Source organism: Lagopus leucura, unplaced genomic scaffold (assembly GCF_019238085.1).
Source record: "Lagopus leucura isolate 7727_CA_CO unplaced genomic scaffold, USGS_WTPT01 Super-Scaffold_741, whole genome shotgun sequence".
Classification (NCBI taxonomy): Eukaryota; Metazoa; Chordata; class Aves; order Galliformes; family Phasianidae; genus Lagopus; species Lagopus leucura.
The window spans coordinates 10,521,636-10,575,141 of record NW_024962256.1 but is presented as its reverse complement, the minus strand read 5'-3'; the positions used below and the strand labels follow the sequence as shown (position 1 = coordinate 10,575,141).

The window sequence follows — 53,506 nt, the reverse complement described above, 5'->3', positions numbered from 1 at the left end:
GAGGAGAGGAGAGGAGAGGAGAGGAGAGGAGAGGAGAGGAGAGGAGATGGACTCCAAAATATTCAGATCCCTCCAGAGCAGCTGCGGATGAACAGATGAAATGGTTCTATTGCTGCATTTTATGAACATTATGAACTGCACATTTGCATAATTCTGATGTTTTCTCTATTAATAACACAAGTTATTCTCAAATTTTAATTTTTTTTTGTATAAGGATAACTCAGAAGGATGAAAGTGGTGAACTGAAGGGCCTGAACTGAACTCCAAGTTAAAGCCTTAGTTCCTGGGAAAGGCAGTTGCTGGGGGCATTTCAGAAATCCACCCCTTTTGGATGCATTCCCAAAATGCCTCAATTTTTTGGCTCTAGCTGCTTGCTGAGGTTTGCAAGTCCTGTCTGTCGTAGTCACAAGAGTTTTGCAGACAGCTACTTTTGATGCACCCAGTCCTAGACAAATGAGATGCAACATCTTTCTACGTATGGTTACCAAACCCTCAGTGAGGCATCACTGGGGCATCAGACATCATTCCTCACCGATAAAAGAGGCCCTTGAAGGTCTGGGAAACATCATGAAAAAGAGTAAAAGCAAATTCTTCCATCACTCATACAAGCACAGGCAAAGGACAAGGGAAATCTGTGAACTGCACAAGGGAATAAATCAGCCTCGTAGTTTAAACCCCAAACACCATATTTCATCGATGGAAGACCTTATCTTCTTCCCCATTCAGCTGAGAAATCAAGTGATTCCCAGTATGAGTCTACTTTGTGAAGTGCTTATCAGACAGGGAGGGTGTTGTGCTCTTAGTCCAGACTGCTCCTTGAATAACAAAAAGGGTCTGGAAGTATTATCCTTGGTTTGCATCAAGTTAGCAAGAAATACGGGAGGTAGGAGGATCTCCTGGGAAGTTTGGCTTGGCAACGTGTGAGGCTTCCAGGAGAGCCAAAACAAAATTATCCCCTCCGTTGTCTTTTGTCCTGACAAAATCCTAAAAGCGACCTTCCTCTGGGACAAGGGGTGAAGCCGTCTTCCTAAGTTCCTGATAAATCTGCTATCTACCTGAAGACATGGGCAAAATGTTACCAGAAATGTCTTTGTTATGTAAATGGACAAAGCATTGAGACAAGTTGGCGAAACAGTAATTATTCAGCCATGTTGGTTCTCTGCAAATCAGTTTCAGCATCAAGGCAGAGACAGAGATGAGAAGCAAGGAAGCACTGAGGAAGGTGCTTCCCCTTGTGTACAGTGGATGTTGTCCTCAGGCCACCTGCTGCCAACAGCGGGTTATTGGAGGGAGTGAATCCACACCTGTGCTATTCGGAGCATCTCCAAAACATTTTCTCATTCCACAGTAAGTCTGCAGCCACAGGAAGAAGTCTCAGCAATTTGACATCTTCTGTGAAATTTGGTGGAAATTGCACAAATGATTAAGAAGGTTCCTGGGAGGACTGACAGACCAACAGACGCTCCTACAGAGTGTGCAATTGCTTACGTCTCATTTCACCTGGAAAACAGGTTAAAAACAAGCACATGCTGAAGCGCAAGCAACAGGCATCTGAAACCCCCCTGAAGTGCACAAATAATGCGGCAAAAAAAAAAAACCCACAATCCTGTGGCTGCAACCTCTGATCTTCTTTCCCTTTTTATTTTTCCTGTCACTGCTAGTTTTGCTGCGTCTTTCATACATTTAAAAGCTGAAAACCTTCCTTTCCGTTTTCTTTTTTTCCATCTAGCGCCTACTGCATGTAGATGTTAAACAAATAAAATATGAACAAGCAAACAAGCATGCTCAGATCTGGAGAAAAACAGTTTATTATGGGCGATCCCATTCTTGAAAATTGGCTTTTATCTACATGGAAAAATCCTTGCAGGCTGTTTTTCAGGCCAAGCCTTGCTGCAGTTGGTTTTACATGGGCATTCTGGAAGCTTTATTTGGAACATGCTGATAATAGGAGATACAAGTTTGGTTACAGTTCATAAATAGCAAAGTCCATTCAGCACTCAAGTTGGTTAGTCTGTTAGTTCTATCTCCAGATAGTCCAGAAGTCAAGTCTTCTAATAACCTGGACGAGAATTTAACACTATGTTCTAGCTTTGTGCATAGCAGAGGCGAGGGTACAAAGGGACTACTGGAATTCCAGAGGGAAGCTGTAACTCACACCATCTACCTTTCCATTGTCAGCCTGTAAGTCTGGATTCCCCTTCGCTAAGATCTCTAAGACTACACAAATCTTTGAATTCTTAGGCTACAACATATATTTGTAGAGCCAAAGAAAATCAGTCAATTCTATTGACAAATTAAAGATGCTTTTTAAGAATTAAGATGCAAGTGATTCAACAAGTATTATAAATCCAGTGTTCTCAACAGTGCTGGAATGAAGCAATTAGGGTTTTCTGGAAGGTCAGGATGCAGATTTTTTATTTTTTTAATAAATTTCAGTTCAACAGTTGTGGCTCGTTTCTAATCTCCAGACCATGGATTTGCATCTATGCATGCCTTAGAAAATATACTCCCGGGCATGCATGTGCAAGTACAGTCATGGATTTTTGAGATACCTGCCAATATGCATTTGAGCATTTGAAATTAGCTTTGAGCCTTTAGTCTCTTTCAAGTGCTTAAATAACTGCCTCTTCAGGCCCGAGACAAACTGGTCTCAAGAAGTAGCTGGAGAAGCATTTTAAAATGCATCTTCTGAATTCTGTTTCTGGATGGGCAAATGCTCTGCAGGTGTCTTCTTGTTCAGCTTGAACAAGAGAATCTTCCATTCCTTCATTGAACACCAGGGCTTGTCTTTAAATCTTCCTAATCTTACGCTGTTTTTAAGGTGGCCCTCATCTGACACTCTTGTCTGGAAAAAACACTGACAAAAGAATCAGAAGATAATCAAAATGTTTGAAACAGCTCGGGACTGTATACGTAGCTATTTTCTTCCCACAAGGGAATGAAAATATTCAAAGGGCTTTCAATAGTCTTCTAAGCATCCTTTCTTATTTGGTCTTTGTTTAACTTTAGTCTTCTTCATCACCACGGCTGGCTTGGTCTTTTGATGGGCCATTACCATGACATTGCACCTTGCATTCCATCTTGGTTTAGCATTCAGCCACACAACCCAACTCTGAGCTCTATGCCCTTGCTGGCTTCTGCCCACACAGTGCTTTCAGTTGTTCCAGGAATCGGAAGTTGTGCTGCCATGCCCTGGTTTCCATTGTCAGGACAGATAAAAAAAATGCATTCTGAAAGATGAGAACAAGAGAAATTCCGGGAGGTTGCTCTATCAACTTGGGAGTTTTCATGCAGTTGCTGAAACCTGTTAGCCCAGTGAGGAACGGTGTTCTTAGGGCAGTTAATTAAGACATTTATCTCTTCCCTCCCAAACAGTACATTTCAATCTGTTTAATTCTCACAGGAAGTCAAAACTAAAGTCAGGGAAGAGCCATATTGTAGAACACCTGTAATGTTCTCGAAGGAAGTTCTCCATTTCCAGTTTGCTCTGTGTGCTGCTGTATGGAGAGGTTTGGAAACCTGAGAGAGAGACAGATTGAAGATCTTTGCAGGAAAATACAAATCATGCAACCATTTTAATACTCAATTTTCAAAGCCTGGGTTTTTTAACAAAGAAAATAAGGTATTTTGGGAGTATTTGCTCCTGGGACTTTTGTTTTTTGGAGTGCTGCTGTAGGTACTCCGGAGTTGTGGGTGCCTTTTTATCTCCCCGTGATGCACATAGCAAAGCTCTGGGGAGCTCCTTGACACATGATGTCTGTGTGACACTTTACATATGTCAGCAGAACAAGCAGCAACCCAGCTTATGGGACATAGAAGTGTGTCAGGGCATGCACTCTGTGAGGGGATGAAGGCATCTAACTTTAATTTTCAAGATATCTCCTGTTATCGTTTCAGCATCCCATTGAACATTTTATTTTTTGCAAACTAAGTAAAGCTGTCCAAAGAGTCTCCAAAAAAAAGATGAAATCAGGAAGCTTTGATTCTTATTGGAAGAGATACTTTCCGCTCAAGACTTTAAAGTACTCATTCGCAGCTGGCACGCCTAAGCTTTGGACAGAGCTTTCCCACTTTCTCAAGTAACTATGCAAAAGTGACTGCTTAATCTTGTCTTCTGAAGTCTAATCAGGACAGGGTACGTTTTGGATAGGAATCATTCCAAACCCGGATTTTTTTTCTGAGAAGTCCAAATGATTAACTTTCCTCTTTGTGCCACTGTTCATGAGCACTGCATTTCCTCATTTTTGACACAAGTGGGATTAGTGGGGGTTTTTAACAAAGGCTTTTCTGACAGCCTGCATAGCCTTGGCCAAACCCAGGAATACTGGGAATCCTGATGCGAAAGCCTGCTTGTTTCTAGCCCAGTGAGGCTTGGAAAAGTATTTAAACTTTTGGAGCTTAACTAAACCTTCAAACCTTTGGGTATTGTCACACTGGGAACTGTGATAACTGCAGGTTTTATTATATGTCTTTCTCCTGCTATTTAATGTCCAATTAATTTCATGATAGGGCATATTAAAAAGATGCTTCGTGTATGGAGGAGGATTGCATTGTATTCTAGCCATTTCTTGTTAAGCTACAGAGGATATTTTAAAATAAATAAATATTAGTTTGTCCTAGTTTTCACTTAAGAGAAGAATTAAATAACCAATTCTTGTTTGAACACCAAGGCTTTAGCAGAAAATACAGCGTGTTGGGTTTTAATAAAAATGAAGCATTGCTCTGGGGAATAAATATCCCTCAGACCCCTATAAAAACTGAGACACAAGGCCAGCATATGGAAAATATTTTCTTCTTGACCATGACTTGCAAAAAAAGATGCCTGGAAATATTGTGCCGTTTGTTGGTAGCAGCCTTGTTAAGCTACTCCTCCAAGCACAATAAAATGGCAGCATTTAACTTGCTATAAATAGTCACTTCTGTCTGTTTGCCACTACAGAAGATAAAATGTGTACCAGTAGCGTGAATAGGTGCCAGTGAGCTCTATTTTTAAGACCTGGGCTGGGTTTGGGAAGTATTTGGTCTCTCATTGCCCATTGGCTCTGTGTAGCAGGAAGCTGCTCCCAAGGCTGCTCCCTCTTGCCATCTTCATAAGGAGCCCAGGCATGCAGGTTGCTTTGAAAACCCCACACCTGGCCAAGGTGTTATTTGTAAATGGGTGAGTTTTTGTTTGAGCCTTCTTGAGACCACATGTTGCAAGCAAACATCAAATTAGAGTGAACAGGGTACCCCATGTAAGGCTTTCCCATATTAAGACCAGTGCTGATTCCTTCCCCTTAGATTTTGTGGAGTTGGGCTATGGGAAACTCAGTGACACAAGGAATGTTATCAGCTATTAGGTTAAGCAGAATATAATGGGACATTTGCATTTTCACTCCTCGCAGAGCAGTTTTTGCACCTAAATATAGAAGGGTGATATTTGCAAGTTCCTTTGTTCTAAAATTCAATTAATTTTTTATTAGAATAATTAAATAATTAATAGTTGCTCTTAAACTTCTCCAAAACACTCTGCCACTTGCAGGACCTCACAGTGCCTACGCCATACCAACCTGCTCCCTGCAGAACATAAAAACCATTCCAGCCTCCAGCATCAGCACAGAGATTCAATTTTTGTGGTTGTCAGATGGAAAGGGGCTCTGCTCCTCTCAGAAACAGGCCAAGTATTTCATCTGGAGTGATATTTGCCTAAAAGATCTCTCTCTTCAGCGTTCACTCAGAAGCTATCTTCAGGTTGCTTCCCAAGGAGCAGCTGCTGGGAAATTTAGTGGGAGTGTATATAGAGAAAGTGAAAATCGTTTCACAATTTCTTCCAAATGAATTCTGACATGGGATGACCTTGTATGGGAAGTCATATTCATAAGGGGTATTCTGTATGAGTGCTGAAGATGTGTATGTCCCCTTAACAGGGGAATGCGAATGGCCACCTACACCAATAGGGTAACTTCATATGTTTTCTATCATTTTGATTTTTCTGGTTTCAGTGGTAGCCACAATTTTAAAGAATGGATTATAACTAACCAAGAGCCAACATTTCTCCTAAATGTCCATCCTGCTGTTATTTTTTCTTTCCCTTTGAGCGTTATGTAGCATGGGCTATAAAACCTAGAGGAACCTATGGGATGGCTGAGGCCAAGTCTCTTACTGCAGCATCACTGTATGGTCCTGTTCATAAATGCACAGTGCAAATTGAATGCTTAGCCCAGCCCTCTTTTTGCTGGTTCTGCCCTCTTTGAAGTTGAACAAATGAAGGGTTACTTTTCAGGCAGAGGAAAAAAAAATTGAGGTTGATTAACCACGGCCATGCATAATTTATGTGCAGTTTGAACATCCTGTGAAAATGGGCCAAAGATGTTTTTTTATAAATTGGGCTCTCTGAATTCTAGATGATCTTTAGCATTCATTATTGCTCAAGAAGCTCAGGCAATATCGCAGATGTGCAGCTCTGTATATTTTCTGACTCAGTTTCCTCTCAGCCAGCCAATTTAAACACTGAACCCTTTCCTCTGCCAGCATCACCAGAGTCCAACGTTGAATTACACGACAGCACTTCATCGCTGCACTGCGGTCTGTCAGAGGAAGAAGGGAGCATTGTCCAGGAGCTGTAGGATTCCCACTGCAGCTGCACCTCCTGGAAAGAAACCAGGAGAAACGCCCTGCAAGCTGAACCTCAGCACAGGTAGCACGTCGCCTCTTCTGTGCCAAACCTTGCATGTGCCTTTAAGAAACAAAAATTAATGCAAAGCTTATTACAATCCTGGTGGTTGCTAACGCTTTCTTTCTTCCACTGTCCAAGTGTCTGAATTTCAGCTTCAGATGAGTGTGGCCTGCTGGGATTTGAGCTGCCAGTTTAATTAGTGTTCAGTAATTTCAATAATGAGTGACAATTCATTGGGGCTTTTAGGTTGGTCTTCTGTTCAGAAGCAAATCAATAATCCACAGTTTTTCCCCTTCTTTAAAGACAAGAAAGTGGCATGTGAGTTACATCAGATGAGAGAAAATAAATGAGGAAAAGCACAACTCCCTCAGTAACTTGAGAGGCAATTGGCTTTAATGGTGTGGGCAGCCTCCCCGGTTTGTTGATGTTATTGGATGAACAGAAAGGTCATTAGTATCTGGAAAGGGGCTCCAAAGATTCTCACAGTAAACAATTTGCCCTGGCTGTAACCATAGTGATTTGGGTAAATGAACACAGGTATACGGATTACTACTGTATTCCCCAGGCTGCCTATATTATTGCCTCAGAAGATATAAAAACAATTGAGGCTAATTGTATGAGAGTGAGTTTATTACAAACATAAATGGAAGGGGAAAAGAAACCAGATATATTGTTCAGAAGCTTTTTTAATCTCTTAATTTTATATGTACATGAGCACATCTATACGGTGCATGACACACATCTGTGCGGGCTCTGGATCTCCACACAGGTTTATACATGGAAGCATTCTCCTGCGCAAACACTCAGCATCTCGAGCACAGACAAAACCTCTCAGAGCCCATTTCTAGCTCAGTCTGTGTGGTGTTTCCTCCTGGCTGCCTGGGAGCGGGCTGCTCCAGCGCAATGCACCGGGATGCACCTCTCCCTCTCAGGCTCTGGAGTTTGGGATGAGGAGCATCCCTGCAGCAAAAAGCTCACTGCCCTTCCCGCTGTAGCGGCTGGAGGTTGAGCCCAGCAGAACAGCTTGGCAGCTCAGAACAATGCGTTTACCCCGAGCAAGACAGCGGCACGCTCCGCCGTACCAGCCCCTCGCCGGGGAGCGCCGATATCACCAGCGGCATCGCACCAGCATAGAGCGGCCGAGGTCTGTGTAAAGTTGCATTGCTCCCTTTTGTTACAGCAACAAAGAGACAGCCTTGGTGAGGGGCTGCGATTTGCGGTATACAAACCCATTAAAAAAACACAAATGAAATACCCAGCTGGGAAGGTCAAGTCTAATGAGGTGGTCTGTTGTGAGAAGTGGTAGCTCACAGCATCCCCCATGTAGGCCAGAGGTGATTCCAAGTGAACAGCTGCTTATAATTATTATAATCTGACACTTTTCATCCACCTCAGGTGCTATTTTTTTCTCACAAGAGAGCAGATTAATTGTATATCAACTGATATACATAAAAAAGGGTTTGATAGAAGGCTTAATAAAGTAACATTAAATAGGCGCTCCCACTGAAATTCTAATGTGTATATTCTTAATTAAATTCCCTGGTACAGTACAGTAATTCAGGTGCATTTGGATTCCTTTTTCCTCCGCTGAATATAAAGTTTAAAATTATTGTTGCTATGAAACTGAAGGCAAATAGGAAGGGAAAAGCCCCGCCAGCCTGACCCACACAGGCCCCTCTTCTGGAGGGGGGAAAATCAGTTAATGCTCCATCTCTCATTCTGCTCCGCATCTACGCAGGCCCCGGTATTCTCATGTTAAAGAATACGCTCTCCCATTAGAATTTCAATAGAGCCCCGCTCCCAGGTGAAAAGGCAATATCCACATTAAAATGAAGATATTATTAAAAAAAAAGAAAGTACCATGTGCAGCAGTCTATTGACATCACTCTGGAGGGAAACTGTTGATTTAGAGGAGGAGAGGTATCCGGGTGTGTGTTTAAATTGAACATTTAAAAATACTGGTTCAGATGCTGTTTACAGGTATACAGGAACTAAACATGCAATGTTTACAGAACTGCACAATGTCTTTTCTTACAAATTGTACCCTGTAACCCAGCCTCACCCATTGTAAGGAATATCCCAATTAAGCCTGTTCTCTAAATTCTGCCTGAGCATCATTAAATTGCGTGGTGTGCTGTGAGGAGGAAACTTTCCTTCCAGAGCACGCGTAGCGCTGTGCACGGTGTTTAATCAGACACATTTAGTACAACTGCTTAAAAAAATGAATGGAATCTCACGAGTCCCATGACATTTCCTATTGAAATAAATGAAAGACACATGGGGTTTGCTGGAGATTTCAGCCTGGGCCTTCAGAGACCCCTCTGTCTGCCAGCACTGGCACTGCGCTCTGTGTCTGTGACTTAGCAGTGGTAAGCCTGGAAAAATGGACAGTTGTGTGACTACTGTCTTTCTCCAGGGGGTTCACAATGGCCATCAATATTCCCATGCACAGAATCACACAGAATCACAAAGCTATGTTACGATACACTGGAACTGCGTGGGTTTGATTTGGCTTGCTTTATCGGTATCTTAGAGCATTACCTTTTTCTACATGCTATTTTGGTAACAAACCAAAAGTGGCAGAGTAATTCAAAATGTCTTATCTTGATCCTTCTACTTCTGATTCTAGCAAATGGGATCTTTGAGCAACCCAAAATATGGTGAAAATTTACATCTAATCCAGTCCTCTGGCCAAGACCCAGCTCTGCACACGTAGTTATGAACACAGACAAATTCATACGGATCTATAGGGATGACCTGAGCTTGCCATGGAGTCATTAGGTCAGTGTTGAGCCTTCAACATATGAGGAGGAATGTGTTTATTTTTTCTAAATTCTAGCTCAAAACTCAGAGTTGGAGAAAGGCCTATTGTTGTGAATGGCATATTTCAGCCTAATCCCAAACTTCCTTAGAGTTTGAGGGAGGTTGCTGTCTTCCAATACTTATTATTATCTTCTAATTAAATCTTGAATGCATGAAGTCTCTTTCAAAAATAAAGAAAATGCTTTCTGATTCCTAAAAGGCTTTAGACAGGAGAAAGAGAGATGTAGCATTACTGAGGTAATGTTACACCATATTTTGATAACAGCAGTTTAATGAACCCCAAACACCCACTGCCTTGCCGTGATCAGTTGAACAGTTCACATCAAAGCAGAAGTGGGACTTGAAGAGAGATTTTAATGTTTTTGCAATTTACCCCAAAATATATATTCAATTCTGACAGGTACTAGATCCTATAAGAGGGTATTTGTTCTCCTTTTTGTATGACATGAACCTTTAGAAACCATCAACTTCCTCTCCCAAATGAGCGAGGAAAAGAAGAAAAAAAAGCCAAAAAGAATTTATGATTTGACAAGCTACTTCAGGGAAAAAACATTTGGTCTGTCCCTCACTTGACTTGAGTGTGCAAGAATGTACATTGGAGAGGTAAAAAAAAAAAAAAAAAGAAAAAAAAAGAAAAATCAATGTGACATAATTTGTTTGCTCTATACTTTCCAGTTTGTTGAGGTTTGTTCACTGAGTCACACATATGAGCTTTCTAATCCACTTGCTTTGCCCCCAAAAATCAAGTGCTATGACCAAGACTCCCCAGTTGCCTTCAATCATTTAGCACAGAAAAGGGGAAGGTGTTAAACGGAGACAGGGGCAACTATATAGGTTGTTGCATGGAGGAGCATCAAAGAAGTACTAAATATGATGGTCCTGTTTTCTCCTCCTTTAAATTTTACAGCCTTTCAGCATCTCATGATGCAGTTGATAAAAATCATGGGAGGTCAGCCTGGTGGAGGGTCACGCATTTCCATTTGAATTTCACTGCATCACTTATCTTAGATGTTTGGTCTCCAACGACCTTACCAGACAAGAAGGAAAGCCCCAGGTAGTCCCTCTGACAAGATCAAACCTCCACATGCTCAGCAGGAGAAAGGCAGACGACTGCACATCTCATTGCTATTGCAATGAGCTTGCAGCTCAAAAAGCATTTGATGTAGTTGCAGTTTGAAAGTAAGTAGAAATGAACAAAGATTTTAAAAAGTAAATAAATAATCAAAATGAAGTGGTTGGCATGACTGGCGAGGACTATGGCCAATTTTTTTTGCAATGAATAATTACATCGTATTTTCATCAGTCCAAGATATTTTTTAACACTAATGACAGACTCATCACCCTGCTGCCTCCTGGAAAAGGAATTAAGGATTTGTACATCAACGGTGTATTAAGGGCAATAACCTTATTTTTTAAAACAGCTGTACTTAGCAGCAATTGAGGAAAGAATATGTATGGAGACTTAGTAATCTCTCGGCCATTTGGACCAATCTTGTCAAAATGAAGCAGTTGAATGTGTCTGGTATGTAAGTCCAACTGTCTGGGTGGGACCTGAGATTAAACACTATATTGTTTAGATACCATCATGTCCTAGCATGTTTGTCACACTTACCACTACCAGTCACTGGTACAACCCACCAACAGCAGCAACATTCAAAACTGTTTTTGAGGTAGAAACCCAGTGTAGAGCCCCATTGGCATCGAATTACCTGGCTCTTCTGCTGAGTGCACCTAAATACTTCAGCTGGATGGGGCAAAAACCTGCTGACATCACCCGTGAACTCTGTGCTCAGATTTTCCTGTAAGCAAATACTGAAATAACCATGGGAGAACAGCAGTTAGATGAGGAGAAATACTAAGATCCTGATTCAGCAAAAGCTCTTACAAAGGTATTTGAAGTTAAGCACATGCGTAAGTGGTCTGCTGAATCAGGGCCTAAGGGAGGTCTTGTTATCTATGAAAGATATCTAACTGGGAAAGCAGAGGAGGAAAGTAAGGTGTATGATTACATACTGAGAGTAAACAGAAAGGGAGATGTGAGAAAAGTTTTGTTTGAGGGTTTTATTTCAGCTTGCTTGAGAAACTCAACAAAGTTCACATAAATAACAAATGTTTGGTAAAATGACATCACAGGCACAATAGAGAGAGCAGGGCAGTGAGCTTCATTTAGGAAGCACTTGAACTGACAGCTGGGAAAGTGAAAAGCAGAGGAATACTCCACTCCTGTGAATAGACAGTAAAATCATTACAGGAAAACTAAAAGTTCTGAAGTTTAAAACAGTATAATCACAGTACCTTTAATGCCACTCCTGAAAAGATGGGTGGGATGGGAATTAAAAAATTACTAACTTAGATGTTTAAACTGGGAGCAAGTATAAGTCTGTGGGTTGAACCGGTATGGATGCGAGAATCTTAGGGCCAGCAGGCAAGGCAAGGCTAAGCAGTTGGGAGCTGGGCTGCTCACATTACTGGCTTTCCACTGCTGGTGGAGTACCCTCATTGCTGCCAATGCTCCTTCTCCCTGGACACAAGGCTGCATTTCACCCAGTGTCCCCAGGACAGCAGCCCAGCTTTAGAGCAGGTGGATGTGTATTCCAGCTGAGTGCAATCAGGATTCCTCCTGAGAGCTCCATCACTTTCATCCTTTGATAAAGCCATCACAGGACACCGTCCCAGGATGGGTCCCACAGCCCCACACTTGTTCTGGGCATTAGTCTCAGCACCAGCAACAACTACAGCGTTCAGCCCCATCATCCACGTGTTTCTTCACCTATTTGATTGCCCTCTCAGCTAGATGATGACATCCTACATTGGTTGTAAACCTGATCTCAGCAGCTTTTTGAGGATGGTAGAGCTGTAGCACCAGACAGCTGATCAGGTCCCAGGGGCTCATGGGGCTCAAGCTGTCTCAATCCTGCACTCTACAGAGCCTCTCTGCAATTTGAAACTCAGTGTAGTGAGTGGGAGTGACAGCGATTTGCTTAATATATGCACTCCTGATCCAAACTATCTCCATGAATGATGCTTCTATCTTGGCAGTTTTCTCTCCATTGACTATCCAGGAGACCCAACATCAAAATGAAAACAGATAGCATAGACAGATCAACATTCCTTAAAAGCTTCAAAAAAAACCATTTCAAATTACTGATCTCTTCTCTTAAACCTGATGAATCCTTGTTCTTCCACTGAAAGAGAGAGTTTACTTGTCAAAACATTTTACCTTAGGACTTTCTTGCAGCCAAGAAATGCGCAGAGTATCTGTGGGTCGTGTTTGTTCTTGGAAGCAGAATTTCTCTATGCATTTCCTTGATTATGCCTATGTAATATGATGATCATCAGATTTCAGTAACTGTTGCTGTTCTCCAGATTGGCCTGTTGCAATAAATTACAATGGGAGTTCTGCTCAGCCCCATATCAGGGCACTTTAATCATGTAACGTGACCATTAGATTCTCTGTCCACAAATTGGCCACAAGTTTGGTCAAATTATCAAATTACATTACTGGGGTAATATTGAAATAATGTGAGCAGGTTTTAAATCCCAGTAGTTCATGAACTTTTTTAATATCTGCCAAGCCGAACAATGGGACCCTTTGCAATCCCCCAGTGAGCATCTATTAAAACCACAATTTACAACTATACATATCATCTAACGTGTTAACCAGGTGTTCCAGTGTTATTGTTTGAAATTCTACCTAAGCTTAAATCAAATGAAGAAAAGCCAAAAGTCCAATTAAAATCCCACATTGCCTCTTTATCGTGTGTAGGTGAAAGACATTTGTTATAGATTTAATGGCAGAAATCTCATAAAATTGTAGACCATCCTCTTTTCTTCCCAGTTTCTTGTTTCTTGCTCTGATTCTCACAGCTTACTGGCATTTCCTGTTCTTAGCTGTAAAAAAATAGAATAAATCTAGGAATTTCTGGCTTAATTTTAGTAGCATCCTGGACACTCCAGCAGAATTTGACAATTGAGTGTTGTCATGGGATATTAAAATCCTGCAGTGGGCCCATTTAAGCCATTATTTCATAGGCTGTCCCTTAATCAGTTCCATTCCTCTGCTGTGCACTTTTTGCCAACATGTGTCTATTTTATTTAATAGTTCAGTGACAACAAATTTATGTTGCTAAGCTCCAAAAAGTAAACCTTACCAAAATACCTCCCCAAACTGCCTTTACAGACATCCACCAAAGTAATATGGAATTCAGTTGTCTTCACTCGGCCGTAATTACTTCCAGACCCAGGCTGCCTATCTTTGTCTTTGGCCATTTTTCTCATTCCACCCGAGCCCAGCAATAGTGGTGTTTCTTTACATTTATGGTTTTCTACTTAGATTTCATTGTCACCCACCCCTCCTACCTTTTGATTTTAGCAGACCTTGACATTTAACTAGTGACCTAGCTCTCCTTCCAAATATATGTTTTCTTCTCTGTTTGACAAAAGACTTGGGTTTTCAGTGCCCAATAAAACAAATTAATTTTCTTTCTGTGAGACAACCTTCCCCACCCCCCTGCTTTTCTGAGGCATTAAAAGTGGGACAATGAAAAAGTCATCGTTGTCTCACTAATTTGAAATCCATTCAATAATATGATAAACGAGATCAAATTTTTGTACGGAATTAGTGAAACTGGCAAAAAATAAATGTGTCAGCTACAACACATCTGTTCTCTTTTACGCTTTACTTAAGAAAATAATTCTTGCCAGACTTTACCCACCCATAATAATTACACAATTTTTACAGATGTAGTTTGTAACAGCTCCACTTTGGTCCAAAATCTTTAATATGGCTGGAGATGATTTTACTTCTTGGCTCACACTTTATTATGTTTTTGCAATAAAAGGGCTGAGGTAAAGTTATTTGTTTCCAGCACTGCACCTTTTACTAACATTTTTATAAACAAAACTGCAAGGCTGGAAATGATTGTTGCTGTCATCACCGCTGTTACTATTGCAATTACTACACATTTTGCATTTGGACATTTAATTTGGCATTTGCTTGGAGTCTGTTTTCCTTGTTCTTAATTATCTGTTCTTCGGGAGTACCAGATCAGCAAGAAGAGTACTCATGCATGTCCAGCTGAAAATGATAAAACATCATGACTTCCATTGATACTGAAAGACAACAGTACTAATTATTGGAAATGGGTCCTGCCTGTAAGGGTTCAGACAGCTCCAGAAATCTCCACAGTTCAGGAGCATCAGGGCCCAGAGCGTTGATTTGGCCATCAAAAACAGAACTCGTGATCCAAAGACCAGGCCCCCTTCTGTGCCAGGTCCGCAGTGTGCGCCAGCCTCTAATTGGAACCGCATGGCAGGCAGTGCCACCGGCTCGAGGATTTGCCTCGTGTTTACATCGGTTTACAAAACTTTATAAATCAGATGCAAATATTTTCAGTTGCTGAAACTTGCCGCAAAACACCCTGGCCTTTGTCCAAGTGAATTCTGACATCCAATTTTTTAAAGGAAAAAAAAAAAAAAAAAAGAATGAAAAGAAAAAGGGAAAAAAGAGTTGCTGTTTCCTACCCAAAGTAGATAGGATATATCAGATTTCTTTTCCTGGGCCAGATACTTCAAAAAATGATTCATAGAGAATGGCATGTCTTTTCTCAAGCAGAACCAGCCCAATGATACTGCTCTGGGAGTAGATGCTCAGTGTAATTAAGGGACCGAAGAAGAGTAGTGACCACAAGCTGGTTTTGATCTCGTGAACTGAACCTTTATTACTTTTAAAGAGGAGGGGTGACAAGTTGAATAGATATGATACCGTAGCAATGAAAGCAATCACTGATCATATGCATTTGGTATCCATACAGATCTATGCCATATAGATCCGATATTATTGTTATTACAATTCATGGCATAAACTGTAACCACTTGCGACTGCTGCACACCGCACAACCCAATTAACAGCAACAGAAATGGCTCCATTTAATGGGCCCAATGACATGGTAATGCGTTCAAAGGGTCAGTGCCCTACATCGCGCATCAATGGCAGTTGACACACAGCTTTTTTAATACTACCACTTAAATATGCATTAGAGGTTTAAAAGCGGCATTGAAGTAATGAGAAGGGTTAGACTTAAATCTATAAGTGCAAGTAAAGTGTGACCTGCAAATATAAGTGTTGATAAATTCAGGGGACGATTTTTTAAACGTAAATGTACTTTTAAGATTTACGTACTTTTTACTTAGTGCTGCTGCAAAACCTAAAGCATTTACTGAGTTTGCTCCAAGCAGTGAAGCTTTCACCAGATGAGGCCTGCAAATGGGACAGGGCATTTTTCCTCACAATATGATGGCACTATGCCCATAAACATGTGATTTCAGAAGCAGAATTTAGGAAGCCATTCAAAGTGCAATCACAACATGAAGGACATCTTGCACAGCTCGCCAGACAGCTGGGCACATTCCTTGCACACTGTCCCCTTGCAAACATTTCCTATTCCTTCTGCAGCAGCTGCAGGTGCGATGAGCTGTGCGAAGACCCAGCGCTCCTCTGGGAGCAATCTCCTGGCGGATTCCTGGATTCCATGTAGCCCAAGTCCTCTTTTGCTTGGGGGTTTTGAATCTTTTGGCTTTGCTCATTAAGCTGGTCCCACTGCTTTTTTTACTTCACACCGTTTTTTTCCATTTTCTTGTGGATAGGTCAGAGAACAAAGTAAGTATGGAAGGAGTTATTAGGCACCATGTGGCTTGGGACAACATTGCAGGTTCCACTGTGGACTTCTTGGGTCCTAATTGAAAAATCTCCATGAATACAGACAATAACGCAAAAAAATCCTATCACATTAACCAAAAGGCATTACACCAGTCCAACTTCACATAACCTACACCATTATGGTAAATTATGGGGGGTTGGACTCGATGATCTCTGGAGGTCCCTTCCAACCCCTACAATTCTGTGATTCTGTGATTATTGGAGCCAGAGAAGTGTACAGATAACCACAGGAAAACCTTGATCTCCATTAAAAGGAATAACATTGCCAAGAAGCACAAGGCCCCATTCACGCTGAATGTCTTCCACTTTCCAGGAGCTCAAAAGAAACACCGAAGTCAGAGAAAATGGGAATGCTCAGCAGCACTGCCAGCCCTCCGGTGTCAGATTTTTGTTATTAGGTTAATTTGGTATTATCCTGAATGCCTTTCCCATAGCAGAGCTGTACACCACAAAATAACTTAATGGTGATGGTAGGACAGGGAACAGGGAAGCTCCCAAAAGGCGGTGGGAGCTGGGTGGCACAAATATGTCCTGCATGCAGAGGTGTGTCCTCCAACCTGCTCCTCCACTCAGATGCCCCATGAAAATCAGGTGAAGCCACTACAAGTCTTTAAGCCTTTCTAAATTGGCAGATTCAGCTCCAAAGTGCTGTTGGCTGGGCTCTGGCTCCCATGGGTGCTGCCATATGGACAGGCAGGGCTGCAGGAACAGGCACTGCACACCGACACCGGGGCTCACATCTAAGCCAAAAAGAAAAAAGTACATCAAATATTTTGGCTGCCCAGCCATTTTTTAAAAGCTGACATTGTCCTTATAATCCCATCTGAACATTGCGTGCGCGCGATTTAAATATGTGAATAATCACTCCGTCCTCCTGTCGTATCATCTTTTTTAAGTTGTTTAGCCAGGCACTGGAGATAGTCCAGTTCCCTCTCCAGCTGAGCCCTTCCTCTTGCACAACATGAGCACGCTGTGCAGATCGCTTTCCTGCTATAACAGAACGCGGATGCCCAGTGGATGCCCGCAGCCCCTCTGCCCATCCTGCTTCCACTCTCCCAGCCCCACCACCCGGCACAAAGAAGCTCCCCGGTGCTGCGGTGGCGGCGCGCTCCCACAGCCATGCGCGAAGCTGCCTCCTCCAGTTAGGGAGGAAGCGGCTGTAATGAATTTAGATGATATTCAGCTCCACTATGCTGTTTAATTCACTCGGTGGCCTTGATGTTATAGGAGATGAGCAAAGGGACCGGGGGTAAATCCAGTTGACTTGGTGTTAAAGTTAACATTAACAACAGTAACAGTGAGCTCCCGGTGTTCGACTGTCACTGACCCTTCAACACGACTCAAAAGCGCTGTGATTCCCATATTTCCCCTGCTAAAGCAAATACAAGCCCGCACAGTGGCGCGCGGTTGGTTTTGAGCGTGCCCTGCGCTGGGTGGTCTGGGGACTTATCCTACTTCCCATCTCATTTGCCTGCAAACGCCTTCACCTTGTCAGGGCCAATAATTATCCGGCCGGCGATGCTCAGAGCTGCCATTCCTTAAGATTGGATGAGATTGAAGAGGCTGAGGCTTGGCTCCTCTGTGCATTTTCTCCGTCAGTTAGTGTATACACTGGGGGCCCGGCGAGCCCTACAGCAGAGCTACACTAACTTTCTCTCCCCTTCCTTATTATGGAGCTTAATAACAGCAGGCAGTGTATTAATATGTAAGAGATCAAGAGATTATTGATTAGAATCACTTGGCTAATATCCCCTGTCTGTCATGTAGTTCAGCAGCCCTTTCATGATTTTTTGTGTCAGTCCATTTAAATATTCATGACAGAGTTGCTTTGTACCTCCACGGCTGAATTTCTAATTAATCTGTCAAAAGAAATACAATATGCCCCTAAGCCTTATTATTATAAGGGTCAGCTGAAACAGAGCTGGCCTGGCTAGGCCTAAGGGGTAATTAATTATAACAATGCGGTGTTTACCTTCGTTGGTACCTGCGGCCTAAATGAGTGCTAAATTAGACTCAAACCACTTCAGTCCGTGTTTGAAGCACCCCGATATGCCAGACTAAATCATAATGATGGGGAGGAGAGAGCGGAGAGCCGCTCCTGTGTAACAACATAATCAGCAATTATAGCTAGGAAATGGGGAGAAGGGGGAATTTTATCTCATTAGAAGAGCCCGAGCAGAAAGTTTTTTTTTCTGTCACCAGCTCTTTTCTTTAGAATTCAAATGATCCCACTCTAAAGGTGAGGGATCTCAAATTTAATTCCAGTGCAGAAAGCCGGCCTAATTAGTGGTATACTTTGGCTAAAATATGAATGACATTTGCTCCAGCTTGCAGCGGCCTATTAATAGAGGGTGTCAGAGTGAAACATTAAGTGTATCATTCTTCTGTCAATTTATTTCTGTCATTATTGTTTCTTTATTTCCTCTGCCACATTATGGTCACTAATTTCTTCTCACTTTTATGAGATTCTTAATGTGGGCCTTTAATGAACTCCAAAAACTCAACCACAACTCTGAAATTAAAATACTAGTCTCCTGTCAGTGTGACGCGACAGAGTAAAACTTGAATAGTATCATTCTTCTGTCAATTTATTTCTGTCATGATTTTTCTTTATACCCTGCCACATTATGCCCACTAGTTTAATTCCATTTTTATGTGACTTGTTAATGTGAATTTTAGGTGGCTTTTAATCACCTCCAAATTTGTAGAATATCACAATAAATCATAACTGTATCCCCTCTTATGACAATTTATTTCTGTCATTATTTTTTATTTCTCCTTCCTTATTACAACTCCTAGTTTCATCTCCTCCTCTGTGACCTTTACGTAGTTGCATTTGGAAAAGGGAGCACAGCCAAAGTTTGCTCTTTTGAGGCAACAAAGTGCTGAGGCTCTGGGTGAGGAGCGCTTGACCCATTTGTTGGCTCTGCAGCCATTCTACATCCCAGTTCCAGTGCTGTGCCCACCAAAACCACAGCTGAGCACCCTCAATGGAGGCATGCAGTGAATGTGAAGCATTGGGATGCCCAGTGGGTGCAGCCCCAGCAGCATCCTGGTGTCATTGGTCCCCTCTTACATGCTGACTTTTGTGTAAGTGACTTTTCATTAAGCGTATTGATTAGGGTCTGTCTAAATGCTCTTTTTTAATGAAAGGATGTAACTAACTGGGGCTGGTGAATTCTCTCTCTTCTGACCATTGAAGGGCAATGCAAGCGTGCCCATGCTGTAACACCAGCAGGTAACACAGGATGTTTGGGCATCCCCCTTTACAGTGAGATTTTAAGAAGAAAATTTCTGTGAAGTTCCAGTCAACACCAGTTTTGGGTATTCCCTCACCAAGAAAACGTGGGTGTTTTTCCCTTTCTCCCCCTGAAATAGCCTCACAGCTAAACTTCAGCCTGGTTGAAGAGAAGATCGAGTAATCCCCAGCCAGTCTTTCGAATCTCTGCATAAAGAGTCTGCAAATGATGAAAAAGGAGATGAGGGGAATCTTTTTTCCCTGGGATGATTGCAAACACAGTCATTCACCTAGCCTTCTTTCTACCCAGACCAGTATGCTCTCTCTGTGTCCCTGGCATGTGATGCCAGGCAATGACTTCCTATCATCCACATGAGGAATGTCCCTCTGAAGCTCTCCAGATGGAAGTACAAACCATCTTGCTGGAATTCAGGATGTCACCCATCACCGTTTCGGAATTTTCCCAGATTATCCCCATAGGTGAATGCCCAGCATGCAAGGGATATTTACTACACCTGCTGAAGTCGACCCCAAGTATCACAGCGAGAGGTAGCACATGGGCTCAGAGCCTTACCCCAGGGCTGCCTCAGACAGGACTTGCACAGCTTATGCAGCTCTATGGAGCTGCCCTTCTCAGAGCACCATGCTATCGGGGTGCATAGTGTGAGTGAGTGCTGCTGGGTGAGCACAGCCAAAGTGCCAATGCCTCTCTAAGCTAAATATACTGCGCTCCTTTTTGACCGGGATAAAATGAACAAATTGCACAAAGGAGAATTCTTCTGAGAAGCGTGACACCATATTTCCTGCATCTGTCTGCTGTTTCTAAACTGATAAGAAATACTATATCTTTAGGCTCTAGACTACCATTAATTAGGTGGCGGTGTGTGGTGTGCATACATAGGAGGCTCTCAGAGAACAGCAGCGAGGACCAGCATAGCGTAAAGCCCGCTGAAGGAGGTTAAATGACAGTAGGATCCTCTGTACATCTATTTACCTTTATATATATATATATATATATATATATATAAAACCTTAAATACTTTGCCAGACAAATATTTTGGAGGAAATATGCAAACATATGCCTTGGGAGAAAATTTTGTGAGCACTTGGCATTCATCTGCTTGGGCACCCAGTGAAGTCTGCAGGAGCTCGCTTGCTCAGAGCACCTGCATTAGGTGCTTTGAAATCCAATTTCTTGGATATATTTCATAAAGTAAACTCTAAATTCTGAGCTAAAGAGGACCTGAAAACGCAGAGGAATGCTGTACAATGATTTGTTTTTGAGATGTGTTAAATCAGGCTGAGCAGAATCTGCATCTATAACACCACATTAACAAAAGTAACTATTGCTATTTTGCTAAGGCTGTCTATAGACTGTTAAAGCATGAAAGTCCTATAATTTCATAAAAATCCCAACTATTCGAATTTCCATAGAGTAATGCTTTTGTATCTAATTTAAAATGGGTAACAAGCTTACCCTATGCATACAACAGATCATTAACTTGATAAGATACTAGTAGCATATTAAGTGACTGTTGTGTTGTGCTAGCAAAACAAATACAGCAAAGAAACTTGCTAATGCAAAGGACTTTTTATGTCAATAGGAGTGGGTCATCTTTTGGTATTCAAATAATTCAAAACTGAATTCCATCGCTGAATGCTCCAGCTACATTTCTCCCACATTCTAATTGAAAGCAAAAGCGCAGGATGGAAAATGGTCCATATGAATGTGAAAGGCTTGGATCAGATTATTATAAAGTTTTTATTAATTTATTTATCTACCTATTCATTTATTTATTTATTTGGCTGGGGGGGGTACAATTCTTGGAGACATTACTCTTTCTAGTTTTACCTCTTCTTCTGTATTTCCAGCCCTGCCAATTCTTAGTGCGAACAACTGGTCTCATATTTATCCAGGCTGTGTTTCACATTTGGTGGAGCCTGTTTGCAGCTGCCTCTCTTTCAATATTTGTCTAAATAAAAGCATATTTTAAACCTATGAAGCCACTATCAGTAACACACATATTAATTTTAATTACAAAAAGGTCCAAACTTTCTCTCTAATTTCATATTAAAGCGCTCTTTAAAATTCTATCGCACTGGAGAGGGAAAAACATTAACCAAAAATATTTACACATGGGGAGTTTCTTAAAGAATGAATTATAATCATCTCAGAAAAAGGGCCTAAAGGGGGAACGAAACGTACAGGGAGAGCTGAGGTTGGCAATGTGGGAAGTACATACGCACAGGCAAACCTACCCATCCCTATGCTCTGCTCGCACATCGCTGCGTTGGCAACGCTCGCAGCCCTTCCCCGCACGGCCAGGCCCCAGAATTCGGCTCTTTGTCTTTATTCAGCACAGTGTCAGACCCCTACGAGGCACGTGGGTGCTGGAGGTGTGCGGGAGGCAGAGCTGCCCGCAGGTGTGCGCCGTCTCCTTGGGCCCCTTTGCTTTGGGATTAGCCCTTCCGCACCACACAACGCTCCCTGCAAAGCACTGCTGCCTGATCGGGGCAGCTGCTCCTATCTAGCGAGACAAAATTCCCCATTTATTTCCTTTGATATCTGTATTTAAGAGACTAATTTATATTAGCACCAGAAAATTCCTCAAAAAAGATGACAGGGGAGACAGTGACCAGAGCCGCGTTGCTCGCCGACTTCTGTGTTTTTTTTTTAATTCTGTCAGTTGGATATTGACTGACTTTCTAATGCACACTCCTCTAATTCTTAATTAGAATGACATAGCTAATTAATAAGTTTTTTCCAATTATAAATTAACTTAGGATCAGAACTCTGGCTTTGCATGTAATTTCCTATAATCGCTAAAGCTACTGCAAAAACATGTCTCCTACCAACCGTAACTTTTTTATTTAACACAGACAGACAAGTTCTCACTGGGTTTAAATTTTACAGCAAATTATCTCTGTTGGGATTTATGAAGAGAAATTAAAAAAAAAAAAATCAGAAGAGTTTTCTCTTCTCTTTCTCCTTTTTTTTTTTTGAACGGTCCTTTCTTTCTTAAACAAAATAGCATCTCTTAATGGACAATTTCTTTCTGAGATTTAAAAGGAATTCATCTTAATATTTTAATGTTATTACAGGGAAGGAAGAAAGAGAGCAGGTGATAATTCGTTTTTTCATAACTGTTACCACCTTTTCATGGTTTCTGCAAAAATGATTTGGGAGGATCCCGCATGCTGCTCATTTATAGAATCTTAACTGGAGAGACACTTATCTCTTTAGTAATGAACCAGTGTAATTAAAGGTGGGAATGTGGAAGAGTTCAGGCACTGGCAACATGTCACATAGTTGGCTGCTGCAATTCCTCAGTGGTTTATCAAAGACTACTCCTTTAATATGGAGATTACACTTATGTACTTGTCTGAACTTGAAAGGCATTTGCCTAATTTACTTATTAATGAGATGTAAATCTATTTGTACGGCACGTCACAAGTTTCCTGAAATCGCTGCTACTTAACCGGTGATAAACCCTATGATTTAAACGAAAAATAATACATTTAGCTTTCCACATTCATTCTGTTAAAAATTGATATAGTCTATGTTAAATTTATTAATATTGCTTGCTGTCATTCAGTTTGCAGCTCTTACTGAAATATGACTTGACAGCGGCCGCATTAAAGATGTATGCCATTGTATTCAACAAAGATTAATGAAGCCTGGTAAAAATAGCTGTAAAAGAGAAAGTGATCCGAATGTAAAATCAGTGAATTAAATGAGGCCTTGCATACCATTTGTTAATATGCATGAGGAGGGAGGCAGCGAATGAAAATGTCTCCCTGCAAAGTTCATTTGGGAATGTTTCAATATTGTCTGAATATCACCAAACTATTGAACAGCAGCTTAATAGAGCCCTGTGTAACCGAGGTCCGTGTGCTGGTGCCCTGAGAAAATCTGCGCACAAAACCTGATTCGCTTGCAAGCAGAGGGGAAGCCTGGAGTAAAAATAATAATAATCTGACTGGAATAATATAAATACATACAGGATAGATGTCTCTTCTCCTCCTTCTTCCCCCCACTCCACCTCTGTCTGTCTACGGCTTTCAATATTAAAGCCACTTGTGATAGAGAGCTTTAATGCTATATGCCTCTTTTTATGGAAGAATTGCACATGGCAACACTTAAAAGGCTTAGATCCCGTGGATTTCCGAGGGGTTAACGTGTCTGTCTGTCTGGGTGTCACAGCTTTTCGCACCCCGGGATCCATATAGGCAAAGACTTTACCCACTTCTTTGAATATATATATATATATATATATATTTCAGGGAATGATTTATTTCAGCAGCCCTCATTATAAAATGCTACTGAATTCATAACGGACAGGTTAAGACTTTCAGATAAATTAGCGCTGACAGAAAATGGTATGCAGTAATCACAACATAAACACGGCGTATTTATCAATCAGGGCAGTGAGGTGTTTGGATGGGCTTGTTTCCAGGTTGTAACGTCAAAGATCTGCAGAAAAGACTGCTCTGAAAGATTTTGCTTTGGCAAATTTAAAACATATATTAATCTGGCTGCCCCTTTGGTAGTAAAGTAGTTAATGCACCCGAAAGCCTGTCAGCTTGGAGGCAATTTGGAGGTATAATGCATACACGCGTGGTGTAAGAGCTTGTAGAAAGCTCTGCCTAAAGCATAAACTTTCCCAAAAGAATGAACATCCATGTTCAAACTCAAAGTCATTTAGAGGGATTTTTGTTCCCAGAGCTGATGCTCAGCTGATGCTCAGCTCACATCTCCTGATTCGTGCAGCCTCAACAGGTAGGGTGACGCAGGGAACACTGTCACCACGTGCAGGATCTGATCTGTCCCGTTTGTTTTGTCCCAGAATAGTGAAGCAAGTGGCAAACAGACTGGCTAGCTTAACAGATGACAGCTCTTACTGAAACGTGGCATTTTTCCAGATCATTTGAAGGAAGAATTTATCATTACTTTTTTTTTAATTAGATACATTGGTGTACGAAGTAAAAAAATAAAAAATAAAAAAAATAAAGTGATCAAATAAATATACCTATAAACAAACCCTCACCCATTTGCTCTTCTGTTCTGCTGTTTCTTATAAACGGTAAGGTTTGGCCCAAGTAGTCCTGGTCTCCATAGTTTTTGTGTTACTTACAATGCAAAGTCAAACAGAAAGAGATGCAGGCCTGTATGTTGGGATTTTTAGGTTTTGTTTATGCTCTCCATTAAAAATATTAATTTTTCTGATTAAAAATTTCATGTCTTTCTCCCATTGGGTGATCGCCAAATTAGTGGAAACATATTTAATTTGCTTAAAAAAATAATAAAAACAACAAACTTTCAGATGATGCTGGAAAGAGCCCACAGAACATAAAGACCACTGAGTCAGGCTGAAGGATAATAGAATAAAAATGTCCTATGTGTACAGCATGAAACAGTAAACTATATCAGAAATCTTTTTGTTTTCAATCCAGATGTCCCTCAAATTTCATTTTCGAGGAAACTCCTGATATCTACGGAATATCTGCTTCTGCATCTGCTTAATTAAGAACATTTGTCTAGCTGCAAGACTCAGTTCATCAAGAACAGGCATTAAAAAAAGAAACAGCAAGAACCCAATGGGGGAAGAAACGAAGAGCCTGCCTTTTGGGTTCCCAGCTCTCCCTGAAATAACTAATTAAAGCCATTCATAAGGCAACCTGCACTAATGGCTAGACACAGGCTACTCTTGCTCGGCGTTGGCTGCAGCATGTACACCCTGTGGAACAACTTATTTACTTCTCTAGTCTCTTTCTCCTCCATGTAAGATAAGGCTAAAAGAAGGCAAGGCCGCGTGTAACGAAGTAGAGCTATCAGTAAGGAGGTGCTCCTCTTTTAATGGCATCTCAGTTGTATACAGCCCATGTGAAATCTTTCTCTTTGCCATCCCCATGGTCCTGTTGGATCCCCTCTCATGAGACCAGCATCCAGCAACCAGCAGAGAGGCAAAACTTTGACTCTTCCTTCTTTCTTAATGGAATTTCTTAATGGACATTTTCTTGCTTGTCTAGGATTATGAGTTAATTCCCAGACAAAGGGAAATGAATGACAAATACTGCATATTGACTTGAGATTGGCACTACTGGTCAGAGAGAAGAGCACACCCCAGTTTTCTCTTGCAAGCAGCTAACACATAAGGGAAAGCTTTCCAGTAGCAATACCATGGCAAGCAAACACTTCCACCTTCTTCTTCAGCAGGTCACATAACAACTGATTGCACTGAGATGGAGGACAAAACTCCACAAAGCAGGAGAAGAGAGGAAGAATTGGAAAGGTTGGAAAAAAAGTTAACGCTCAAAGTCTCTCTTCCATTAGAACCTCTTGGTTTCTGCACAGAGCACCAGAAGCCACCACCAGCCACAACCTTGCTGTCACCACAGAGCTTCTCTCCTGTGTTGGAAAACATTTCAAAAAGTGCTGGAGGTGGAGGCAACACCCAATTCTGCAATATATGGGATAACTACATTTTGTTATTGGTGAGCAATTTTGTATGCTTGCAAATCGATGGCAAAGGCAAACGTCACGCTTTGTGTTGCTTTTGGTTCTGTCAGTGGGGATTTACATCCCAGCTCTGTGTTGGTGATCCTGGCTGTGCCCCCTTGACTTGTGCAGCCATGCAAACATCACAGCCGCCCCACAGCTCTCCCTTTATTTTGTTGCAGAAATGTCATTAATTGTAAACCTGCACACTGTTTGGCAGCGAGCATTTGCCACAGGTTTGTTTACAAGTCAGTTTAACAGTAGAGATTGCACACATTAAAAAAAAAAAAAAAAAAAAAAAAAGCCTTTTAGTAGAAATGTTAGTCCCTCGGGTGGAAAATAACCCCTAAATTCCTCTACTAAAATTTTAATTTTCAAAAATGTTCCACATTTACTATAAATAGCTGTCATCTGTCAAATAAACGGAGCAAGTCCAGGAAGCCTCCCTGTCAAAGGAGACCGTTTCGGAGGCAGCCTTTGTCTTAAATGAGTCTGTAGACATGGCTTGTGTTGGTTTTTGAGTAATCCCAGCCTGTTTATAATCTCATCTATTTCATGGAGAGGATATGAAAATAGCTCCCCACTGTATGAAAATTATCTATATTCCAGTGCAGACGATATAGTCGGTCTATTGAAAATAATGGAGTGAACCCAGCTACGCAGTTTATTTCAATGTGTAAAGTCTTTGCACATCATAATATCAAATAAACTCCATTGAAAACACCATCCTCATATAATTGTATTATACAAGAGTAGTGTCACCTTTTGTTTAGAACAGTACCATTACGCTTTTATGATATACTTTAAGGAGAACTAGATGGTACCACTGATTCTTGTACTAGCATTTTAGATCAAAAGACCTATGTCTGCAGCCCAGGTCACTGAAATCACAAATGAAGTGAATTTAATGGTCTAAGTTTGGTCTCCGGAGGACAACAGAATAGTTAGTACCATCATAAAGTCTGACAATGTAGCCTTTTGGCAGGTTTTTGTTGATAATAGGCTTGAACTGCAATCTTTTCACCATGGTATAAGTGGATCTGTTAAAGCAGGCTTCAGATACGGTGGAAGAATAAAGTAGGGAAGGCTGCAAAGCGCAATATTGTGCACACCTGCACCGTACCTAGAGTAAGGTTAATGCAGTAATATCTGTGTGAAAACTGCCTCACCCCCACATTAAAAGCAGCTTATCATTAGGGATTACCTAGCCACTGCACCAGCTGCAAGTCTTTACTTAAAGACTTAAAGGTAAAGCTCTTACAGTTCCCAATCCAGTGACATTTGCAGCTCACTATAATTTATTGAATATCTTCCAAAGAGCAAACACAGGATTTCTCTTGGTACTGTTTTAGTTGGGTTGTAAACGCTTGCCATTTACCAAGAGAAAAAAAAAAAAATAAAGGCAGGCACATTTACACTTTTGCAAAGCATCATGTAATATTTTGAACCTGTCTTTTCATGCTGACTCTTTTCATGTTCAATCTAAACGCTGTTTACTCATTTAAAGTCTTGTTATAGCTCAGCTATGAAGTACAGTGCACACACACTTTCAAAGCTTTCGTGAGAGCACCTCGTTCCCAGGTTTCATTAGGAAGACCCATGCTTGTCTGAAGAAAGTGTGAATTTTTTAAACTTCCTATAGCAGACATTCAGCACTGTTCACCCTTCAGCACTTCATAGTCCTGCTACTGAGACCTTTAGAGACTTAATACAGATAGGAATCTCGAGAAGAGAATTTCTTGTCGTTACCTCCATTTATAAGGCATGCTGATCTATTGATGAAAATCAAAAGGAAACAGTTAAATAAGTCAAATTACATACTGGGGGATGAAACATTTTCCTCGCCTTGCCAGTAACATGCATGCAAATTATATTAATAGGCTATAATTATGTAAACTTTATTATGTGTGTTAAAGATAACATTAAAATTATAAGATAAATGACACTTAATCACCAATGGAGGGTAATGATAAAAGAGTCAGCAAAATTAACAGGCATCATCAAGAATGTTGTTGTTGTTAAAGCTAAAGGAGTACAATGAGCCATACCATTACATGTGATAACTTACTGCTAGCTCCAAGCTGCTGGACAAACATTAACTAACTGTTATACGTATGAGTATTCGGGTCCTGTTTGCTAAATATGCTCCCTGACTGCATACATACACATGCTGAAAACAGCCCTTGAGATGGACCCTGGGACAGTCTTCATCCATCTTTCCTCCCCCAGACTGCTCTAGCAGACTGAATTTACCAGGTAAGAGGGTAATGTGGTACCCTACTGAATGCAGAAGTAGGAGGCAATTAGTGCAGCGGTCCGACCGCTTGGATGCATGGCCCCTTTAGAGGCATTTCAGGGGCTAAATCATATCCAGCACAGAACCAGGGCACATTTTCACACACGTGTTGACTTTCATGAAGCTCTGCCTAGCCACAGAACCTGAAGAATTGTGCATGCCTGTTGTTTCTGTTTTCTTTCTTCTGTAGTATGAAAATTTCTGCTCCCCCAAACAGCAGTTCTGGGGACTTGTTCCCAGATTCCAGGCAGCAACAAGCAGCCAACAGCTGAGCATGAAGCTCCAGCAAGCAGCAGCACCTCTGCAAGGTGGTGCTTGCACCAGGAGCACTCATCTGAATTTATTCCAGCTGCAGGGGGATCCCAACTTCTTACTAATAAGGGCAAAAAGGGTATTAGCTGTGCCAAGAGGTAACTGTGCCTCAACAGGAACCGACATCTTTGTTTGTGCAGAGCTTTCACTATAAATATTTTTCCTGCTACAGAAACAACACAAATCACATGCTTATCAGCTCCTTATGGTATCTCCTTCATTAATGCCTTCGCTGCCAAAAAAAAAAAGAAAAGCAAGGAAGATGGCAAATCCTCAAAGGTTTCAGAATTTTTGACATGACAAGATTAAATCTAGCAAACAAGAGACTGAATCCTTCAAATCAGCCTGCCTGAGCTTGCCATCGACAATTTTGATTCCTCAGCAGAAAAGGGAGATCTCTAGGTATGGATATCTTACAAAAACAGATTAAACCAGATTAGGAGAATTCTGAACTCTCAGTCTCTAACTCAAAGGTGGCATCACCTTGTGTCAGCTCCAATACAGCACCTGTATGCAGATACATGCAATACAGCTCTGTATGCAGAGCTCCTTCACCCCAACCTTCCCAGAGGATGCCACGTCCTCCATAGGGCCATGTCATCACTAGTGCCATTTCCTGCAGTTTCCCTGCAAGAAGGAGCATTGTGAAACTAATGACTGTTTAACTGTATCATCAGTACACTTCATGAATATAAAATTCTCTGAATTTAAATCCAACACGTAAAAGTTCGAGATTGTTACAGGAAATTAAATGCTGGGACCACTGAGTTTTGCAGTCTAACAAGTACAAGCTGCATGGGGCAACATCCAAATTTCCACACTGTGCAAGCACTGGGGAAAGGGAAAGTTCTTGCTGACTGTAATCCCATCTGAATAAGAGCTGAGAGAGGGAATGAAGATCACAGAGATTCTACTGCGAACAAAAAATACCGTGCAAGGCACACTGGTTACCCATAATCCAAAAAGATATCTGACTTCAATTTTGTGTTCAGTACTAATATTTGCAATTGAATAATGCTGTTCATTTCAGGGCCAAAGATTAAAAAAAAAAAAAAAAAAGAAATTAGTTATTTAGGACAAATCACTGTAGCACACCGAGGTGCACAAGCAGGCTCTCCTTAGCGTGTCACAGTTACTTGTAAGGACCATATTCCACAGCAAGGATTGAACGTTAGCAGCAGTGAGATGTTACAGCTCTCTTAAGTCTTTCAGGCTGCACTCAGCATATTAGCAGTACCTCTTCTTTGAAGCATAGTGCTGCCCTCCTGCCTGCCCCAACCCGCAGCTCCCATCGCTGCCATTGCAGCGGATGCGCGGTTGGGTGCCGTGGAAGTGGCACTGCTCTGCTGGTGGCCACGTGAGCAGCTCTGCCCATCGACCTTTGATCTGTATTTGCTAAACTTCACAACAAAACTTCAAGAAAAAAAAGAAGAAGAAGAAAAAAAAAAAAACGATTAGCTGCAAATTAGACATTCTCATGGAAGCCTAGAATTATTTTTCAGGACAGAGGGCTCAATTTCCCAATCTCAGGTGTATGATTAAAATCAATTAAATCACTCTTCCAATGTCAGCAGCAAGATTCTCCTGACAAATGAAATTATGCGAGAAAAGTATTCTCTTCACTCTTCCACCCTTTCTCAGCACCGCTCACATCCACAAATGAGATCAAAATTTTCAGCTCGGGGATTTCAGAGATATTTTCCATAAGAACATGAAAAATCCCAGGAACCCTATGTAAGTAGACTTTATAGTCTCTAGTGGCGAGATGCTGATGGCCTCTGTATGTTAGATATATTCATGACTAACTAAAATGAAAAGTTCGAGCGGAATTTAACCATTTGGGGACCACGCTAGCATTTTTTTCATGAATTAAAGTTTCAATGGTAGAATTATGTACCAGATTCTAGGATACACGTGGTAACCTTTCTCTGTCTCTTTTCATTCCCTAGGAAGTCCCTGGTGGTTTTATCCTATTGAAGACCTGAATGCTATCAATCCCTCTCAGCCACTTGCAGACAAGGGAGCAGCGGAGCAGGCTAGACTTCAAATGACCACATCATCTGCAGAGGCCCCAAAGGGTTAATAGTGACTTACTATTCCTTGAGACAAAACAAGGCGTTTGGTGGTTGTTTTTTTTTTTTTTTTTTTTTTTTTTTTTTTTTTTAACATAGTGAAATAAATCTTTTGATAAGAAACTCCACTTGAAACATAGAGATATCTCATTTGCAGAGGTGTTCTGACGTGGCTGAACTGTACCTTCAGCAAATTATTTACCTCTTAATTTGTTAAAACATATGGGCTTAGAGGTAACTTTGCCCATGAGGCGTACATCTATATTATATGCTTGTTTGGTTTGACTTCATTTTCCTTGGAGACCTGAACAAATGTTTTCCTCATTTCAGAAGTTTTTTTTTTTTCCCCTTCTCTCACATGTTCATGGCAGCAGTGTTACATATGTATTTTGTTTCTTTTGCCTGCATTGAAAAAGGAGCGTGCTCATTTGCAATTTTACAATGGCCAAAGTGGGGCAATGTTTCAGGATGAGGAAAGCTGCCTATTTCTACACCTGTGAGGGGCTCAGCCCGAATGGGCATTTGGTTCCTCTGCCAATCTCTATCAAAAACCGCTTCCCCACAGAGCACCCAGCGTGTTCCTGCTCACCATCTTGTTCTCCAGCACAAGAGGAAAGAGGAACCAACAAACTCCACGCAAAGTTCTTGTTGATCTTTTAGCGCTTCATCACAAAATCTCTTGCCAAACACTTCGAAGAGTATTTGTTCCACCACCAAGTTAAAAAAGCAAGCCCACCTGCAGAGAATTAGTGAGGTAATTGAAACAGCATCTTCCACAAAGATCAACAGAAAGAGGAGGAGCTCTTCAGTATCAACACCCATCATTCCTAATAAAGCCATGGATTTCCTGCAGCACAGCTCCGCCAGCATCAACTGCACATTTAGCTTTTCCATCTCTCAGGTCTGTCCTTGCTATCAAGACTCTGGGATTTTGTTCATATGGCCCTGTACCATGGACAATGCCTCCATGTGCAAAGCTCCAAAATAGCATTTATACAACTTTGCCTCCTTCTCTTATCTTCTTTTAATACAGTATGGAGAAATGGGAACAAAACATTATTTCTTTAAAGTGGCAGCATGATGATTAATGTTCTCAAGAGGAAAAAAAAAGCCAAGAAACCCCCCAGGGACAGGTTGGAAGCTAGAAGGCATCTTCTCCTTTTTGCTTTTGGGTTCAGTGTTCAGTTTTATTTTTTTATTTTCTGTGCATGAAATCAACACCTCAAAGTGCTTTTTGGTTTTCCATTTGTTTATTCCAGCCATAAATATTTTATCACTTAAAAAGAGAAGCAATGTTTGCTCCTAATTGTTTTTGATTAAATATGCTAATTACATTTTGGAATATTAATGACACATACGGTACTAAATGTTTTAATAATGCAATGAAATAAGCCAGCAAATATAACTACAAATTAACCTGAAATTGCTACATGGTTTTCATAATTTTGCATTATAACACCACAAATCTAGAGGAAAATATCCATGACAAACCAGTATTTCTTGTTTGCTATCTAGAGTTCAACTAAACAAAAAACTAAACCAAACAAAACCCATAAATGAACAGGATGCTACTTCACTTTGGGACCACTTTTCTTCACTGCAAGACAAGGACGGCAGAAATAAAACCCAGCTGAATATGAAAACTTCTCACCAGTGCACACTGACCATGGGATAGGTCTTAAAACGACTCCACATAAGTCTGAAGAAGTCCTTGAGCTCATCTGTGGTGAGCATAGTGATGGAAGCAGCTGCCATGCTCTGCAGTCACCCAAGTTACTATCAGACAGGAAACTTCAGAGCTTTACCACTGAGCATTACTGCTACATTTCTTTCCTAGCTTAGGATGGGTGGTTAATTCAATTTTTTTTTTTCCACTCTTGCTCTCTGCTCAGGGAAAGAGATTTTCTCTTTGTTTAGGGGATTCTGGATGGTAGACACCTCTGCTTTACAGCAGCACTCCAGAATGGAAATGCCTTTTCAATACAGGCTGCTAATGCATTCACAGACTGAAATCAAGCTCCCTACCTACGGCAGGCTCCCCAATTCCCAGGACAATCAAGCTGACACAATTAAATTCTTCCTCTTCTGTGACAGAACTATATGCAATGGTTAGTATTACATTACATTGAAAATAATTAATATTACGGAGGCTTTTTTGCATGTTTGTGTGTTAAAGACTTGACCTTTTAATTTGTTTTTCCCTCAGAAATATTCTGCAATCTAATGATTTATATAGATGATCCAAAGTTGCCAGGCAGTCTTTCCCAGCTCTCCAGAATAACTCTGATGATATTTTTCCACACTCAGTGTCAGAGAACTGCTTTGGCTTGCTGTGCTGGAGAAAGCATTCAAAGAGGCTTGTGTCTGCCAGGCCTGGTACAATAGGACAGTGGAATCAACATGCGCAATCAGTTGGTCTGATAAGCCACTAATTTATAAGCAATTGCTAGATAAATTATCAGCTACTTACACAAGAAGACTGGGGAGTGTCCAGAGGGCAAGACATGAGGAACAGCTGAGATCCCTTGGTTTGTTCAGCCCAGAGCAGAGGAGACTGAGGGGAGGATTCATGGCAGCCTATAGCTCATCATGGCAGCCCTATAGACTATCATAGCAGCCCTACAGCTCCTCACAGAGAGCACGGAATCAGGCTGTGCTGGGCACAGCCCCGAGCTGCCAAAGCTTGGGAATAATTGGGACACCATTCTCAGATGCTAGGTTTTGGTGGTGCTGTGTGAGTACGGGCACTGAACTCAATGGTCCTTGGGTCTCTTCCAGATCTGGATATTCTGTGATTCTACAGCCTATTTCTGAAGTTATAATAAAGCCAGCCCAAAATTGTTGCTTAGCTTTTTCTTCTAGATTTAACTTCTTAGGCTCAAGATTCCAGGAAAGCAAGCACTGTTTTAAAGCAGCTTGAATTTGACATTTGGGATCATCCTGCAGAGGAAATATTTTTGTTTTGATTAAAATCAATCTTGAAACACACAGAATCACACTGAATGGTCTGGGTTAGAAGTGACCTCAAGGATAATGAAGCTCCCCCTTCCCCCATCACAGGCAGGGCCACCTATCTCCACATTTCATACTAACCACACTGCTTAGCACCCCATCCAACCTGGCCTTGAACACCTCTATGCATTCATTTGAAGATGAGCAACAACCAAAACCTCATTTAGCCTTGAGCTTTGTGGGCTTCTGTCCTTCCAGATTTTAGCCTCATACTGACACTAGAGTGCCAAAATATTGAAAAATATATATATTAGTCCTTTCAGGTGCTCGTCAGGCAGGGAGGTCAGCTTCCTAGTGCCCCCAGTAACATACCAGGCTGCTGGGACATGTGGCAAGACTGACTGTGAGGGGACAGAAGAGTAAACAGAGGCAAAGGAGAAGCTGATTAAGAGTATCATCCGAACAGGAACTTTTGGAAACCTGAGATGTGCACGAAGAAAACCTCACACAGCAGACTTTAAGGCCACCGACTCATTAACCCCCTAGCCAAGGCCAAAAGCTAGCAAACAAAAAGGCGAAAAGCAGTCTGCTCACAGAGAGGAGCCCGAACGCAGCAAAGGACCGGGGCAGCAGACAGCTTCGTCCGACTGCTCTTTCAGTAGCGTTCGCTGCCCACCCGAGGGACAACTCGCCCCCCACACTCCATCAATCCACCCCGTGCTCCCCAGCCAACGCCACCTCTCAAGCAGGAGTGATGAATGAGCGCAGACAGTGAGCGGCTGTGTACATATCTGCGCGGCGGGGCTGAGAATATTCATCTCGTTTCACTTGTGACCTTTCTCTGTTCTGCAAACCTGAAAGGTCTGGGCTGCATAATCACATCTCGGGATAAAAGATAAGTGAACTACCAAATAAATAGTGGAGTGTTTACATGACCTTACGGTTTTACCGCCCATATTAATTTTTAATTGCACTGTTAAAATATAGTAAATATCTATTATACAAATTAAGTGGTAATAGGTATTTGTATTTTTTTTCCACGAATTAATCTTAAAATAAGCTGATTACACAAATCTTTAGCCAAGCAGTGGCTAATCCCAGGCACAAACATTACTTTGATAAGATACATTCAAACAAACATTTTTGTGGCAAAATGTTATCAGATACTAACACATAATTAGTCTAAGACATTTGGTTCAATGCGAGCATTTTCAAGTTGTAATCATTAAGTGAAGGTATTGGGAAAAATCCAAAAGGGAGCCCAGCATGGTAAGCACTTCAGAGTTCCTTTGTGGATTCCGATTAGGCTGCTGGATTCACTGCTGTTTCCTTATGTAAACAGATTCACATATTGCAATGGTGGGGAAATCTTTATCAAATTAATGGCAAACAAAGTGATGTTAATGTAGATGAAATTATTATTCACCCGGATCTGTATTGTGCTGAAAGAGAAATTTGGAAGGAAGACCTGAGTGCATGAAAGGAACAGAACTCCAGCTCCATTGTGAATATTGGAGTAAGTCCCTCATTTCTGCCACAACCAGAAAGGTAGGAGAGGGAAAGAAAAATAAGCTGACATGAGTGCATTAAAGCTAGGTGTTGATGCATGTGTTTAGTTCTCACTCAGCACCTCTTACATGAATTTATGTGACTTTTAATATTATCTGCTTTTCTTTCTTTGCAGAAATTTCCAATTTTTCAGCTATGCTAACAGTATTAAAACAAGAGTACTTGTAATAACATTGCTCTTATCCAATAGTCTGAAAGGACTATTGATTAATACATAATAAATAAAGGTTTTTTAAAATGCTTAATAGTGGCTTAATAGTGGAATCTAGTAAATACTTAATTAGAGAGGGTTATTGAACTCAGAGAGTGGCTATTTGACATTCTGGCATGCAGAGGAATAGCCCCTTAATTGACAGTAAACTCTATTGTACAGAAACCCACTTAAAGAATTTTTCGTAAGAGCTCGCAGTGCTGATGATGAAGCCACTTGCTCGATGCACTCACTATTGATGCAGCACACTAATAGCTCTACAAGGCAAATCCTGAGGAGTGCTGCACTCAGTACGACACAAAGCAACCTCCAGGATTGTTTCTGTTCATAACGAAGTGTTGCTAAGCATCACACGAATTGAAGTCTCCTGGCTGCTCCCACGACTCCTGCAGAATCAGTGCAGGCACTCGGGATCCCACCTGCCATCACCAGGCAAGGTGAGAGCTGTCTGGCTGCCGTCCACACACCCCTGCTCCCACTGTGAACACTCAGCCCTGGCACTGCCAGTCCAAGTACTGTAACTGCACAATGAAACTCAGGAAGTGGAGGATGTTGCTGTCTGCCTTACCAGTACAGATCCTCACATCAACACGAAGGGCACGGAAAGTCGAGGAGTTCTGTACTTTCTCCTCTTCACCAGATTATTCCCATGAGTGATAATTCAGATTATTTCCATGGGTGACTTGTGTATAGGAAACAACACTGTTCATGCAGAGGACATTTATAACATAAACTGACCCAAGCTGCTCAACTCATGTCTACTTCAGCAAGGAGTGCAGGAGCTCCTCCTTCCAGCCTACTCCTTCCTGTAGAACCCATGCCAGCACCTAGGTAAGGATGGCTTTATTTTGAACCCCCATATCCTTCCTAATGTGAGGGACAGAAGAAATGCAGTGATTGGGAACCCATACAGAGCAGTAAGTGCTGTTTAAACAAGCTCTATAAAAAGTATAGAATCACAGAATGGCCAGGGTTGGAAGGGACCTCAAGGATCATGAATCTCCAAGCCCCCTGCCACATGCAGGGCCACCAACCTCCACATTTAATGCTAAACCAGGCTGCCCAGGGCCCCATCCAACCTGGCCTTAAGCACCTCCAAGGATGGGGCATCCACAACCTCTCTGAGCAGCTGTTCCAGCACCTCACTACTCTTTGGGTAAAGAATTTCCTCCTGATGTCCAACCTAAATCTCCCCTCCCTCAACTTAAAACCATTTCCCCTCATCCTACACATATCAACCCTTTCAAAGAGTTGATTCCCCTCCCCTCTGTAGGCTCCCTTTAGGTATTGAAAGGCTGCAATGAGTATAGGAGACCAAACTAGATTTTATGTGCCTTTGTGCTTTGTGATGCTGAAGGAAACCCAGAGACAGCTTTAGCTCACCTTCAGCATCCTATTTTAGCTCAACATTCTAGCAGCGTGCCCCCATGCCCATAAGATGCCTTTGACTACAGATTTGCCCTATGCTAAAAGCAGCAAAAAAAAAAAAAATATATCACCCCGTGTCACCACAACTCCCTTTATCAAGTGGGGAAATGAGGATTTCCTGCATTCACAAGTTTAAGCTGACAGTGCTTTGCAATGCCTGCAGAATTTGGTAGGTTAAAAGGCAGCATTTCTTGCTTTGAAAGGTGCTTTTTGAATGTTCTCATGAGCAAACCAATTGTTTGCCTTTCCACTTACAGTGTTTGATTTCTCGTTCCATGAAGTAGAGACTAAGCTGCTCCTCATCGCTTAAAAAAATAAATTGCAGATTTCTTAGAGATGCTGTTTTCCTTCTGGTCTCTGCCAGTCAGTACACAAATACTGAACACAGGGACTGAAATAGATAACAGTTCTGGAGGAGTGCTAGGGGTTTTCAGCTCCCAGTTTCCACAGAACAACAGAAGTTTTAATCCCTTTACAAACGCAGCAACAAGTTATAAATGCAAACTTAAAGTTGTGATAGGAGTGTTTGCAAAGTCAGATCTTTCATTTGCATAAGATACACATATATGTATACACACACACATATATATATATGAATATATAGGTACAATTTGTGGCGTCCTTATTGTGCATAAATAAGTGCCTGTGACCTATGGTGCTTCTTGGGCTATTGGACAGAAAATAAACAACCATCGCTACCAGGTGTGACATTAAAGCAAAACAGACTGCCATATGCTACAAAACCTCATCTTTAGTCAAATTAACCTGCACGAAGAGCTGTCTTGGGGTGTTTTTTCTGTAGCCCCCTGCATGCAGCAGGCTGAGCCCTAGGGCATTCATGGGGTGCCCCAGAAGCCAGTGAACCCACAGTCAGGCAGAATGAGAGCACACATCCCCAGTTAACTCCTGCCCTTTCCCACCCATCACCTCTGTGAGCTGCTGGGTTCTACAAGCATACGCATCCTGAAAGCCCCAACCCAAATGCCCAATGCCCAGGATTGGTCACTGCTTCAGGGCACAAACTAGAAGGGGAACTCATCTCTCCTGCCCTGCAAGCTTCATGCATTAAAAGAGCGGAAACCAGCACACAACCACAGCCTTAAACAATTACACCTACTAACTTAGATGAAAACCTAATACTATATACTTATATTAAACATACAAAAAAAAACCTCTATTCAGATTGATAACACAGTAGCATCTGGTGTTCTCATGTAATTTAAAGGCTGGAGTCCTTAAAGAAAGAAAACCTCCAGGAAGAAATACGACCAACAAGCACTACAACCCCTCTCTCTCATCACATACTTTAAAGAGTAATAAGAAATCTCCCCCTACAGGCATTCCGAGGCTAATGCAAGGTGAATGTACCTTCACATGGTATCACTTGTCCTCTTAAACACCTGGTAATCTGTTAGGGCTGCTCAGGATACGGTCACATAAGAGGAAAAGGCATCTCTGGCATGGCATTGTACAGCATGTCTCAGTGCCATCCCTTAGCAAGAAGGCATTCCCATCCCCAAGCAAACTCATTGGCAGTCACTGAAAGGGCCCTTCTGCAAAGTGCTAACAATCATCCCAAGCATTTTTCACTCTTTACGACCAGAAATCCACTGGGCAAAAACATTTTGACTAGGAAACTATTTTCTTTTGCCAAATTTTAAAGGAAGAAATTAATGTGATAAAAATGCAAATGGCTTCCTTCCTTTGCACGGAAAAACCCTTGCGCTCCCTCACTTGCCAACAGATTGTTGTTTTAAGCTATTCACCAGGAACCAATATCTACATTTGATATCAGTAAGACCAAATGATGCTAACGCTACACGCATTTCCAAATAATACAAAGCAAGTTTATATCCCCAAATTATTCTCAATTTCGTTTAGGGAAGGCTTGCTTGGGGATTTGGGTAGTTGTTTGTTTATTTGAATTCATTATAGAACTGGGAGCTTATTACATTCTGTACTCACTGTAAGGTAATCAAAATATAGATGAAAATCGGAATATTTTTACTGGTGCCATTTACGTAGGTTATGTGCTATGAGAGAGCTGCAGTGCCTCGATAGACTTGACATAGAAGTTGCCAACTCCTTTCTCCTTTAACTGTGCTTTTAGGCACCTCATTCTCACATAATCTCGGTTGTATGATTGAACAGGATTCTCTCTTTTTCACAGCAACTTTCTATCCATACAAAATATCCCGAGACCTACATTACTGGAAATCCAGTGGATGCCAACCGTGGCTGACCTCAGCTTGATTTGTTTCCGAGAGCCCAAAATTTAAACCAAAGAAATCTAATTGAGAGGGAACCTTCCCACTGCCATTTCCACTTGCTCCCAGTGCCCCCATCACTTTATTTATTCAAGTAGTAAAAATAAATCTTTAATTGGAAAGAAAGAGATAACTGAAGTTTAATTAAGCTAAGCCAATAAAGCGAGGGGAAATTACCAGGCTAATGTCACACACTGAAAAGGAGCCATTCAGGGCTGTGTAGTGGGTGCCACACATTAGCTTGGGGAGAGGCAGGCAAGGAGTGTGCTTGTTGTCACCCCAGCTCCAATGGTGACCCATGGGGGGACAACACTGAGCCACCTGCCCTTCCCAGTAATGCCCTGTGCCTACTGCTGGCCCTACCCAACTGAGAAGCACCAAATTTCATCACCATTTGGACACAGCAAACCTCAAGTTGCTCACCCACACAACAGAAGCTCTGCAGAACACAGCAGTGCCGGCACATGGGAGGATGCTCACTGACTGCCTGGGCTTGCAGCCTCAGCAAGCTCCGGGAGCAGCGCCCACACCAAGCTCCCTGCCAGCACGTCTGCCAGGGTGCAGCCGTATTTCACATTGACAAATATGTTTTGGTAACAAATAATAGCTGTTACTGTTTTTCCCCCTCTTAGTGTGAGCTGCAAACACTATTTTACTGGCAGCGTGTTTTTCTTTTTTTTTTTTTTTTCACACTACCAGATTTATGAATTGCAAAGCCAGAAGGGCTGACAGCAATCAGATAAGTTGGGCTCAGCACAGAATTTCCCTACCAGACTGAATTAGAAGAAAATATCTTTGAGGAAAAAACAACATCTCTTAATAATAATTTAGATTTAAAGAACTCACCGTGCTTCATAGTAGGTTTTTCTGTCAGTTCATCACTCTCAGCATTAAAAAACACATACCTTAATTACTCTTCTGAATTTATCTCCAGCCACTGACCTCGTTATATCTTTGTCTGATAGATGAAAGCACCCATTATTAAAGTTCACTTCATCACATAGGTGTGTACGGGCCGTGGTCAAGTCATCCTTAACCTTCCCTCCGATAAGCTAAATAAACCAAACCATGAAACCCTCTCCTATAAGAGTTATGTTCATTAATCATCAGCCTGTTTTCCTCTCAGAAGCCTCTGCTGCTGAAGGCAGCCTTCGTGGCCAGCAGCACACAAGACCCAGTTCCACCCAGGGATGGCATATAACCCTCCCAGTAATTACATGCCTTCTGCCAGGTGCTGGGCACCTGATGAACTGAAGGACTTTCACCTGTAAATCCTGCTTCAGTCAATAATTGAGGGCTACCTTAGTTATTCTTGGTTTGAACATCACCCCTGTGACAGGAGAACTATGTTGTCTTTTTTCTGTTTTATAGAAGCAAAACTTTTTATCCACCAGTTTCGTCTCTTCTGCCATATTGACAGCTCTACCATTTCCATCTAGAATACCATACCATTCCATCCAGCTTGCACTGTAACTCCATTGGCTCCTAATACTTTTCTAGTTACTTTGCCTCCTAACTCAGAATTTCTCTTTTTGTACTTTAATCTTTTTCTTACATTTATGAGCTTCCAGAAATGTGCTTTTTTGTAAATATTTATTTGTAGCTATCTGAGTTTCCTTCCCAGTACACATCATGCCTTGGTTTGTTCTGACTCACGTTTTGCCCTCAAATGGTGCTGCCCTATTGCACAGCTCTGGGAGGTCAGCATCCACTAAAATGTCCCTAACTCAGAAATACCATTTATATTTTTCTGCCTAAACCCTTGCAACTGGACAGTTCATCAGGCAGAAGATATTATAAAAACTGGCAGCTTTAATCGTGTGGGTGGAGGTGAGGACATCTGCTCTTTATATCATGAGCATTGCCAACATGCTATAGACATATCCAGATTTCTGTTCCAAAACCCCCTCAAGAATATACCGTGTGGAGTTCCAGCTCACTGGAACCTCCTGCTTGGTTTGGGAAATTTTGGCAAGTTGTTTTCCTTCTGTAGCTTGTTCATAATTTTTCTGGTCTTTACTACATGGATAAAGTGTGCCCAGATTTCATGTGCCATTCTAACATATGTTCCGTGATTACATACAGGATGTATAATCACTCTTCTTTACTGCATGAGTTCAGCTGGCACTATTCACTGACACAGTCCAGTGCCACGGGAGAGTCTTGGGGCAGAGCTGCTTGAAGTTGGGGCTGCGGCTGCCACAGCAGACGGGCAGCACTGTGCTGCCCTCTAAATCTTTAATGCACACTCATGGCTGTGTCTTGTGTGTTCATTCTGCAAGTGCTGAGAAGGGCCAAGCCAGCAGCCCCGAGCATTGCCCACTGTGCTCTGACCAACATAAGCTGCTTTGTTCTCATCTCGATGCTTGCAAGAACCCCAATCATCCTTCTCCCTGTATGGTCTCTAAAGGAACCAAGAGAATCACAGAGCCATGAAGGTTGGAAAAGCCCTTTGAAACTCCCACTCCACCGTGCCCACTGCCCATGTCCCTCAGTGCCACATCGCCATGGGTCTGAACACCTCCAGGGATGGGGACTCCCCACCCCTGGGCAGATGTGCCAGCACCTGTCTGCTCTTTTGGAGAAGAAATTGCTCCTAATTCCCATCTGAACCTCCCCTGGTGCAACTTGAGGTCATGACCTCACATCCTATTGCTGTTACTCGGGAGCAGAGGCCCATTGCCGCCTCGTTACAACCTCCTTTCAGAGAGGTATGGAGAGCAATAATGTCTCCTCTGAGCCCCCTAAAGGAACATACTTTCAGGAGTCAATGTTAGGAACCTCTTTGGGAAACACAGCCTTACCCTCATTGTGCTCTCAGGCTGGGGTCATTTCCCTCTGCTGCACATGCGTTCCCAAGCCCTCAAGAAGCAGTGGAGCCATCGGTTCCTTGGGTTGATAGAAAGGGAATGAGATGTACCCCACTGGATCTTCTCCCTTGGGGTCTACCACGGGTGTGATGTCATGAACTGAGTGATGGGCTGGTGATGGCAGAAATGTGAGTACTTAGGAAAAAAGTTTGGTGTAAAATGGAGAAGTTTAGCTATGAGATTTGGGAAAAGAAAATGTCACAAGAGTTCCCTGAATAATCATGTGTGTAATGATTTACTATCTAATGTGTCAAGGAACAAAGAACGAAGCAGTGTGAACCAAATGTTTTGTGAACTCAAACTTCTGTGCCCTTGAAACGAGAGACATGCTTACAGTGAGCCTGTAGTTCAGGCTGACCACCTCACACCACTGATGAACAACCTGAGAATCGGATTCTTAATAGTCCTTACAGCTACAAGTGGGTATAGACAAGGAATTGCTGACTCTCAAGAATCTGCTCCTGCTGTGAGCATCCTGTTGTCTTCAACAGCCCCTGAGGCGCTGATCATCCGTCCTTGCAGAGCTTTAAAGCCTGGCCCTTGGATGCCAAAAACAAGAGAGAGAAGATACTAACCTCAGGGAGTGCTTTATCTTCTCATTGTCCCACCACAAATTCTTGCACAATATCCCAGAGTTAACACAAATGGGTAACTGTTCAGTTATCTTTTAAAGGCCTGTGGGATTTGATAAGCAATTTCATGGAAATAATCTGAATATGCATAATAAAAAAAAAAAACAAAACAAAAAAAAAAAGGAAGTGATGTTCTCTTAATGCATCACTTTTATTGTGACAAGTTTTTCTTCAAATGAAAAATAAAAGTGTAAAAACTTAGAATTGCAGTACTGTTAAGCACCTCCTGGGATCATTATAATAGACTGTACAATTATTACCTGAGCTGAAGTGTTTTTTTCTAACAAGAAAAAAAAAACAAAACCAAAACAGCAATAAATGTAATTTCATTGCTCTGCCCGATATGCAAAATTTGCCTAGCATCTATTTCCAATATGAAATCCATTTTACATGTACTCATAGCACTGCATGGAACCTTACTGGAAACCTTGATATAATTTCTATAGTATTTTTAAGATTTGCACTAGAGTAAAGCTCAATAAAACCCTTAAATGGCTTACATCCATCATGTCACTAAAATGTCTTTTAAAACATTTTACTCGGCATTATGAAAGGTGAGAAAGAATAACAAAGGTATTTCTTCCTGCAAGATTCTACATTCCTTTTCCCCATAATCAGCCATGATTTCATAATTCTGTACCCCAGGTTTTCGTGCAAGAATACGTGAAGTCAGATGCCCGTGTTACGTCTCTGCACATTGCAGCTCTGTTGACTTAAATCCAGGAGCTTACATAAGATTGAGACATAAGATTGAGGGAGACAAGAATTCCTGTGGCTGGCTCTTTGGTCCATGCAGTCTTTACTTGCCCCCACGAGCTGGGCTGTGTGTATGGGGTAAGGTCAGTACAGATTTTTGGGACCAAATCTATTAAGAGCAGTTAGAAATGTTAAATTCCATCTTGTGCCTGAAAACTGTGAAACCTTTCAATGAGAAAACCATGGCGTTAAGAATGCTAAAAGTTTGACTTTTAGGAAAGATACTGTGTATGTACACATATATATATACAAAATATGCATGTTTTGTAAACTTCTCTGCTCAGTGGCACCAAATCCAGGCTGAGCAGCTTTCCAGGTGCATAGATGTGAGCCTCCCCTCCTCTATATTTTGTAGGGCACCATTTTTTCTAAGCAGCAATTTTATAAATAACACAAATATTGACCACATGGCTTTTTGGTTGTCATTCCTTCTGTAATACTTGCACATAGGAGCACTACTGTTTCGCCAAAATAAACTTTCCTAAACTGCATTGAAGGAAGCAGCGCAATTTGCCTTGACATCTTTCTTGGTAGCTCTGTATGAAAGATTACCTGGCAAGCAGTAATGGCAGTGCATTAATATATAAAATAATTAGGAAGAGCACTTAAATGACATTACGTCTGTGTTTGTACATCCTCAACCTCATAGCCACATTACCTCCTCTCTCAGCAAACCACAGCTCAGCTGCTTTGAAAAGTATTACTACTGACTTACATGCCTACCAAAAGAGTTCAGAGCTCATCCCAAAAAAGAGCTTGCTGGAGAGGACATGAAAAGCCATTTAGGCATGACCAGCTGTGCCTGCCCTCGCCTTCATAGCGGATTAACTGGAAGGAGATGGGCTCCTGCCGCAGCAGAAGTATTGCATAATGCTCCCCCGAGAGCTCCGGAGTGACTTTGAAAGTTTTATTAGGTTTTTATTAGATCGTGATACCCATTTTCAGTAGCCAGCTTGTCCAGTTGCTCACAAATTATGATAATTTGAAATATTGCACTGAATGCTATAGGCTGCCCTTAAGTTTCCCCAGAGCATACAACTCTGAATTAAACGCTGCTAACTCCTTGGCACTGGGGAGGACAAATTCTCCCAGTATGAAGGCGATTGTCTCTGTTGGATTCATTGTGCCATGGAACAGAAGAGATGAGCATGTGACATGATGTATTTTACAAGGTACTTAACAAGAACATGATTGGGAAAAGATTGAAATCCATGAAATCAATGCTATAACCTAATATTGTTTGTTCTTAGTGACTACTGGAGCACAGCAAGATCAATGTCAGGACAGCATTATTCACTCTAATATCAATGACCTGGAAGAAGCCATGTAAAAGGATGGAACCTGCCAATGGCACAGTATGGGAGGAGGTTTGCAAGGAGGAAATAAAAGCAAGAGTGGAACCACTCAGAGTGACTTGGCTTGGCACAGCAATGGGAGCAGTTCAACACAGAGAAAGCTGAGAGTATCTGGGAAAAAGCAAAAACAACGGCAAATATAACACTACAAATCCCACAGTCTAATTTTGCTCTGCATGATGGTCTACAAAGGGAAGACAGAGCAGTAATTAGAGATCCTATAAATGTACATACTGTTAATGAAGGTGAGCAGCAGACAGCCAGGAATGGATCCCAGAGAAATGCATTGGTGGGGTTGGCAGTACTAAGTCAACTAACAGCACACAGCAAAATGCCTCCTTTGTATGCTCAAGTTTCAAGTGCTTCTGCTAGTAGCTCTGTTCAGAGACAGCAAAGAGACAGCACCCATCCTAAACTGCTCAGCACTATATTGCTGTGGCCTGACATATGACCTCATAGTTAGCAACCTTAAACCCTGTATTCCAAATGGGTCTATGTTATCAGGCAATCCAGACTGCTGGACTTTTTCCTTTGTTGCATTTGCTGTACTACTACAACTGAGCAGAGTAACACAGCTTCTGAGCATAACTGAAGGCTAAATGACTGAATCAATGCTCTTGTTTTACTCATCTGTAGTGAAATTTACAATTATAACAGGTAAGATTAGCACGTGGCCTTCCAGCCTTGATGGATGCATCCTGAGCTTGCTGTGGGATTATTACCAGGCATGAGTGGAAATCCTTGTAAGGTATTTTTTTTCTTTCTTTCTTTCTTTCTTTCTTTCTTTCTTTTTCATGCTTGAATTGCTTTCTGTGCTTACGACTTCTCCAAGTTTTGAAGCAACTTCTGGTCGAAGTTCTTTGATGAGAAACTGCAATTGTACTGAGTGGCTGTGGCTAAATCTGAAATATTTAGTATTAATATATGGATCAGAGCATATAAAAGAGTTGATTCAAGTTATGACCATATTTTCCACTGGAGAACTTAGAAAAATAATGCAGCATATTTCTCCATCATTTCTTAACTGTGTTTTAGATTACATAGCTTTTTTCTAGTGTATTTGAGGTTACATAGCCTTTTTCTAGTGCTATTTTCAGCATAGCAAAAAAATCCAGAGCTGGCAGTTTTTACAGTTTTAGTCCAAGACCAAGCTTCAATAAGCTCACACAGCTCTAATGATTGTTAGTGAAAATGTAATGGGCCATTTGAAATACAAATGAACGCTGGTAGGTAAAGGGACTTTTTTTTTTCTTTAAATGGAATCAATTTACACTAGCTATTTAAAAAATATTAAAATAAATGTAGCGCCATTAAATGTAAGCTTGAAACCCATTGAGAGCATTAGTGGCCAAATCTGCCAAAAAAGTAGTCACATTGAGAGCAGGGGGCAAGGCTTTTCTCCCTATTACATTGGTGTTAAGCCAGGGTAAGTCTCTTAATTTCAACAGACTTGCTCTGAAATAACATGAGTGCTATGTGTGGGTTGAAGGGAACTCCATTATCCCCCACTTCTGGCCTGCAGTGCCCCATTTGCCCTTGTTGGCCTGGCTTGTGTCTCAGCAGCCCTATAGACCCTTCATATGGCCTCGGTACCCATTTTTGCAGGACGAGGATTTGGGCTGGACCTCCACAGCAGCAACCAGGGTACGGCACCATGTCTGGGATGGGGAGAGGCAGGGAGCAGGGTTCTGCAGGTGCCGTGTTTTCAGAAAGAAATTAGTGGACCAGAATAGCAAGAAGAGCTAATCTAAGTCTGTCACTGCAGAATAATTAACAGCTAAGTAGAGTTCAAAGTTTTGAGGGCAACGAGCTAAGAGACAGGGGAAAAAGAAAGCTCTCTTAAAATAGTGTTTAATTTTATATTGCTACAAAGAAAAGGAAGGAAAACAGCTAAGCCATGTGGTTAATATTTATTTTAAAAATTTATGTTAATATCCCAAATTCCCTTTAGTAGTCAAGAGGTTTTGTGGGTAACTCCTCTCTCCTCCTACATGACAGTTTCTAGAAACTATTAAATATCATATTAATACACTTCTCTGGGAAAAAGAAAAAATATTTGGCTTGGCATAGCACTTTGCCAGGAAGGCTGGCTCATGTGTCACAGGTGATGAAACCAGACAAATAACAAAACGAGGAGAGGAGAAGCAAACAGAAATATGTTTCTTTCATCTACTCTGACGTTCCACCTTATTGTTGGGAAAACATGGAAAAAGTATATAATTTTTTTACCTGGACTTTCCAAATTCTTCCCAGTGAAGGCTATTGTTTGCTGTTGTGAATAATCTCCTAATAGACGATCCTGTCTGGAGTACAAAAAGAGCAGTGTTGACTGCTTCTCTGCTGTGTATCTACCTCCAAGTTCCCCGCTTTTCCAATGTACTTTGTGGAAAGGTCTTTAACACAAGTGGAACTATCTGCTTTAGACCAGAGAGAAGGAAATATTTTGGAGCCGCAGTGCAATGCTAATTTTCCTTGCCAATCTTTCACCACTGGAGTGGGGTTCTGGTTGGGTCACCGGAAAATAAACTTGTTTCAATGGCCTTTCTACCCAGATAAGATCCAACAGGAGGTATTCGTGCCAAATATCACAGAAAGACTTGAACAATAATGGGCTGCGCCGAGCGACATTTAGATTAGGTTATTAAACAAGGGGCGGAGGTTACGTGTGCGTAACACATTTGCAAGCAATTGGAAATTTTTTGAACCAATTTGTGCTGATTCTTATCATAGAATCATAGGATGGCCTGGGTTGAAAACGACCATGCTGATCATCTGGTTTCAAACCCCCTGCTGTGTGCAGGTCGCCAACCAGCAGCCCAGGCTGCCCAGAGCCACATCCAGCCTGGCCTTGAATGCCTGCAGGGATGGGGCATCCACAGCCTCCTTGGGCAACCTGTGCCAGTGCCTTACCACCCTCTGGGTGAAAAACTTCCTATTAAATTCTTCCTGAATCAGTGACTTCAGTGGGAGACTGCCTCACATAAAAACTCCTGAATTTGGTCCTAGGTTGAACCATTATGGGCAGCAGCAGAGGAACTCAGATGCTTGCCCCACTGCTGCTGCACCGGGCTGACTCCCAGCACCCTAGGAAAATCTCCTTGGAAAATCCCAGCGATGGTTTATCTGAAATTAATTTGCCCACATTGTTAAGTCAATTACCCGAAGGAGCAGAGACTCGATTAAAAATCTTTTTAGTTCAGAAGGAAACAGCATACTTGGGATCAATTTTTTCCTATCCTTGAGTGCAAAGATTCTCGTTGTATCCCTGTATAGATGATAAAGGTAGTGCACTACCCACTCCTGCACAAGCATGACTGAGCAGGCAGAGGTCTGTGTCACCGGCACCAGAGAAAGACGACACGAGGGACATGGCAGACAAGTGGGGTCTGTCCCCTGCTGGCACCTGGATGCTGCCCCACACCGCCAGGAGGTCGCTGCACCCGTCTCACCCAGAGAAACTCTCCTGTTGTCAAGCCTACAGCAAACTGTGTCCAGACAGATTGGTGTTCTGCTCAAAGGAGCCCGCATGAATCATGTATTAGTTCATTTAAAAGCACTTTGTAGACAAACATGCTCACTCTATCAGCAGGCACGGGGATGCAAATACTTCACTGGGTGTATATGAGCCTTGACAGGACATCTGTGATGCATGGGATTGAGAAACAGCTCGCTCTGGAAAGATCAGGCAATAACGAGCAAAAAGGCTCACCGTATTTTGTTCTTTTTTTTTCTTTTTTTTCTGCAAGATGAAAATTTAACTTTGCCTTCGTGTTGGAAGCAGAGTAAACACTATCAAACAGAAAGCCAGCAGCAGGGAGAGGTAAATGATTTACTAGATATTCTTCAATCATTTAGCAAGAAGGCAGAAGGTTTTGGTTGAGGGTCCCAGGCACTCTTGCAGAAGGCAACAACCCCCCAGCAGTATTGATGCTGGTACAGCTGCTGTGAGGGATCGTCCTTCAGAGGTGAGGGGGAATTAGAAGCAGTTAGATTTGGGAAATACTAATGGCAGCTTTGGTACTCTTGCTGCTTGGCAGATGCTGATTGCTCCCTGTAAATGAAAGCAAGCTAATGAGTGTGTGCAATAGCAAAATATTTGGTGGACTCTCATTAGCAGATAGAGTACATAGAATTAATTTTGCCGAGATAATTGTAGAATAATTTATTTGCATAGAAAATCTAGTTTGTGGAAAGCATCCTGGAAGAGATTCAGACCCGCATGGACTTTGTCTATAAATGGTTCCAAATAAATTTGATTCACAGAGAAAACACTGTAGTCTTATAAAGACTGTAAGCATGGGTGTCAAAGACACAGTTACTCAATATGAGGTGTGAAGAATGTTACTTTCTATTTCTGCCCTGAGGTTGGTGGACGATGCAGAGATGTCTTCACGATGAGTACGACACAAACTCACCAGTCATGTGTACGCACGTTTGCTAATTTTTGTCCCATTTCCTTTACTGCCACACGAGTGACTCTCCCAGTCACAATAAGCAGCACAAGCCCCTCATTCGTCTACATTTTGTGCATGTTTGGTTTTGGGTTTTCAGAAAATGCAGGAATTCATTTCTTCTCCTGAAATCCTAATTTTACCTTAGCAGTAAAACAAGTACTGGCAATAGTAATTCAGGCAAACAGAGTATTGTTACTGTTCCCAGAAAGGCAATATATTTGAATAGCTCTGCATATTTAACAAGGAAGATGTGTTTTGAGCAATTTTTAATAAAGTAATATTTTATATTTCCCATTTCACCCTTGCAGGAAACTGCAGAGATCAGTTTTGGATTGAGATTGCATCCCCAGCCTTGGATCCATTAACGTCCTGGAAGGCACACATGAAAAAAGAAAAATCCCCCTACTTACACCGTGAAGAGGTGCTAACAGCTTTAAAGAATTACCCACCAAATATTAGGTGCAATTTAAAACTACATTTAAAGCAGCATGGGTAGTTTAAAAGTCTACGTGGCCGGCTAAAAGTCGGAGAGAGAAAATTGCTTGAACACGTGTTGGATGAATTTCTTCTGTCTGTGTGGGAGATATTGCACTGGGGGGGTAATATACCCTCCTTTAAAACAAAAAAAGAGGTAGATCCTTTATCTGGTCCTTTGCATGCCATGTGATTCCAAATCCGGGCAAAAGCCTTCAGCTCATTTCCATTTACTACGCAAAGAACACAACTCTGCTATCTAAGCATTGTGAAAGATTATTTATAGTGAAAGACATCCTTAGGCTAAGCTATTAAGTGAGGATAATGGATACGAGCCACCTAAGGCATGCGGAGGATTCATTAATGAATTACTGGGTAAAACAAAGTCAGATGCACTCAGGTAGCGGCCAGCTTAAGCAATGCACTGTTACAGGGCCAAGGAAGGATCACCTCATGTGAAGACCTGGAAATTGCACCACAAAATGTTCTAGGCATTGCCCTACACTTACTTTGAGGGCTCTTCAAGGGACTGTTCAGATCATCCTCTGCAATATTTACTCAGCTTACTGTATGCTGTATCAACTTAAAGATGCACTGTAACATTAGACAGTTATCAGCTTTCGTTTTTAGCCCTGATCTATTTTATAAACCCTGATGCCCCTTGTTTTATGTAAGAAAAAAAGAAGGATGTTTTAATAGATATAATCTAAATTAGTTGGTAACTCAATAACTCATTTCAGTCTGCTTCTCTAATGAAACCTGCACTAATGACTGCCTTCATTAGGCAGTCCCAAACTTTAAGAAGGCATTTAAAAATATTCATAACATTTCTGGTGCAATGTTGTTTGAACTGTATTTAACAGACATCTCGAATGGGCTTTCTTTGCAGGAATCATTGTCAATAATGACTTTTGCAGCACTGTCTTAGGGGCCAGGGCAATAATTTCAGTCGTGGCCACGGGGCCAAGTCCCCATGTGTGCCGTGTGCTGGGCCAGATGTGAGGAAAAAAACAACAAATTAAGTAATAGTCCACACTGTAATTGGGAATAAACTTTCTTGAGGATTAGTCAAGGCACGCGTTTCTGAAAGTCTTTAAGAAAACAACTAGCTAAAGATGTAGTTGTAACCTAAAATCTTTCAAAAAGGAAAAACAGTTATACAAACTGCAATAATGAATATTAAATATTGAATTTGCAATTAGTGTCAATTATTTAAAAAAAAAAAAAAAAGCAACCAATTAAATGCTGCAACATAATGCACCTGAAATCTTGTAAATGCAGTGGCATTGGTAGCAAACACTAAGAGCTCCTTTAAGCCAGTCACTGCTTAAAGACTTTCACTTTGGGAATCAGCGTTACCCTAACACATTTACTTAGATATGTTGAAAGTCATACTTAACCTTTGCTCAGTTGAAATAACTTTAGCAAAAAAAGAATGGAGTAAACAGAACCTTCTCTGCAAATGCAAATGGTAATGCAATCAGCGCTCAGTAAACAAATACAGAGATGTTTGAGCCATAGCCTGAACACTCAGGTTGTTATAGGGGTTGCCCTGATCCCTGCTGAGCAGAGGTGGCATCCATAACCTGGTGCTCTTGGGACACTGAGCTGCCATTCTGCATTCTATCAGCTTTTAGAAAATAAATCCAAGTCTGACTCAGAATTACAAAGGAGTAGAGAGCTCTAAATGGGTTTTAAACAGTTCAAACCCCAATGCATGAGCAGAATTTGGGCCAAATGTCCTGCCAGGGGCCAGTCAACAGGAGCCCGCTGCCAAGAGCCGATCCTTAGATCAACACCTCATCCTTAAGGAAAGCCTGGTCTGGAAATCAAAGGCAGCCCACCAAAAAAGAAAAGAAAAAAAAAAAATAGGGGGGGGTGTGGGGAAGACATAAATCTGTGTTGGCTCCCAGCCCAGTGAGATCTTCCAGTATGTTTTTGCTGATGCTGCTTCTGGGATGGGACAAAGGAAATGGATGACACTGAGATGTCAGTGGCAGGAAGACCACCGGATTGCCCGTAAAGCAGCAGCAGGCAGTGGGTGTATGTGACAGGGCTGTCACAGGGCTACAAGTTCATCCCTCCAACTATTTTTCTGCCTTAAGGGATTTGCAGCAGCTCAGCTAAACCTGCTCAACATCTAAAGTGTGCTGAGAAGGGCTCTGTTGGAGAGGTGCAGTACTGGCAGGGGTAGGAGAGAAGCAGGGCTAACATGGGCGATGCTTCTCTGAAAGCAAAAAGCATCCCAACAACTGGAAGGGACCTGAGGTTCTGTAACTGCAAAATCAACGTCAGATTCTGCTGAAATTCCCTTGGGCAGTGATGGAATGGGTATTTCTCTGTGAGACGTCCAAATCAGATGCACAACACACCCAAAAAACAGGACTTCATCCCCCAGAAATACGGACCATCTCTGCTTCTCTTTTAAGCAACTGCTCTGCAAGCATCTCTGAATTATTTCCCTTACAGGCTTCGGTTTTAGCAGTTCCTTATTTAGTATTTCTAAGGACCCATCTGTAGGATATTATATGAAATACATATACCTAGTAACAGATAACGACAGTAAGTTACAAATGTGTGTTCCTCATAAATAGTACCAGTGAAGAAGGACACAGTTAACCAGCCAAAGAGTGACCAAATTCTGTTTCTTCTCTGCAAGAAAGAGATCAACAAAATCTGTTAATCCATTTGTGTAGTTTCTTTTATTTTGTATTTATTTGCTTATGCACAAGAGAATGAAAACCTGTTTGCAGCTGTAACTTCTACAGCGCGTCACATATTTTCTTTCTCTTTTATTATTATTTTTTGTCTTCCATAATTATTTTTCCAGAGAGCTGCTTTTCCAATCAGGTCCCCAACTCTGAAAAACAAAACTTCAAGGCAACGTTTTGAAAAATTGGACCTCAGTTTTCTTTCAGTAGAAAAATTCACATCATTCGTGTGCAAGCCAAGGCTCAAAAATAACATAAATCCTTTCAGTGCCGTCTCTCTCTTTGCCTGTGTAACAGATATCTCTGCTAACATTTACTTTTGTAATTTTTCACATTGTTCTAGCTCTCAGAGGTTAATATTTACCATTCATTTTGGTATTCACAAGCTACAGAGGTAAGCTTGCAAATATCTGCCCTGGGAAAATGAGCAGTTCTGCCAGAAAATATGTTCAGGTTTCTTGGTGGAACTGTGGGAGACAACACTCCATTGACAGCATTTCACTGCATTCATCTGTTCATGCTTCAAACATCTGTGCCATCAATTCCTACTGTACAACATTTGGTATTTTGAAGGGATAACCAGATAATTACAGCAAATGTTTATTAGTCTCTTTGAACGGCGAGCATGCATTGGAGGAAAAAAAAAAGGAAGCGAGCTTACGAAGAAATACAGTGAACAGAGACATATTTGGGAAGTCACTGCTGTTATATCCTTACACCAAGCATGCAGTCATTCTGTGGTTGGCATCTGCACACACAGTGTCGTGTGCTAGCAAAATTCATCATAAGACAGAGCTGCCTGCAAAAGCTGACCCACTACATGCAATAATATCAAATCCTAAATGAATTAATTTGCTTGCTGACCAAGTAGTTTGCCATATTAAAGTGCAAGTTTGCAAGACATGTATTCTATTATCCCAGATTGCACTCCTGACACTTTACATTATGAACATTTAGCATTCTTCCTTTGATATTTTGAACACTGACTACAATGAAGCTGTCAGCACAAAGGAATTTTTTATTCAATTTTCAGATGTAACAAGCAAGGATCTTAGAGAACCTTCATTAAGACTATGGAAATAATAGGGATTCAATTATCTAGCTATGGAAGACAGAAGAATATCTTGACAGGCACAATAGTAAGAGATATGAAACAGCTTGTGAAAAAAGGAGAGGAGAGGAGAGGAGAGGAGAGGAGAGGAGAGGAGAGGAGA

General features: G+C 41.6%; 2 long non-coding RNA genes across 2 annotated transcripts in view; one reads left to right on the top strand and one right to left on the bottom strand.

The window, feature by feature from the left end:
* The first annotated feature begins 6,552 nt into the window (after window positions 1-6,552).
* LOC122175808 lies at window positions 6,553-30,660 on the top strand. Its single transcript, XR_006177508.1, has 3 exons — window positions 6,553-6,676; window positions 24,889-25,929; window positions 30,491-30,660. It is a non-coding gene; the product is annotated as an uncharacterized LOC122175808 (long non-coding RNA).
* A 21,612-nt stretch (window positions 30,661-52,272) lies between these two features.
* The window catches only part of LOC122175862, a 43,219-nt gene continuing 41,985 nt past the window's right edge, over window positions 52,273-53,506 (bottom strand). The window contains exon 7 of the long non-coding RNA XR_006177531.1: window positions 52,273-52,441. This is a non-coding gene — a long non-coding RNA (uncharacterized LOC122175862). The remainder of the gene's footprint in view (window positions 52,442-53,506) is intronic.